This window comes from Apium graveolens, chromosome 4 (genome assembly GCF_009905375.1).
Source record: "Apium graveolens cultivar Ventura chromosome 4, ASM990537v1, whole genome shotgun sequence".
NCBI classification, from domain to species: domain Eukaryota; kingdom Viridiplantae; phylum Streptophyta; class Magnoliopsida; order Apiales; family Apiaceae; genus Apium; species Apium graveolens.
The window spans coordinates 3,620,956-3,693,044 of NC_133650.1; the positions used below are offsets into that span (position 1 = coordinate 3,620,956).

The window sequence follows — 72,089 nt, forward strand, 5'->3', positions numbered from 1 at the left end:
ATAAACAAAATAATAAATATTTATATTTAAATATATTTTTAATAAAAAATTATAAGTTCGATAAGGCTTGCGAATCATACGAGCCGAGTAATTTAAAGTTCGAGTTCGGCTCAGTAAATAATTTCGAAAGCTCGAGCTCTAACTTGAGTTTGGTCAATTATTATGAAATCAAATTCGAATATTTAACCAGCTCCGCTTGATGAGGTTGAACAACTCACGAATAATTTGACTCGTTTATAGCGTTAGTCCACCTCGTATAAACGTGGGTACTGTATGGACATTTTCACTACAGCGAGAAAGACTTGAGAGTAGTGACAAAACTTTCATCTTTATCCTCCTGCATTGTTAAATACCGTGGCAACATTTAGCTAGACTATAAACTGCAAAGTCCCTGCTGTCAATGATACTATATCATAATGTACAAATTATATTTCTAATTGACAACAGTGCCACTCCAACAAACACTCCAAAATCATCGGCTGGCACCATGACTCCTGTAGGAGGTTCCCCTTACATGGCCACTCCATCCAACGGTGTTCTTGGGGGTGTTAATTCTTTAGGACCCTCCGGATTCGGGATCAACACCGACGATAGCGCTGCCGGAAAACAGAGCACTAGTAGAATAATCACAGGCATCGTGTTTTTGGGGAATCCTTTGGTATGGGGGATGATAGATTGGGCACGAGAGGCACGAGTGTAGCAGCATTTTGGATGATGAGCAAGAAATAGCTGGCTTCATGTGACTGTGTAGCTAGTAAACAACTATTAAGCATGTGAAGGACCAATAATATATATGTAAAAGGCAACATAAGCCTTGCTTTTGTTTTTTTTGTTCCTGTAATCTTGTCTCATTCCTCTAGTTAGATTCTCTCATAATTTTTTTAATGCTGCAGCTAGTGGAGACTGTTTTTCTCTTCCATGAAAGTGTAATTCATGCCATGTGATGTTAGTTTAATTAGTAGCGCTTTCACAGTTTAGTTTAGATTACCTGTTAGCAGGATTTCGTATCTGCACTACAGTCTGCACATGTTATATGCTGAACATAAGCAACACTACAGCGTAACACATCGCAATAAAGTATTCTAAAATTAAAATTATATTTGTTATTTTTTTTATTTTTTAGTGCACATATTTTACCATAATAAAAATTAAAATAAACAATACTGATGTTTAAAAAATATAAAAATGATATAAAAAATATTAGTAATATTAACAAGTCGTATCAAATATATGGTTAATTTTAAAAAACTTATTTAAAAAAAAATACTACAAAAAAATTAGGGTTTTTTTCTAATATATCTCATTCCAAAAGATGTTTTACAAATATGTCCTATTTTTAATTGTAATTACGAATATATCTCAAATCAAACATTCTTTCTAATTTAAAGTTAATCATGGTAAATTTTATTACTATACATATCTAAAATACATTTGTATCCTTAACTTTTATAATTTAGTAATAAAATATCAGCTTTAAATTAAAATAAAATTATTATTTGTCATAAACCAAAAAATATCTAGAACAACTATTAGTTGCATTTTAATAAAAGTCCACAAAATTGTTATTTTATTTACTTGCACAATATTTCACTAATAGTAAATTATAATTATTTTATTAAAAATAGAATTAATAGAGTATATAGGTAAATTTTGATGTTTGCGCACCAAGTGCACCAAGTAATTAAAAAAGCATCATACAATTGCATGATCTTTTCAATAATAGTTTTCAAAAAAAATTATTGTAGGCGGAACAACAATAACCTCAATTATAGAGCAAGCAAGATTGAAGAGACATGTTTTAAACAAAATGCTTAAACTACACATCCACATATTAAAGTTATTCTAGTAATATTTGATAGATATAAATTAATTTCATAACCTAAATATATATATATATATGTATAGTGGTTATACATACGTTAAATTTAACTATAGGACATATAAATAATTTTTTAATAAATTAGGATATATTTATAAAGTATCCTATTAATTTGGGACACATCAAACAAATTCCCAAAAAATTATTTTTAAAAAAAAAAAAGAATAAGACACTTCCGCAATGAATCATTGCGGAAGCTAGTGCTTCCGCAAATGATTCATTACGGAAGGTCCAGAAATTTTTTAAATTTCTCGCTTCACTGGCACACTGGTTGCTTGTAGTATTTAATACTCCTTCTGCAATAAATCATTGCCGAAGAAGTATTAAATGCACATCTACTATCCTTTTTCCCCTTTTTCAATCTTGCTTGCTCTATAATTGAGGTTACAATTTGTTCTTGGAATTACATCTCTACTATCATTTTTCCCCTTTTTCATAGGGTTAAAAATGATAAGTGGGAAATAACTTTGGTTCAATTGAAACATGATCATGATATGGTAACTCCGAATAAAGTACAACTCATGCAAAGGTAAAACATATTGATTCGGCGACCCGAGCATTGATTGAGTTATATAATAAATCGAGGATTGAAACCGCTCAAGTGATGAGATTTCTTGGTGAAACATGGGGTGGTATGGAAAAACTTGGTTTTTCAAATCAAGATGTTCGTAATGTCATTCGTGATATAAGACGACGGGTGTTTGATTCCCGTGATATGAATAATGGGATGGCCTTGCTACGACAATTGCAAGAAACAAGTTTTGAATTTTTTTTCTATCGAGTTGCTTTGGATGAAGAAAATAGAGTTAGAGGTTTGGTTTGGGTTGATGATCGATCATTGAATGCGTACTCGAATTTTGAAGATGTTGTTTCATTTGACTCAACTTATAAGACCCATAGGTATTGTATGCCGTTTATACCTATTACGGGAGTCAATCACTACTACCAAAATATTTTGTTCAATTTTTCACTAATGAGGAATGAGAAAGAGACTTTGTACAAATGGGTTTTGAACACATGGTTGGAAGCCGTTGTGAACAAACCTCCCTAAACAATCATTACAGATCAAGATATAGTGTTGGGAAATTCTATTTCCGAGATTTTTCCACATACAAAACATATATTATTTTCGTGGCACATAAGTAGTAAATTTCCCGAGAATATATCGGTTTTGTACACACAATATCCGGATTTTAAGGTGGATCACTGGTTGTTTATACAAGTCGTTGTCACCCACGGAATTTGTTGGTAAATGGGAGGTTTAGGTTGATAAGTATGGACTCGAGGAACATGTTTGGCTAAACGAGATGTATGCCATAAAAGATCAATGGATTCGCACTTACACAACATAATATTTCTCCGCCAAAATGACCACCACCTCACGAAGCAAACCTATGAATTCATTTTTTGACGAGTATGTGAAACCTTCAACTGGGTTAAAAAAATTCTTTGAGAATTCACAAAGGGATTTGGAAACTTAATACCTTAACAAGGTTAAAGCCGATTATGAGACCAAACACAAGCAAAAGAGATTATTATTTAATTCCTGGTTGGAAATTCATGTTTCGTCTATTTACACATAAGAAATATTTCGGAAATATCAAGAAGAGCTTAGAGAAAGCGTATCTTATGTGGTAAGGAGTTATACAAAAGGTTCCAATTACATGTAAAACTATTATTTAGTTGAGAAGTATAATGTTCCGGAGAATTGTAGAAGAAGTTATGGGGTGATGGTTAACCGTATTGATGAAACATTGATTGTGCTAGTAAAAAATTTGAACACTCCGGGATTCTTTACAAACATATCCTCCGCTATCTTGACAAGAAACAAAAAACTACAATACCAACAAATTTTGTCAAATTGAGATGGACAAGGAACACATTAAATGGGGGGTTTTCACGTTATTATCCTACCGTTCTTGTTGAGATTGGTGATTTAACAATAACAAGGTATAGTTCTTTGTGTAAATCTTTTCAAAGTTTGAGTGCCATTGGAAGTTGTTCGAAACCACGACACAATTATGTCATGGATTTGATTGAGAAAGGAAAGTCTTACGTGATTGAAAATTTCCGGGAAGAGGAAGATAATTCAAGAACGGAGGAGTCACTCCACAATTACGGAGAACATGATCCGATATTCAATCCTCTAGTGTCACAAATTAAGGGAAGACCGAAGGCGGAAAGGTATAAAAGCGGTGTTGATGCGTCAACTTCAAAAATCAATATGCGGAAGTGCGACGCTTGTGGTTTACTTGGTCATGATAGGAGAAAATGTCCAAAAATGCCAATTGAATATTTAATAAATTTGAATTAGAAGTGTAATATTTAAACATATTTTGCTAATGTTGATTAGTTTATATTTAAGTTTTGATTTTGTTTTAATTCTTTAAGACTAGATAAGTACATGTTTAACAAAATTTAAATTTGAAGCAATTTGGTAAGACAAATTACAGTAATTATTATCTCAACATTTCTGATTTTTGACATTTTTTTTAGAATTTTTAAAATTATAAATTAATTTTATTTTTATTAATTATTTAATTTCCATTGCACAACTACGAATTTTTCAGAATTTTAGCAGTAGAAAAATTCATAAAAAATTGAAAATTGAAGTAATTTGGTAAAACAAATTACAGTAATTATTTTCTCAAAATGTTTGATTTTTGAAATTTTTTCAGGAATTTTTAAAAATTATAAATAATTTTTCTTTTTTTTAATTATTAATAATTTCCCCCTATTTTCCCCTATTTTTCACAGCTTCAAATTTTTCAAAATTTTAGAACTAGAAAATTTATAAAAATTGAAAATTGAAGTAATTTAGTTAAGAAATTACAGTAATTATTTTATCCAAATTTCTGATTTTCAAAATTTTTTCTGGAATTTTTAAAAATTATAAAATATTTTTCCTTTTTTAAATATTTAATTTCCCTTCCGCAATGATTCATTGTGAAAGGTCCTCAGTTTTTCCTTGTTTTTGGATAGTTTCAAATATTTAGAATTTTAGCACTACAAAAAATTATAAAAAATTGAGAATTGAAGTAATTTGGTAAAAAAAAATTACAGTAATTATTTTCTCAAAATTTCTGATTTATGACATTTTTCTAGAATTTTTCAAAATTATAAATTATTTCTCCTTTTCTTAATTATTTAATTTCCCTTCCGGAATGATTTATTGCGGAAGGTCCCCTGTTTTCCCAGGGTTTTTGCACAGCTTCGAATTTTTCGGAATTTTAGCACTAAAAACATTCATAAAAAGTTGAAAATTGAAGTAATTTGGTAAAAACAATACAGTCATTATTTTCTCAAAAAATCTGATTTTTGACATTTTTCTGGAATTTTTAAAAATTATAAATTATTTTTCCTTTTCAAAATATAAGTAATTTGGTAAAAAAAATTAACGGAAAACACGTGTATGCCACACACATATCATTGCTAAATATATACGATCCTATAGCCTTTCGTAAATTGGAGTATTTGCTTGCAATAATCAATGAATTAGCTGCTATCATATATGTTACTTATGCATTGATCTTCTGAATTTACTATTGGTGACATATTACAGAAAGATAATTGGAGTGCAAAAGAAAAATTTTTGCTAATAGAAGCTCATCAAAGGTTTAGCAAAAAATGGGCAGATATAACTGTTAGGTAATGAATACAACACAGGGGGTGAATGTGTTTTGGATTATTTTTAAGCTTCTTAACATGTTATGGATGGTGAACAAAGTAATCTAATTGTAGAGATAATATGTTTTTACAGGAATAATAAAACATGCACATGAACACACTATCTTTCAAAACTCACTTAATTTTATATTAAAATCAAGTATATCTTGCTATAAATTTCTGGGTTCTTTGTTGATAAAGAACTCAGCTTCTCTCTTGAAAGTTTTCAAGATTTTCTAGATCTAATTTGTTACAACTAAAACAAAGCATCCAGTGTTTACTTTATAGAATAGTAAACACTAGTTTTACACAACATGCAATAGCATGTACTAAACCCTACTTTAAGTTAACTAAAACTTTCTATTTCTGGCTTAGTGTATCTTTGCAAATCGTGCATGTCTGTGACTTTACTCTGTCAGTTAATCTTGGCCTTTGATCTTGTACTCTTCAAGCTGCTTTTTGTAGACTTTTCAAATCATTGATTGATTTGTTTGTTGATTGATAATCTTAGAAATTTAACTGATCTGCATTCTGTACTTGAGTTTTACATCTAGATCTCCAGTTTGTTATATAAAGAACTCGACATCTCGATAAATATAAAGGCTTATCGAGATCTCTTTTACTCTATATGTAATAACCCCAATTTTTGGAAATTTTTGAAACCCTTATGAATAGTGATTTTGCAGATTATGCTGAATGAGAAAACTTTTCATGCCACACTATGTAGGGGTTCTGTTATTGATCTTCTGGGATATTATTAGTACTCTATGTGGTATATAAGTGTATGTAAAGATCGTCAGAATCCAATTTCCGAACACTTTGATTTTTCCCGGAAATCCACTAGATACGGAAAGAGTTAAGTATAAGGTAACAGGATAAAAAGGATTTAAATTAAAGGATTATAAGAGAGGATCATAAAAGGATTATAATGTATTGAGAAAGGTTAAGGAAACCCAAGTAATAAGATCCCGGGTATGATCCCTCAAACGATAAACGAAAACGAAAGTTAAGCGAACCGTATAACAGATCAGCGGTCATTAGGCAAACAATTAGGAAGTTAATCAAAGAGATTAGAGGGGATGATGTCATCCAACCAATGAGAAGAGGACAAAGAGGGGAGGATGACATCACATGATGACATAAGCATGACATAGGGGGGAAGGAGATGTGGTTGGTTTATAACCACACAAACTCAAGGTTAGAAAGGTAATTACCCAAAAACAAAACAAAAAACAACCAACCAAAGAATCAAATCAAAGCAAAAACATAAAAAAATCTCTCTTTCTCCAAGCTTGCTCTCGGGTTTTCTTCTTTTTTAAAGAAGAAATTTCCAAAAATCAAGTTCCAAGCATTGTTAAATCACAAGGTAATTATCTAAGGTTCCTTGTACATAGATATGGATATGCTATAAAGACCTTAAAGGACTAATTGAAGTATGAAACATTTATGTAAGGTGTAATAGGCAGTTGGTAAGACACTCGCGAAGGAATCGCCTTAAAACTCGTAATGGTTAAATTATTAAAAATGGTGGAGCCGAGGGTACTCGAGTGACTTAAGAGAATCAGTAAGCGCAAAACGAGCGTTAGAGTCTGAGTTGGTTAGAGTATAGATTTACAAGTGACTTTGGTTTAATTCCAACTTACTTGTTACTTATAGGTTACCAGACTCGTCCCGAACCATTCGTAACCCCCAGTCGCTCAGACAAGTTTTCTACCCGTTATACTGTTGTTGTGATGTATATGTGTATATGCATGATCCTGCAATAAATGCATATTTGTTATTAGCAAATTCTTGCGATATATTGTAGCATGTGATATGGTATATATGCATGCCTGTTTCATATTCTTGGATTATATATATGTTGGTTAAAATGCTTACAGTTGCATAATACCTATGCTAGAGATAAGCGGTATTTGAGTTTACCCTTAGTATAGGGGATCAAAAGGTGAACATATTTCTAAACCGGGAGTCGATGTTCCCGAGTATAATATATATTTTTTTATCTATATATGGTTATAGTTTTCAAAACTATTAATCGAATAAGGTTTATTCGATAACTTTAACTTTATTTTATTATTGAATATTATTTCAAATATTCATTCGAGAGCTTATGACTCAGTTATATTATTAATGATTATTAATTGAATATTCATTTGAGGATGTATGACTCCGTTATTTTATTTAATGAATATTATTTATAATATTCATTCGAGGTATTATGACTCCGCTTGTTATTTAATAATATTCTTTATTTTATTAAAGAATAATGTTTCGATAATCAAACTTATTTTCGATTATTCAAATAAAGATAGTACTTTCGTATAAGTATATCTTTGGTTATTTAATACGCATTTCATATATAAGTCTTACAACTTCTACTTCAATTATTTGTATAAAGATTATTCTTTATGGGAATATTATTTAAATAATAATATTCAGATATTTTCTAATATATCGGGACTGATTTACTTTATTAAATCAGCATTACTCTAAACACTCTTTAAAGTGTTTTTGAGTCTTCAAAATGATTTTTAAAGGTTAGAGCGGATCCCAAAACTCGTTTTCAAATTTAAGATCTTCCTTTTTGAAGGGGACTTGAATACTCGCTCAAAAATCTAAGGGATCCGGCTCTGTGGTGTATTTTATATTCGCAATAAGGTTGTTGTTTTGATAAATGAATTGATTACTTACCCAACGTTCGGGAAGTAAGTCCATCTAATTGAGTCGGCATAAGCGACAGGCCGGGGTACGGTCTATCAAAGTGTAAGTGGCTGGGTGGCAGTCCATCAACGCGTAAGAGGCCGGGTGGCGGTCCAGCACAAGGTCCTTATGTGGCCAGGGTGATGATCGGTGGGGGATTCATCCATCTACTAGTAGAAAAGGTTACTTATTGGTATCTTTGCCTGATCAGCAAGATATCAGGTTTATGCCAAAATTCTTTCCTTTCCAAATTTATTGGATATTGCAATTTTGTTCATACTTTACATGACAGAGGTTTTCAGGAAACGTATGTATATATAGGTGTATATATATATCGGGACTTAATGAAGTATATCATAACTTCATTTCCTTCTAAATATTTCAAAGATTGAATCTATTCAAGTCTTATCTTGTAGTCTCATCAGTGTGATGAACTTTTGAAACTAATTATAACTTGAACGGTGGTAGTTCAAGTAGTATTTGGAAAAGATATAAGTATATTGGAGTATCTTGTAACTTCATCTTTTAAACTTATATCTAGTAAATGATTATCTTATGCATGACAAAGATTTTCAGAAAAACGTTGAGACAAGGTTAGATATATGAGATCACCTTGCAACGATATTTTTATACAGTTATACACTGGAACTCTGTGTGTATTATGCATGGAAGAGGACTTCCCATATTTTGAAAAGTATATATGTATATATATATATATACTGAATATTTTGCGACTTCATCGCATTAAGATATCAACTTGGTTCATTTCTTTTGACCAAGACTTTCATGAGTACTATGAGAAGGCTCATATATTGTTAATCATTATACATATTATTTTGGTGGGCTTGCTACTCACCCTTGCTTCTTCTTTCATCACACAACATCAGATAGATAAGATGAACAGGACCAAGCTCCCAATTCGCAAGCGGATAGGAAACGTTCCGCAGCTTTCTGGAAGCGTTGAGGCCGCTGTAGCTGAGGTAGAAATTACCAATAGGCTAAGTTTTCAACTAATAATGTACCAGACTTATGTATATTATGAATTGTAATAATGGCAAAGAAATGTAAGTTTATTCAGAAACCTGTTTAAGGTGCATTGGCATATAAAAACGACTTGTGATTATTTTTGGATATTCATCTCTGAGGCTATAACTTGTGGTGTGTGTGTTTAATGGTGGGGTCACAGTACAGAGTAGTCGATTATTTATTAAGATTGGGTGTTATTAAGGGAAATGGAACTCGTGACAACCCGGATCCCCGACCCCGGATTTGGGGGTGTTACACTATAGTTATTTTGACTTATCGAAGTCTCTGAGTTCTCTATAAGAGAATTAGGCTTGTCGAGGTCTCCAATCTTCATGTCTTCGTTTGGCTTATCGATATCTCCGAGTTCTCTAGTGAATAAATGACTTGTCAATATCTCAGAGATCTCTAGTGATATTTTGACTTATCGATATTTAAGAGATTTTTTAATGAAAATTTGAATTGTCGATATCTCCAATCTTCATGTCTTCATTTTGGCTTTTCGATATCTCTGAGACTTTTTTATAAGATTTTCTTGACTTCTCAATAAGTCATACTGGAGTTCTCGAATGACTTCTCTATAAGACTTAATTTGTGACTTGTAGATTTCTTGACTTAGGATGTTTTTCCAAAAACAGATTTATTCAACTCCAAACTTTTCACAGTGTCTCTAAGGCATGATCTTCATGATCTTTTTTCATAGTTCATTCTTAGGCTTGAGACTGTTTACAGAAAAATACTTCAGTCTAATCTATTTACACTTTTACAGACTTAAGTGATTACAAAATGCAAACAAAGATGATCATACAACTTACTTAAGGCTGTCAATTTGACTTAGTCTTGTTATAGTACATGCATGTCTTGCACAACAATCTCCCCCAATTTGTGAGAAGATTGCTTATCACAAATTCATTCATGTTAACAAGACTAACCCCAAACTAAGATGACAATAATTCTTTACGTAAAAATTGACAAAAATATAATATTTAACATTGAGTGGTTATAGAAGTTTTAACAAGGCATTCATTATAAAAAATCCTCATAGTGTGGCTCCTTTCTAATAAGATCCTTAAGAGATATTAACACTTCAATTTCTTCTATAATTTCAGTTCCTCTTAGAGCTTCCACAAGCTTGAGCCACTCATCTAATGAATAACCATTTAAGTAACCAGCTCTAAATCTATAGTATCTTCCAACCTTTATATTCTGAAAATGTCCATCTTTTGAAAGTCTGCTCATCCCTTTTGCTTTAAGCTCATTTGATATTTTCTCAATTCTTGCAAGTTCTTCTGCATACTTCCTATTTCTTTCTTTCTTTTCAGCCTTTGTCCTTGCATTTCTCTCATCCCTTTCTTTTACCCACACACAAAATACAGCTTTCCAAGCCCTTGTGATTGTATTCTTATCCTTCATCAAACTGATCACTCTTTTGAATTCTGTGGTTGAAAGTGTGTCCATTAGGTCACTACCAAGTAAAGTGAAAGAACCATCATCATAATAAATTCTGATTTCTGTATAGGATATAACCCAAATTCTGACTATTTCTTCAGCTAGCTATTGAAAGTGCTCTTCATCTGTGAGGCACCAATTTAGTTGCAGAAAGTTAGATTGATCATAACAATTCCAAAGAGATCTCTCCATAACTTGCAGTTTCTTTGTTTTTCTCCCAATAGATTTGAAGTGAATCTTGGTTGGTGGTTTAAATGAATGTAGGGTTGAGATTTTCTTTAAGCTAGTTTGGCTGGCAGTGATTGAGATTTTGAGAAGAGAGTTTGAAGTTGGCTTGTATAGAAATTTTGGCTTTGAGGTGAGAGGTGGTTGAGTGTTTGAGCTAAAAGGTTTAGTGGGTTAGGTTTGATTAATTTGGATTTGTAGGGTTTGTTGTTGTGTTCCTGAACCATCTTCCTTCTTCTTCTTTCTTCTTTCATCCCCTTTCTTCCTCTCATCTTCCTTTGTCTTTTCATCTCCTTTCTTCTCCTTTTCTTTGCTGTCAGTTGCTTTTGAAGATTGACTTGGATTTGAGCCCGAAGGTGTTAGTCCCTTAATAATGTAACAAGAATTACGAAAGGGGGGTTGAATGGAATTCTTGAAACTTTTTCTTTAATAAAAATGTTCTAACTCAAATATATATTTAAGTGTGAATTGATTAGCAGAATGCGGAATAGTTACTTGAAATGAATCAAAACACAAGTAATTAGAAACAAGAGCCTTTAAAAACTTTCTGGTGGATTTGAATGATTCTACCAGAGATACATAATATATATCAAGAGAACTCTGTGTGCAAAAAGCTCACAGCTGCTTACAAAATGATAACAGCTAAGAACGAGAGAAATGCTAAGAATACAGCTTACAAATGTTTCTCTCTTGGTTGCTTAGTTCCTTATTTACTATTTTATTGATGCTTCTTGGTTTATATATCACCAAGATTACAAAGTAATAAGACTGGATAATAAAACAAAAACTATCAAGTCTAATACAATGCTACTTCATTACTCTATTCCAGCATCTTTGAATATCTTCATAATAGCATGGAAATGGCAATGCTTTTTTGTTCTCGAAAACCCAGTTGAATAGGCTAACACATTTCATTTGCATACACTCGAAGCATGTGACTGTGTTGTCACTATCAACAGATATTTGAATTCTTTATCCGCCGGGTTTATGATCATCCGTCGAGTTTTTGATCATCTGTCGGGTTGTTGATCATCCGTCGAATTCATTGTTGTTTATCCGTCGTGTAGCAATCAGGCACTTGACTCCATTTCATTTATGCAGAATTACAAGACATCATCTATGTACAATTAATCAACCTATTCTGCATATCTAGTTAAAGTCAACATGACTTAAGTACTACTACAGATTCTAAACAATGTGTATGCAGAAATGTGCTACAGACTTATTGTTACATAAGCTACTCACTCGATGGATAATAAGTCATCATCCGTCGGGACTAAAATGAGTTATCCGTCGGGAATATAATCTTTATCCGTCGAGTGCTACATTTTCACTAAGTAAAATCTACCAAGGTGTTTTGTTCATGAAATCATCAAGTACACAACATATACACAACAATCTCCCCCAATTTATGTCTACTGGAATTGTAGCCATAAATTAAGAGATACTTGATGATAACAAAACACCCTAAAAAATATAACTTTAAAAGAAAGTAGATAATACTGAAAAGTGCTTCAATTAACAAAATGTACAAAGTTTTGCTCACAGTCATTTTCAAGATGCTCCTTTAGCCTGAGCAGATTTATCTAGTTTCTTGAAGATCTGGATCTCTTTCCAAGCTTTCTGTTATTTTCTTCAATCTGATTTTGGAGCTGCCTGTGAAATTCCAGTTCATCAGATTCTGAGAGATTTAGCTTTTCTTGCATTTCTAAGAGAGTCTCATTGCTAGAGATGCTCAATTGGTCTTCTAATCTGAAAAATCTTCTCACTCCTTTGTCATCCATAAACTTCATCAACCAGTAGGGCCTTAGATGCACTCTTCTCCTTGTGTAAGGGATGATTAGAGTCTTTGGGAGTGCATCTTTTGCTCTAACACTCCTTAGTTCTTCAATCTTCTTCAGTACCAATCTTCTTGCAGTAACATTAAACACAAAGTTCTTCTTGAAAGATGAATAAACCTTAATTAGTACAGCTTGGCTTTCTAGAAGGATCATGTGAAGTGGCCACTGAATCTCTTTTCCTCCCTTGTACTTGAACACTAACCTTTCAGGTAGGTTTCTGTATGTATCAATTCCTCTCACTTCATCTAATTCATCTAGATAGAGGTTTAGATCAGAAAACTCCTTGATGTCACACAAGTACATATAATCTCCTTTGTTGACTTTAGATTGAGCTTTGACTAGAGATTTAGATTTGAGAGGTGTCAAATTCACTTTCTTGACTGCTCTTGACTTTGTTCTTTTTGGCTTGCTGAGGATTGGTAAATTGAAATCAGGAATTGGTATGTTTTCCCATTCTATTGGCTCATCCTTAGGCACAATAGATTCACCATGAATATTCCTGTAAGGATCCACCACCTTGATATCTTCAAATACCACAGAGGGTTTTGATGTTTGAGTTGTAGTTGAAGTGGACTCCTTGGGAAACTGATTCTCCAATTCCTTATGAACAATGTCCAGTTTCCTTTTGGTTCTTTTAGCCAATTCCTTGATTCTTGGAGACTTCTTTTGTTGTTCAACTTGCTTCTTTGGATCTTGAGATTCAATGATTTCAGATGGTTGAGCAGGAATTTGTTGTGATGAATTTACAGCATGTAGCTTGGCCAAGATAGAAATTTGCTCTTTCTTTTATTTAGCCTTTTTAGCGTCTAGAGCAGCTTGCTTCTTTTCCTGCTTCAATCTAGCCTTTTCTTCTCTCTTTGCTTGAGCAAATTGAGGATTTCCGACCACAACACAAATTTCTTTCCCATTCATGAAAATTTTAGCAATTCTCTTTTTGGAAGCTGAATCAGCTGGATCTTTGTAGAAAGCAATTGACCTTGACAGAAGCTTCATTTCATTAGGCTTAGGTGTCTCATACATAGTATCCAAAGGGTTCTTCAATGATAATTTTGGATAATTTACCCTTGGTTTCAAAATTATTTCAGCCTTTGGAGATTTGATGCGGGATGACTATCCCCTTTCCAGATAGTCCATGCTCATCTCATTCACAGAAATCTGCTTGACTTGAGAGTGATGGATGGCTGACTTTACTAGCTCCTTGAGTAGTCCAAACTTCTTTTGTATATCCTTATCTATCTTCTCCTAGTTGATTGGCTTCAACTGCTTCATTTCAGCTGCTCTAATGTTGGTTGTTGCTTCATTTATCAGATCTATACTGTTTGTAACTGGTGGCTTTGAGATAGTAATTGAGGGCACAATTACTTTATTGATTTGAATTTGAAGCTTCTCCCCCTCACTTGGTCCTTTCTCCCCTTTTTGTTATCATCAAGTTGAGCAGAGGAGGGGGTTTGAGCAGCCACCAGTTTTTGAAGTAAATCTGTCTGTTGGGCTTGATGAAGATGAATGGTTGTTAAAGATGCTTCCATGGCTGACATTCTTATATCCAATGCATCTATCTTAGTTGCAAGATCAGAATTTTTCCTTAATTGCCTCTTGATGTCAAGCATTGTAGCTTCTGGAAGCTTAGAGTCCATTTTGTCTGAAATGGCCTTCTTCATCTCCTCAATATCACCCTTTATGGTGTTTACATCCCTAGCATGTTGGAAGCCTTGAATTTGTTAAAGTTGCAGAGAGGCTAGATGTGCCTGAAGGAGCTTCTTGGTGCTGGCATTTGAGGTGGTTTGAAGAGCAGTATTTGTCTGATTGATTAGTTGGATCAGGGCTGTCTTGAAGTAGTGCTCATCACAGTGCTTTAAAAATACCCATGATGGCATACCTGATCTTGAACTGGAACCTACTTCTCCCCCTATGTCCATTGCTTCATCTTCACTATCCCCACTTTCATCACCAAAGAAATCAGCTGAGCCACCAGTCTCATAATCCACATTACCAGCTGTAGAGGGCAAAGCTATGATGGCATCCTTAGCTCTTATCATAGACTGTGTGGTATGCACCAGATTGAGCATCCTTTATGCATTGTCATTGCCCTATTTAGCTAGAAGTTTATAGGCTGGAACAGGGTGAGTAAATGCCTCAGCATCAAGGGAGGTGGAATCTATAACAGCTTTAGGTTGCTGAAATAGTCCCTCCCTGTCTGCATCCTGGACATTCATTAACTCACTAGCAATGACATCCATCCTTATAGCTCCAGTAGCTGTATTTCTCTCATTTTCTCTCTTTTGTTGCATCAGGGTCTCACCCTGGCTCCCCACCCTTACACCCTCACCTTCTTCTTCTAAGGTGGGACTCCTCTCACTTTCTTTTGCCAATCCTGAAGAAATGGATTGCATAATTTCACTCATTTCCTCTCCTTTTTCCTGGGAGCAACCCAGACTCTCACTCAAAACACTCTTCTCTCTCAATTCTAATAGTGACTGTACAACCACTAATTCTTCTGCACTTGAAATAAATGAAGTTTGAAGCTGTGCAGAGATACTCGACGGATGAGTGATATCCATCGGGTGAGTGGTTTTGCTATCCGACAGATAACTGCTGTTAAGCTTATCCCTCGGGATACAATCACTACTCGACGGATGAGCAATGTCCATCGAGAGAGTATAAATGAATGAACTAGGAATGGAAACTATTGTGGACTCTGTGCTGATTGAAGATATTTTGGGCACGGATGATTCAACAGTTCCTGAAAGAATGGGCAAGTGAGCCAACAAATCATCTAAAAGATGATGCTCACTTGCACTAGATTTTGGCTTCCCCAACAAAGTTAAAGAAGGGGAATCAGGAATTGATGTATTTATCATATCCACATCCAGTGAGTTTGTGGGTGAGTTTGGTGTTTGAGGTGTTTCTATTAATAGAGATTTTGGCTGTTACTCCACATTTATTGGAGTCACATCAAGCTGAATTTATGAAGGTGCAGTGACTGTGTCTTTAGCACCAGTTTGCACAGTGTGTGTACCCTGTGCATCCCCAAGGGTTTTAGATTTCTTCTTTCTGGCATAAGTTTGGGGTGAGCTTGTGTCCCTAACCCTCTTGGCCTGTGCTCTTGGTTGAGAGCTATGTTCAATAACTACATCATTTTGGGAGGATGCAGCTAAAAATGAGCTTTTATCCTTTTTAAGCACTGCATTTTGTTGGGAAACTGCAGTGTGGCTAGGCTGGGAACCACTCAACTTTCCATCCTTGTCCTCAGGGTTTCTTTTATGTTCACCCCTTCCCTCACCTGTCTTACCCACCTGCACACTCCCCTCTTTGGTTTTGGTGGATTTTGCAACTGGCATCTTTTGAGAGATACCAGAGGGGGCTTTCTTTGATTTGGATTTTGAAATATTTGCAGGTTTGGTAGCTTGGGTAGGTAACTGTTGGGTCATTGTCACAGTTGCCATAGCCACACTAGAACTCAAAGAAATTAGTGAGGTTGGAATAGTGGTAGGAATAGATGAACTTACCTCACTTACCTGAGGTGCTTCCATTATAGGGAAATAGAACAGTGGCACCTCCTTGTGATGATTGACCCTGTTCAAATCTGCAATGAGCCTTCTCTCTTGAACCCAATAATCTAATTTGTTGTTAGGGTTCTCAAGCACAATACCCTCAGAGAGATGGTTAGCTAACATCATAAAGAATCTAGCATAATATACATTCTTACCTCTCTTATTTAACTCCCCTAGTTTAAAACCTAACTCAAACAAAACAAGGTTACTGAAATTATAGAATTTATCTGTAACTAGCATGTAGAGCATGTTAAGCATAGAGATATTGACTGAATCAAAATTACTAACTTTACCTGAAAAGACCTTTGTCACTACATCACACATAAAACTCCATTCTTTCCTAAGGCCCAGTCTCTTAATATCACTTAACTTAGAAGTAGAAAGAGCATAGTTCATAGAATTCAGCATATTGATTATATCAGTGTTAGTGTGTGGTGAGGTCACAGTGTTATCAGGAATCTTGAAACATGCTTTTATAACATCACTATTGATACAGAATTCTTTACCTTTAATGGTGAGTGTGATTGTCTTATCTGTTGAGTTGTATGTAGCAGTGGTCAACATCTCTTCAACAACTTCACAAAAGATTGTGGGTGATTCCAGCATGGCATAGCTAAGCTTGCAATTCTTCACAAAGTCAATCATCTTGTGATAGTCACCAGATTGCTGAATACCCTTGTTTACTAATGCAGTGAAATTGTTCTTCTCATAAATAAACCCAGTTTGAGACATAATCTTGACAATGGGCGCCATTTTTAGAGAATGGGAGCTTGAAGAGAAAGAGTAAGTGCTTTGAAAGAGAAAAAAATTTGAGCAGTTGATTTGAGAATGATAAAAGAAAAGCAATTGAAATGAAATAAGCTTTTATACTATCTCAAAAAATAACTGCAAAAAAAATAATAAAGTAAAATAAAGTAACCAATTAAAATTGCCTAAAATAGTCGTTTAAAAATAAACTGTAAAAATTCCACCCATTATCAGTCGTGTTATGCTTACAAACTGTAAGTATACTCGATGGATAATGTACAGGGAATTAACGGCTGAGATTAAGACAATTCGACGAATGAGGATAGACTGTTATCCATCGAGTCATAAAATATTCCAGGAAAATAATTGATTTTTATTAGCAAATAGTATACCGATAGATGATCAAACTCGATGGATAAGGATCATCCGTCGAGATGTAAATTTTGACTTAGCCAAAATTTCATCCAAGACTGGAAAATCAATTAAATTTCTGGCTGCTTATCAACTTGCAAATTATCTCATACAGATTTAAGAATAATTAAGCATACCTAACTCGCTTACCAACCTTGAAAAGGTGGATTCATCCAGTGGCTTGGTAAAGATATCTGCAAACTGCTTCTCACTTGGAACAAAGTGTAGTTCCACAGTACCATTCATTACATGTTCCCTTATGAAGTGGTACTTGATATCTATGTGCTTTGTCCTTGAATGTTGTACTGGATTTTCAGTGATGGCAATTTCACTTGTGTTATCACAGAAAATAGGAATCCTCTCAACTTGCAAACCATAGTCTAGCAATTGATTTTTCATCCATAATATCTGTGCACAACAACTACTAGCAGCAATATATTCAGCTTCAGATGTAGAAGTAGAAACTGAATTTTGCATTTTCATCCATCTTGTTTCTGAATACCCATTTGGTGTCTATTGGATTCTTTCCTTTAGGCTTGGGCACCAGCTTCCATACATTATTCCTTTCAAATTGGTTTAGCTCCTCCTACATAGCTAAAATCCAATCAGGATCCAACAAAGCTTCTTCTACCTTCTTTGGTTCTTCCTTTGAAAGAAAGCTGCTGTATAAACATTCTTCTTGAGTTATTCTCCTAGTTTGAACTCTAGAAGAAACATCAGCAATTATGAGCTCAAAGGGGTGGTCATTTGTCAATTTTCTTTGTTGAGGTAGATTAGCTCTAGATGAAGAGGCCTCATTGTTTTCTTGATGTGTGATTGAGTTTTGATTGTTAGAAACTCCCCCTGAGTTTGTGGATCTTTGATTTGAGAAAGGGGAACTTTCTATAGGTGATCTATCCTGACTTCCTGCTCCTTTTGATAACCCAACGGATGGTGAATTTTGAGTACCGACGGATGAAGCTGGTTGTCTCCCGGCGGATAACGCAGATTGCCTCCCGACGGATGAAACATTATGCAACTCGACAGAAGTTGAATTTTGTACTTCACTGGTAGTAGATTTTTTTGCATTAACCTTTGATACTGTTTCTTGATCACTTTCATCATCACTGTCATCACTAACCATCTCCACATTGTCGAATTTGAGGCTCTCATGGTAATCTCCATCTTGAAGTCCTTCAATCTTTTTATCATCAAACACAACATGTATTGATTCCACAACAACGTTGGTTCTTAGATTGTAGACTCTATATGCTTTACCAACAGCATATCCAACAAAAATTCATTCATCTGCTTTAGCATCAAACTTCCCATTTTGATCAGTTTGATTTCTCAGAATATAACATTTACAACCAAAGACATGAAGAAAATTTAGAGTTGGCTTCTTGTTCTTGAAAAATTGATAGGGAGTCATGCATCTTGCTTGATTAACCAGGGAAATATTTTGAGTGTAGTATGCAGTATTTACAGCTTCAGCCCAGAAATATGTTGGCAGTTTAGATTCTTCAAGCATTGTCCTTGCAACTTCAATAAGTGATATGTTCTTCATTTCCACTACTCCATTCTGTTGTGGAATTCTTGTTGCTGAAAACTCATGCAGAATCCCATTTTTCTCACAGAATGCTCTCATGACTGAATTTTTGAACTCAGTTCCATTGTCACTCCTGATTCTTCTAACCTTGAAATCAGGATGAATATTGACTTTCCTTATGTGATTGATGATGATTTCACTAGCCTCATCTTTAGATTTTAGGAAATATGTCCAAGAGAACTTTGAGAAATCATCTACAATTACTAGGTAAAATCTTTTCCGTGAGATGGACAACATATTGACTAGTCTAAACAAATCCATGTGTAGCAGTTGCAAAGGTTCTTCAATTGTTGAATCAAGTTTCTTCCTGAATGATGCTTTAATCTGCTTCCCTTTTTGACAGGCATCACACAGTCCATCCTTAAAAAACTCCACTAGAGGAATGCCTCTAACCAGTTCTTTCTTTACTAGCTCATTCATGGTCTTGAAGTTTAAATGGGATAGCATCTTGTGCCATAGCCAACTTTCATCCTGACTTGCTTTACTGAGAAGACAAGTAACAGATTCTGCATTAGGTGAGTTGAAATCAGCTTAGGTACACATTTCCTTTTCTCACACCAGTGAGAACCACTTTGTTGCTTCTTTTGTTAGTCACAACACAGGCTTCTGAGTTGAAGGTTACTGAGTTGCCTTTATCACAAAGTTGGCTGATACTCAACAAGTTGTGTTTGAGACCATCCACTAAGGCAACTTCCTCAATGATGACATTGTCCTTTGAAATCAAGCCATATCCTACAGTATAACCCTTGATGTCATCTCCAAAAGTAATACTTGGGCCAGCTCTCTCCTTGAACTCTGTGAGCAGAGTAGAATCACCAATCATGTGTCTTGAACAACCACTATCCAAGTACCAAAGATTCTTTCTGCTTCCCTGCACACATCAAAATCAAATCAAGTTGATTTTGGTACCCAAGTTTCTTTGGGTCCTGCCTTGTTAGCATTCTTTTTCTGTTTCTTAGGCTTTATCTCATTTGACTTGGGGATATCAGATTCATCCTTGGTCATTTGAGTTGGGCCTTTGAAACCAATCATTGCAACAGAATTATCATGCATATTATAATCAACAGGGAATGGCATGCTATTAGTGAACATGTTATTCCAGTAAGGCATGCTAAATGGCATTTATGGCATACTAAATGCAGCATAATAAGGATTAGGTGCAAATGGCATATTAGCAAACTGTGCATTCATATTCTGTGTAGACATAACATTCATAGGCATGGGAGGCAAGGCATTCATGTTAGGAAAGTGAGGTGGCACATACATGGAAGTAGGCATGGCAGATTTGCAATTAACAGACAAATGATTTACACTACCACACTTGACATAGATTTTTCTAGGAGCATATTTATCAGGTGTGTAGTTATTGTGTTTGTTAATCCCTACTTTACCATTTCTATTATTTTTCTTTTTAACCTCTGTTTTCACCTCAATCTTTTCAAGTCTGTCACTTAACTGTTTGACAGTCATGACCACACAAAAGTCTTAAAAGTCTTACTTAATTCATTATGGCTTATATTGGCTCGAGTATGCAACTAATTCATTATTCAAGATGGTCTCTCTTCAAGAGTTGAAATAAACTTTTAGAGCCTCATTGCATTCAAAATAGTTTTTATCAACTAAGTGTATCATTTTCAACATTCTCTCTTTCAATCTCTATCATGGCTTCTTCTAGTTCCTCTTACTCTCCCAAACCAAACAGTAACAAATCACAGCAACTAGAAAATGCCATCCGTGTTCATGTTGTCCCATCAAACTTTCGTGATGTGGTCCAGAAATTAACAGGAGCCAGACCAACAGTTGAGAAGCACAACCCTGTTAACATTGGTCCAGTAAGACCATCGTTCAAACTCCAAGAACACGCTAGAAACCTCCAACTACAATTGAACCAAAATGGGCTAACTGAGTCTGCGTTTGCACCAGGAAAGAGAGTGATAAATGTCTCGCCTGTGTCAACATTGGCACGAGGGAGTCCAAGTCCAGGAACATCAGTGTCGCCAGCTTTTGTACCACAGGAGGAGATAGTTATGGCGAATAAAGGCTTTTATTTGTATCCTAGTCCACCGGCTACTGCTAGCAAGCCTCAACCCCAGTTGCTTCCCTTGTTCCCAACATCTCCAGATTCTTAAATTAGACCAAGTTTACTATGCTTTGTTATGTTCTAATTGAATATCATTTGAGATATTATGGATTAAAAATAAGAATATGTGGCATATTATTGTAACCTTTATTAATAAGCGAAACATCTTTTTAACTGGTACCTTGATTTTATTTTGGTTCCATCACCTTGGTTTCACTTTGGTTTCATCACCTTTTGTTTCACTTTTTATGATTCATGTTATAACTCTAACTATATTATCTTTATCTCTTTTGATTTCTACATGACCAATAAGGGAAACCATTTTTTAGGGGTATTTGGTTTCACCCTTTTAGGTTTCACAAACTTTTGATTTCACCTCTTTTTAAATCTTATTACAGCTCTAAATATATCATTATTTTTCTTTTTTTGATTCTTATATGACTTCTAATTCTATATGTAATATTTTACCCGTTTTTTTATCCTTATATACCACATATTTATATTATTTTTATATAAAAGGAATCGTATATAGATTATAATTTCTAGATTCATACCTATAAAATTCTATTTTAGCACCAAATGCAAATTTATGCATACATGAAGAATATTAGAAAAAAATATGCGATCACAAACTATATAAAAATACAAATCCAGCTAACAATAAAAAATCTAATATGCAATTAATTAGTAATGTTGATTTAATGTTTTGTTAAATTATATGTCACCCGTGTTGTTCATTACATGACTAAAGTTTCCTTGTAAAATATTAGTTATGTCTTTTCGGACAATAAAGATATAATAACGTTAAGTTTGTTGTTCTAATAAGATTTGAGTTAACACTACAAGAAAAATATCTATAGACATCGGTTTTTAGCCGATGTCTATACTGTTTGGCAACCGATGTTGATGTCGTTGATGTCGGTGATGTTTATTCTAGACATCGGCCATAACCCGATATCTTTACTTGCTTAGACATCGATTCTGGCAAACTGGCTGATGTCTATGCATTGGTTTTTTACAAAAAATGTTAAAAATAAATTATTTAATAAATAAATTACACCTATTACAATAGATTAAACATATAATGAGCTATGTTTTTTATCACATAGACATAAGATATTTTCATTTAGGTGATGTAAAATCAGATATTAAACATCAATTTTTTTAATTTCTTTAGTAAAAGATGATGTCTATATTTGCACATAGACATCAGTTTTATCCTAAATAAGGGTATGTTCAATTCAGACTTGAACATGTCAAAAAAATAATTGTACATCACTTTTAATGAAAAAATTGATATCTATGTGTCAATATATATTAATTAAAAGTGATGTAAAAGAAGTTTATAGAGAAAGTGTGTATATTTTTTATATCACTATTTTTTGTATGCATATAATTTATCAAAAGTGTGATCATAATGGTTACTAGAATGCAATAATGTACCAAGACCCCTACGACCTCTCTTTCTTGGCTTCCTAAATCATATAATAAAATTTCAAAATAACAGTAGCATTCGTAGTTACACATCCTTGCATATTACTACTAATTTTATTCTATGGGCTCCAAACTACCCAGATTTAGATACTGGAAAAAGGTCATTCATTTTCTATCTAATGTTTGGGGAGATCAATATTCGAGTATGTTATAACGTTTCTGCAGCCAATTTCAGAAACATTTTGAACAGACAAAAGCCTTGCCTTGACAGTTTTTGGATCATCAATGACAAACATGGTCCAGGATAAACCATTGTGACATCTAATCCATTGATCTTAATTGATGCACTAAGCTCAAGACCGATGTATCCACCACCAACAATCAAAACCTTCATGTTTTTTGCACACCGAAATCTGTTAGTTTTGTTGCCTACACAATAGAACACAACACAACATTAAAACAATGGAATCAGAGAAAGGAAAAAAATGTGCATAGATGGACTAGCTGAAAGGAAAAAATGTGCATAGATAATAAGTGCTTACTGTGGAACCAGTTGCAATAAAGAGAATTTGATATTTAAAACCTGTCCAGCTGCACTGATCAAAATCTTTAAAGCAAGGTCTGCTTTTACTATTTCTGTGCTAAGAATCAATGATATCCCTATAATGGACAATTGAACTTACTTAGATTCACGTAATTAATAGATTTTTAGGTACACCTCTGTACAGAAGGTTGAAAAAAAATGATTTGCATTACCTTTTGCAGAATACCACCCCGGTAGCATTATATCTTCCCTAGTTCCCGCGCATACATGAAAGCCATGGAGTCTTGCAGGTCTTGTAAAAAGGATGAAATTTAGCTGAGTGATTGTATACCAATTACAGAGACCTTGAGTAAGAAAAATATTAACTGGAGACTAAAGAGATACAAGAATGTCATGCACGAGTTTAGATATACCCTGAGGCGATAAGTATGCCTTGCTCAGAGCAGGACGTTCATAAGGAGCAACCTGAGAGTGAATTAATTAGACAAGTATAGCTAGTTGAAATAACAAAACATTTTGCTTATGAAAACCATGTACTACTTAACACTCTGATCCGTTTGGAGAATACATTAAATATACTAAACCTATACTATAAGCAATTTCTTTGGAAGAAAACCAAAATAGAACATTATTGTTGGACTGGTAGCATACTAACTAATATAGATGATCAGAATGTAAGCAATATATTTGATAAAATTAGGGGCAAAGAGAAATATGACATGATTATCTTTGGTAAAACAAGCAACTGATAATAAATTTTTACGAAGAGTTGGAACGTGAAAGACATTTTACAACGAGTACTGGGAAATTGAAGCAAGCAAAAACAAGACTGGTTTCTATAGAGAAACAAACAGAAAATTCATCTGAAGCTCAATTGGTTCAGTTTTACCATCTATAAATCCATATTTTCTTATTCTTTCCAAAAAGCTTTTACCAAGACAAGTTTCCATGCCATGTTGTATGGACATCATAATATTTAAATGCATAAAGAAGCACCACATTTCCTCCTGTAATAATAGACATATGTAATGTAAGACTATTAGAAATCAAAAATTCAATAAAAAATCAGCAGACTTGGGCTCTGCATTAACTAGATCAAGACATCTTTAGGGTCTACATCAAAACATAAGGTTGTTCTAGACCTGATCACCAACTTGTTTGTGCATGTGTACACCTGTAGCAAATGCTCTTGTGAGAAACGTGGTAAATTTCCAAAACTACACATTTATAGTAGTTGGATCGCACAAACAATCAAATTCTGATCTAAAAACTTATGTACTCTTTTTATGCGGTAACTTAGCTTCATTTCTTAATTACTATAGGAACAGCGACTACCTAAGTTTAAAATTTATACCTTTACTATGCCCAAGAACTGCAGTTACCGGACGATTCATTCCATTAAAGTGAAGAACTACAGCTCGCAAATCTTCAGCTTCTCTCTGATAATTACCATACTCAAATGACCCTTCACTTTCCTTGGGTAACAATTCATCATAAGAAATAAACTACAACCTGCAACTTTCAAGGCTGAGAATTATAGTGATAGGTAATGCCACCAAGGAAGTTTGTGTTGGATGAATTAAAATGATGTACACTCTATCATAAAAAATTAAAATATAATAGCCAAAGTTGTCATTTTTTTTATATACACACTACCCTATAAATTTACCCATTCCCACCTAATATAATAGCCAAAATTGTCATTTTTTTTTATGAACACTGCATAGTAGCTACCACCTAATATAGACGCAAATGAGATCATATAAGAAATCACAAAATTATGATCTGGTAAGTTTAAACTTTAAAGTTTCAACTTCTTTCACGCTACTAAGATTAAATTCGCTACCCTTCTGACCATTTTAAACTATAAACGTAACTAAGATTCTATATAGGTAATTCTATACACATGAAGTATCTATACTAAGAAAAATTAAACAAAAATGTCTTCAATGAAATGAAATATAAGTACATATACATTTAAAAATTACCTACACAAACGACGAACATCAAAAGACTGATTCTCGGTCGAACAAATAAGTCAAACAAATCCCCAACTAAAAGTAAGAAAAAAAATTTAAAAAAAATTAGGGTTTTGAGTTTAAAAATCCCCAATTTACAACTTAATCTAACTAATTAATCGAGTTTACATATGAAGTTTTCTAGCTTACTCACTTACAAATTCAAGTTTTGTAGTTTCAAATCAGGTGAGTGAGATCCGAGCTCCGTATAAGAAATTAGGGTTTTCGTTTATGTTTTTTCTTTTATTTGTTTAAAAAAAGTGGGGGAAACGAAAAATTGACAAAGGGGGGAAAATTGGTAGTAAGCAGGGGAAGATTCTGGCTAAGGGAGGAAAATATTGAAATGACGCGCGTTCAAATTTTTTATGCGAATTTAAGACATCGGTTCTAAAATAAGTGATGTCTTTAAAATAGAAAGACATCGCATTTACGCGAGCTGATGTTAATGAAAATTTTAACATCAGTGGCATGAACATTAACATCAGTTGCATGAGTGACCGATGTCTAATGTGTTGATGTTTATTAACTTTTTTCTTGTAGTGTAATGAAAACTACATATAATTTCAAAAAAAATTGCAATAATAGTATAATTTTATTTATTATTTATTTTAATTATAATTTAAAATTAATTTATATAATTATTTAATATTAATATTTTGATTTCGGCCCGTGCTTCTCAACGGTTATCAACTAGTATATTATAAATCTTTAATCGGAGATAAGGCGAATATGGTACTGAAATTTATTAAAAACACAACTTGAACTACTTACATGCATGCAATCAGAGACCAACAATTTTGTAAAATGAAAATGGCACATTAATGTGTGTTTACATTTTCAACACAACACGAAATTATAAGAAAACTAAATAAAAGTTATAATTTAATCAGACGGCAAGTTTTGAAATCTGCAAAAGATTGAAATGCAAATAATGGTACTCCTCCGTCCCGTCCCAATTAAGTCATTTAAGTTGCATTGACCGTATGTTTCCGTTAATTATTTTTTAATTTTTTTGTGAATAAAAGTTTGAGATTTATATTTTTATCCACAAAAAAAAAATTAAAAAATAATCAAGACATGCGGTCAAGACACATTAAAATGCGCTAAAAGTCAAAGTGCACAACTAATTTAGGATGAAGATAGTATTTAACTTAGCTCTCTGGCGTTACATTACATGCAAGCCGCAGTTGAAGTTATCCCTGAAAAGATTCACATTGAATGAACAAAGAATGCAATCTTTATTCTAGTACTCTTATCATTGTTTATCAGAGAGAGTAACAACAGGAAGATGTTGCAAGGAGGATAAAATACAAGAACATATTGAAATTTTATTGATCAAACAAAATCTCTGGTGGAGAGAAATTTCTCTGCAATATTATTAAAGAACATTCTAAGCCGGCTTCTTATCAGTACAATTAAATCGCTGAAAATCCTCCAAACTATTTTCGTTTAAACATTTTCACAAGGTAAAAAGTTATGATGTCAAGTGATTATGATCATGTCATGGATCGACTGGAGATATATGTAACACTTGCCTTTCCATTGAGTACTTTGCTGGTGCCTTCTCCTTCTGCGGTCTGCTAGACGACTTTTTTGGTACTTCTAGCAAGACTCTCAGTTTCTCGTTGTTCAACTACTTGAGAGCTTGCAAAGGTGAATCTACCTGTCCTTTTAACGAACTGAAGCAGACATGGATTGTCGATTGTACAACCCATTTACCCCACTTGTGAAATGCTGCCTGTTTCTCCTTCGTTTTGTAACAACTACAAATCCTTCATCTCCTTGTTTGTTTGCAATGTCAACTGTTTTTAGCTGTTCTTCTGCTCCGGTCTGGGAACCCAAGTTCGTGTTCCCTTCATTCCCGTAGAAAATCTTTATAATTGCGCTATCATTTGCAACTGCTTCCGATGAATTTTCTGTGAAGTCAGATCTCGACTGAGTCACTGGAGGTTGACTAACAGGATCAGAATTGTGTTGAACAGACTTCACTATGAAGCTTAGTAGTATCTGCCTTGCTAGCTCTGCCTTCTCAGCATCTGAGCTGCGTTTCTTGGTTCTGACATCTTCACTTCTACTAGCCGCTCCTTCCCCGACCTTTTCTGCAGGCAATTCGTCATTTGCATCAATTGTTGAATTTGAATCTGATGGAACTTCTGAATCTTCAACCACTGGATTTGTTAACCAAGCTTTCTTAGGAATAAATTCAGGTGCATGTGGATTCATGATTCCTGGAGAACCGAAGCCACTTCTTTCTGTTGGGGGTAATTGATATTTCAGAAACCCATGTTTCATACGCATAGAATGGCTCATTCTGTAATATAGTGGTGATCTAGGACCACAGGGAACCCTAGCAGCAAGTGGCGGAAATCCAATTGGCTCTGCAAGCATGCCTTGACTGGCCATGACATCATAAACACTTGTAACAGCGACCGAGGTTAATGGGTGTGTCAACGGGAAGGCACCTGGACTAAATGGTTCAGCCGCAGCTGAAAGCTTGCTACCGTTTGTTTCTACAGAACTGTCCTGATCGGCTACACATGCTGGCTTTACATCTTCTTGGGAAGATTCTTCCGGGTCAGGTTCACTTCCTGGAGTTTCATCAACATGAACTTCTTTGGCAACTTCATCATCTGGTATTGCTTCTTCTAAGGTGATTTTACTTCCATTCTCCTTCGATTTCTCAGATGGACTAAGGCATATCTGAATATCAGTTTTTACCTCGTTTAAATCTTCAACTTTCTCCAATAAAGGCTTAAGAACCGTACCTGGAGGTGCCACTGCAACTTCTTTGTATGACAAAGATTTTGAGGCCATAGAAGTGAGAGGGGAAGCCATTGGTGATACTTTTGAAACTTGTGTCGCTGAAACTTTTGAAACCGAAGTTGTTGCTTGAAGTTTAGGCGTGTCCTCTCCAGCACTAGAGCTGGGAGTCTTCATCTGCCTCTGCTTAGACGGTTCAGTCAAACTTGTCCTTGGTGTCGCCTTTTTCCCTTGTAACATGGCTTCCCTTCTATAGCTACTATCTCTAGGATTGAAGTACTCAGACTTCCCTATTTTGAGCTTAGCAAGATCAGGACGCCCCCGGCCATATTTCCGGCTAGCACCATTTCCTGTACGAACTTTTGGATTGGCTTCTTGCCAACCTTCATCCGAGCTAGCTTCCTGAATAGCTTCTTCTGTAACTACAGGTTCATATTTACTGATGTCAGTGTCCTTGGGCTCTTTGGAAACAATCACGCCTGGCCTACCTTCCACTGTACTGGATTCTGCTGGTGAAAAAACCATGTCTGTGCTATCTTTAACTATACTGGATTCTGCATTGGTCCTGGTAGTTTCTATGCCATCAGGAACCACAGAGTCATTTCTCCTTTCATCATGCTGCACTTGTTGGGATTTATCACCAACTGGCCAAACCTACAGATAATAGATGCAAGTTTTAAGCATTGATTCTTTGTTAACAGAGTCCGCATTATACATTGATCATTTATGGTGGGAAAGAAGCCAAAGAAAAGGAAATCTGCTGATTGGAAATTGAAACCAACATAAAGTGAACCTAGAGCAATGCACACACACCTATCATAAACAAGACTATTAAAATAGGAATACTGTCTTTGATGTCTGATGGGATGGTCGGATCAATCAAGTTGTTCTCTTGGATGATCCCGGAGTTCCCATTATTAGGATGAAAAGTAAAGACACATGTGTTATTTACCCACAGATCATGACATCTTTGTTTCAGCCATGCAGGCATATTCAATAATAGGAGTAGGCGAAAATGGCAGGTGAAGTTTGAATTGAATAATCGTATATCTATGAGATTTTGAAACTAGAATATTACAGTCACTGCTTCACACAAGTTATTTGGTTATTTAATACCTTTGCACGTCGTTTTCTGTGTGCATCTCCTCCTTTTGAATCTTGATCTGGACTTATAAAATCAAGGAGATCAGATACACTGCAAAGCAATCAACTGCATTAAAAAGAGCTTATGTTGTATGGATGCACATATATGCGTGTATCCGATAAAAAGTACACAAGTCGAGTGAAACTAAAAAGTAATACCTAAGGTGCCCTTTGCTGGCAATTGATGCGTCTGGTTTTGGTGTTCCATTACGTGCAGCTTCTTGCTGTTCTAAAGCTTTTGATTCAAAATACTCTAGCCATGCAGCAGCATCCTGTGTGCATAAGATTGTATCAGTTTTACATTACTTTTAAGCAATATGAAGTATACAGTCAGATAACTTGCAGTAGTTGAGATGCTAATACTGCTCTTCTTGACAAATTAATTCTACAACAATTCTACTAGTCAAAATTTTATATCTGTATAATGTAACCAAAATCTAGTAACGGGGAAGAGATCTGTTTGGAAAATCAAATGTTATTGTAAATAATGCATTTTAAAAATGAAGCCTGATAGTGCAATTATAAGAAAACATTACGAAGATATAAACACTTCAAAGTTCAAAGGTTCTGTACTGACCTGAGCACGAAGATCCTCTGCTCCCAGTTTGGCTTGAAGAATTTGTAGTGTTGTTTGCTCATGTTGCACACTCAAGGAATATGCTTCCATCAAAGAAAGAGCTATTGCTATGGCATGATAGCTAGCAGCAGTCTGTCAAATTCAAGATGTCACTACTTGTCACCACCTAAAAATGTAGGTAGATGTCCGAGATAATTGATATTTAGGTATATAGAGGGAGAGGAGACCTGTATGTGATCTGCCCCTAATAATTTTTGGTTGCATTTAAGGGCTTCATGCAGGTATCTGAGAGCTACGTGAACATTCCCCATGCCTTCTTCCATCATAGCCACGTTAATATAAGTTGCAGCTGTGTTTGGGTGTGACAGTCCACAAGTAAAGTAAAGAAGATAAAGAGCGCGGTTGACATATCTGCAACAAAGAATACATTAATAATGCAAAGAAGATTCAGTCATAAATAAAATAATATAGGAGAAACCTATACATCTCCTGATTACACTAACAAATATGCAGACCATTGATGAGCTAAAATAATGTAACCTGAGGGCTATAGCTAATATAAATTATATTCAAGAAGGGGAAAATGGAAATGGGTTTAGCTTACTTCAGTGCCAATTCTATGTGTTGGAGACGGTAATAAAAAACTGAAAGATCTCCATAGCTCTTCATCGTATCTGGATGGTCAAGCCCAAGTTCTCTCTCATTGATATCCAAAGCCTTTTGTTGGTAAATTGTTGCCTTAAAAAGTAGAAGCATAAGTAAGACAGAGCAAAGTGGATGCTTAATACACAGATGTTTCATGTTTGGGGTAGACACAGCTGATACATAGAGATGATAAAAGTTATATATAGGGCTAGAAGTATTAGCATATTCACAATTAAAAATGGCGTCCCAGATTCCAGTAAGCTAAAAGTGGAAATAACAACAGGATTACTGCACGTATATTATGCTCAAGCATCTCTTTAACATGCCTATAGAGAAACATAATTACTCTACAAGATCAAGATATGATTGCAATTTAGCTCCTTTAAAATATAATTTTCCAAAAACCTCGGTAGACTATCATATTTGTTTGAGGCAAAATTATTTGCAGAGTGAAACAAAATGGCACACAACGATTGTTTACCTGATTAAAATCTCCAGTGTGGTAAAGAACAACAGCTAAGAGACTATATGCACTTGCAGTTGTTCTATGATAAGGACCACAAACGGCTATCATCTTCGCCAATGCCTTCAATTCAAGTGATGAAAACCCGATTAACTTTTGATCTATTTGATTTTATTTGTAATTTCATAATAACAGGGAATATTCCTCTAGTACCTTAGTTCCGCAATTAACTGCTTCTTCTAGCTTCCCCTTATCCAAGGCGATCTTTGAAGACTCCAACAGAGTCCGTCCATCAGCAGAAGAACACCCAACATTCTGTTGAAAACAATTTAATCAAGTTCGAAAAGAATACATCAACATGTAGATCAAACAGATTACCAATCCTGTTACATACAGGACAGTAGGACACTGTGCACACACACACACACACACACATATATATATATATATATATATATATATAGAGAGAGAGAGAGAGAGAGAGCTCTACCTTGCAAACAGGAACCATGCTGATAATATCTGAACTGTTGAAGGGGTTTTGACTTTCCATATCATAGTCCCTTGGAACCAACTCCAATCCAACCTGTATATAAGAAGAAAATTTAAGAAATTTAAATATTTTATAGAGTGGAAAAATATCTAGAACAATGAAAGCAAGAGGGGCAGTTGATGCCTTGTGACAAAGTCCACGGAGGATTGATATTTTCCGCAACTGCTGGAACTCATCTTTTGTTGGGTAACCAAATCTTGCAGCTAAAAATGTCCTCAACCATTGTAATTTGATATTCTGATCCTCACTTGAATTATGATTGTTGTCTTCTGTCTTGCAACTCCCAAGCAAAAAATTTAGGGAAGAGGCTATTTGCGCAGATAAATCAGCAACATTGTCAACAGAAGCAATCACAGCTTTAAGTACATGCTTGAAAGCTCGGGTAACCATTTCATGGATACACAAGGATTGTATATGAGGGAGCTTATCAGCAAGTTCAACCTGATACATTCAGAAAATTAGATACAGAATTTAATAGTTCACTAATGCTGCAAGTAGATTACAAACCTTATAAATTTTAATAAAATTAAAAAAAAAAAAGTTGTATTTCTTCCCAGAACTCAAGGCTTTATCAGCTGTTAATTGTCTTGCTAATAAAAATATCTTTAATTCTATACTTGACCAAATTTAGTTACCAGCCTCAAGAAAATAGACTTTGGCTAAAACATGCTAGCTTTACAAAATAAAAGTTTAAGAGATTCTTTTCTCACCACACGACCTAAAGAGCGCATTTTTAGTCCTCTTAGATGCATGAAATCAGTTAGTGTGCGTCCATCAACTGGAGAGAGTTCGAGTGATCCAAAGTCTGTTACCTAAAACAAGTAGGTAAAATTGAAGGCTGAGAACAGGAACGAAGTCGGCAATTTGACTAATTACAGCACTAAGTAAATCATACCAGCTTAGGCAAAGCAACTTCATCGTAATGTGCGTGTGCCATCTTCAAGAGCTCATCCATCGACTGGTTCAAAGGATAGATTGAACACTCTTTATCCAGAAGATTTAAGTAGAAAGATAGTAAAACAACCTAATCTAAGTAGCAGAGAGTGAGGGGGGTGGGTTTATATATGTCTTCTGATTTATTATTTTTTTAATTGTCAACCCAATAATCTCAAATTATATCAGCCACTTGGCAGATTGTACAATACCTTTAAATGAAGACCTGTCCCGGTTTCTTTTAAATGCAAAAAGGCTTCTTCAGAGACAAATTTCTTCAATTCAGCCTCACTTTCAGACTCACTGTTGTTTCCTTCTCCAATACTGTTTTCCGCATCCAAATTGCTGTTTCTGTAATCATTTTCATCGTTATCATCAGCACTGCCTGCTGTTTTTTCCCTCTTTTTCAGCATTTTGAACTCCTTTCCAAGTCCTCTTACTACTGCTTCAGCTTTATCATCTTTAGGGCTTTTAGAAGTATCATCTGTAGTTGTATCCTGCTTTTGTAAATGTTGAATCCAACAAGAACCAAGTTCCCACCTGATCAACCTATCAGTTTGCTTAGGTTCTTCCTCCAATTTGCTCAAGCTGTTCTTAATTACTTTTCGAACCAGACATCTTGAAGTTTCAACATCAGACACATTGGAATGAGGTGAGTGGCTCCCACCAGATGTCTCAACAGTGCTTAACTTTGGAAGAAGAGTTCTTAAGCTGTAAGAATTTAATAATGAAGTTACTTAATATGTGTTTATAAAAATAATTATTAGATGAACAGACACAAATCGGAGAGAACTTTGTTTACTTAGTTCAATATTAATGTTTATAACTTGGTACATAAACAGTTAAACTTTTCCTCTGCTCAGAATCATAATCTCTGCTTATGCCTGGATAAAGGACGTAAATGTATTATAATGTAATTTACAAGTGGTTCTTCTGCTATTCACTTATTCTTATCGACAGCGATATAATCATGTGAGTTCAAGCTTCATTAATAACCCATTCCGTTGATAGATGCAAATTACTGAAATCCAGACAAGTAGTGACTTAACTATGGTATAACTCATATAAGCCATTTCCATGGCTATAATTGTAAGGAAGAAAAACACTTGCAAAGATGTTACACCCCAGCTCTTATATAAGAAAATATAGCATGTACAAACATGTATATACCTGTTTATATTGAGAGCATTTGCTCCCCCATCAAGTTGATCATCAATGTCAATGTTCTGAGAGTTGTACTTATCCTTCTTAACATCACCAACAACCTTTACAGTAGCTGTATAACCACATTGTCGTACAACAACAGTACCCAATGAAAGAGAATCCTGCAAAAATTTATAAATGAACTCACTATCTCAAAGTAATTGTACCAATAAATCAGTGTTTAAAAAAATTATGAACAATAAACAGTTGGTAAAACTTTTTTAGTTAACAAATAAAATAAATTATAAATATACAGTTGCCAAAAATGTGTTTGTAAGCAGAATATACTTACATTTACAACTACACCCTCATCTGCAGTTACCCCTTTCAGTAAACTCATCTGAGCCGCTTCCTTGGCAGATGTACTAGTAAATTCCCTGCCAAACAGGTTGCTTTCTAGCTTTGTACTGGCATCTGCAGCATCTCGTCTCACTGTTATAGACAAGTCCCCAGTACGACTCTCATGCAAGATTGAGCCAGGTGATAACTTTGATCTTTCTGTTGCATTCATACTGGAATCTGTTGCTTGGCGTATGGCTGAGACAGCTTTAAATATTGAGCAATCGACAAACCGACTATGAAGCAAGAAAGCCTTTCGGTCTCGGACCACCCTCTCTTCCTCAGTTTTGCAAGGCAGACTCCTCAATATGGCAAAATCTGTAGCCCATGGTTTATGATCATATTCACCATGTCTTCCCTGGCCCCCTCCATTGCCACCCCAGTTTTCATCTTCCATTGGCAGAGGCACGAAATTTGATGCAGAATCGCTAAGGGATGGAGGAAATAGCCATGTATTGGCGCGAAAACCATAGGGAAGGTTCCCAAACTGAAAGGAAATGCTAAAAGCTTAATTTTTTTTACATTACCAACATCAATTCAATTATCACCGAATCTTATTGAGCAAACAAAATGTCACCTTGTTGTGTTCCACAAAAGCTTTCATCAAGCAATCATATGCCTGCAAACATCATTTACATTATGACTTAACCAATGTACAAAACTAATGTACTAGATGAAATGTGGAAAACTTTAGCAATCAGCTAAATCAGTGAACAAGCTTAAGAAAGAAGAAGCTGTTCAAAAACCAACCTCTCGCTTGAAAACTATAGTATAAGTAAGATATTATGCAATAACAGCATACCTGAATAGGTATGGCAATAACAGTTTCTTTGTACATTTCCATTATTTAAAAAAAATCATCATCTCATTATCGATGCAAAAGATAGAATGTTTGCAAGGACATGGTGTCGCCAAAAAAAATATTACTGGAAAGTTCATTATTAGTATAGTACTTACATTAGCAAAAGCTTGGCTGAGCCGTTGCAGGAGATCCACCAGGGAGTGGCTCTGCAAAAATTGCTTTCCCAGAGTGTAGAACCCGTTCACTGATGCAACCACGTGGATAAGCTTTCCATTGCAGATCTTAATCTGTCAATATTTTTTACAGTATATGTTTAGTAACATAAATTAAAATAATGCACAAGCTACCACCCCATTCTAAACATGCAAAAGTACAGAAGTCTATACATTGAAAGTAATAAATGCTACACTGATTGATGAAAGTAAATCACCCCTGGTGTGGGGACTGAAACCAGCTACCATGAGTTACTCAAAGCCACTTGCAGACTTGCAGTACAGTTATAATTATTTCTTTCAACGGATTTCTTATTTTATTTTTGTTACACTACAGCAGCTTGACAGCTTCTATCCTATCCTCTAATTACTTTTAGAAAAAACCTTCAATTGTTTTACTGATATTTGAAAATTTTATAAAACAAAAATCATATTTGTACAAATATTTTGTTTCCCAATTTTTTCCCGAATCGAACTTTTACGAATTTTTTTGTACACTATAAAGCCTGCATCCATTTTCGCCCTCTACCACTCTACTTTCAAATGGTACACTACTCATGGTATGTTTAGTATAATGTACTTGATAAATTGTATAGGCAAGTCACAAGAGAAGGTAAAGACCTGCATTTCAAAATAATCCCCATCTGGTTTCTTTTGTTCATCTTTCTTGTCCACTCTCTTCAAATCTGAAACCATAACATAATCACTACTACATCAACATTTTGCTTATAAATATCCTACAATTACTCATTAAAAACAATCAACTTCACACCAAAGATCCACACTTCAACAATAATACAAGAAAACACCTCACAAAAAACTTTTTGTACATAAATTTCCTCACATTATTCCAAAAATATTTTTTTTTCAAAAAAATTACCTGACAAAAACTCACTTCAAAACATTTTTGTACATAAATTTCATCACATAATTTAAAAAACAATACAAAACCTCATTTAATAACATTTAGAACATAAATTCCCCCACATTATTTAAAAAAAGATTCAAACTTAAACAAAAAACAATACAAAAATTAATTTAAAAAAAAATTAGAACATAAATCCCCACACATTATTATAAAAAGAATAAAACTTTAATTAAAATTCAACACTTTTTTTGCTATATCTAAAATTCAAACTTTCATGAAAATACAAAACAGAGAGAGAGAGCTAAATTTAAAATTCCAACTTTAATGAAAATACAAGACAAAACAGAGAGAGAGAGAGAGAGAGACTCACTGATTATAGGAGGAGAGAGATGAGAGAACGAGAAAAAATCATAAAAATCCGACAATTTCGGTATCGGATGAATCGCCGCCATGTCTAAGCTCTCAATTGCCGGCGGCGCCGGTAATTCCCCATCCGCCGGCGGAGGATCCGCATTTGTAACCGGGTCACGGGTTCGGGTTTTTCCGGATCCGACTGCATTGGCTGTGGGGCTATTGGGCTTTCCATTCTTGGGCTTGTCGTAACGTGTCGTGCACGCGACAACGTCGAGTAGTCTCCGCACGTGTGCAACTGCTTGGTGTTCCTCCGTGTACTTCTCTGTATTAAGGGCGGATTTGTAAATAAGTGGAGTTTTATTGGGCGATATTGTCAATGTGTAAATTAAAAAATTTTATGAAATTAATTAGTAAGTTCAATTTTGGCCATTTGCTAGAATTAAATTCTTGTGTAATATTAATATTGTACTTCCACACATAAAATTACAAGAATAAACAAACCAACCAACCATATATCTAATGTAAGTATTGTACGAGAATAAAATACACGTAAATTTTAATTCGCAAAAAATTATGAGATATCATTAATTCTACAATATTTCTCGCATTTTAATGTTTTCGAAATAGATATTTTTTTGTTTAAAAAAATAATATACTTATAAAAATCAAAAAATTTGAAAGATATAAATTTAGTTTTTATCGTCTTAAAAACCCGTAAAATGTGAACTTTGAGAGAGACAAACAGAAAGTAAATAATTTGTTGATATTTATGAAAATCAAATTTTTTGTAAAATATAATACATTAATATATTTTTCATGCCCTCTTAAGATAGGCGTAAAATGTGACAGTAAAATAATTTGTTGAGAGAAGGGTATTTGTGGAAAGTCACAAAGTAGATGCCGAATGTATCTGGTAGACTTGTTTGGAATATTCTAGCATTTGGTATACTACACAACTGTTAAATTAGCTCACTTTATTTTTGTTGTTAAGCTGATATAAATACTTAAACAACTGGAGTAATTTTGTACTGGTAGCATTCAGATGCCAAATTCATTACTTCATGATTGTGTAATGAATAGGACAAAATCAGCTTGCATCGTAATCACCAAACATACTCCCTCCATCCCCTCGATTCTTTATATTGGGGACGGGACTCGGCACGTACTTTAATACTCTTATCAAACGTAGTTGCATATTTTTTTAAAAATTTTATTTTCTTTTAAATAAAAATATAATATTTAAACTTTTATATAAAAAAAGAAAATTTTAAAAATAAATTACAGAAATATACTTTATAATTGCCTTAAAATACGTGTCGTGTCGAGCATGTGAAAAAAACTGTAAAGAAATGAGAGGGACGGAGTTAGTACCTAATAACTACAAATCAAGTTACACACTTACACACTTAGTGTGTGTAAATTCACACACATACTATTTTTATGTACACACACATACCTTCAACTATCTTTAGCAAACATGGCTTGAATGAGGTCACATCTACCTTCTCATTCAGTTTTTGCCCTTTCACCTGTTCAAAATGTTAAATTAAGTTAATTAAATTTAATTAATTAAAAATTAAGAGAAGACTAGTTAATTAAGTATCTTAAACACCTCATGAGACAGAGAATAGTTTGTAAGGTGGCAAGTTTCAACATTAACAGCTAGCAGCTTCTTGACATCAAGTATCTTGTCTGTGGAGATGCCCTGCAATGTTATAGAATCCAAATTATTAATTAATTCAATTTTATTAAATAATTAACACTTGATTAATTTAATATTGAAAGTCTCAGGTTGTGAATGATATCATCCCATGAACAAATTTAGAAATATATAATATAATACACATTCGGAATTACGAGACGGAGAGAGTATAATACGAATTATCAGTATCGAATATCGGACGGAGAGAGTATAATACAAATGATCAAAATATATACCTTGAGTATGACTTGTGTCTCATATGGGGTGATAACAATTATGTCAACAAGAGTTGGTACAACTGCAGGAAAAGAATAAAAATGATTAATTGTATAAAAACAGAGATATTTTTTATAATAATTCATAAGAAAAGAATATCGGATACGTCGTAAATATTTAAATTTCTGTAATTTAGCGTTATAACGTATGTAATCGGCGGTTACCGGAAAAAGGGATTATAATCAAGCAAAATTAACCTTTTTCTTCCTTTTTCTTCTTCTCAGCCTTGTTTCTATTCCCTTTCCCCCTCCCGGACCTTGGGGCCATAATCTTGATTGTGTTCCTCTGTGTTTTCGGTATTCAGAAAACAAAATATTCAATCGGAATGAATAAATAAGAACAAGAAAATAAACGAGAAGGTCAGGAGCTCGGAGAAAGAATAGAAGAGAAATGATGCATAGATATAAGTTATGTGTGAGAGTTTATGCAATGGAGAAGAAAAGGTGAGTTTGGTAGATATGGAGAGTGAGTGATGAAAAAGAAGAAGGTATAGGTTAGGAAATCTTGGTAAAGGAAGATAGGATAAGGGTTTTGGGGGGTTAACCTTCTGATAGATTTGTGACAAATCCTGGCCTCTCCTTGTTGCTAAAAATTTATATCTCTCTCCCAAATCTCTCTCTCTCTATCTCTCTTTGTGACACTCACTCTCTCTCTCTATCTCTCTCTATGTGACACTCACTCTCTCTCTCTCTCTATCTCTCTCTATGTGACACTCAATCTCTCTCTCTCTATCTCTCTCTATGTGACACTCACTCTCTCTCTCTCAAGACATGAAACATGTGAGGTCCCTTTTAAGGGGAAGACAGGCAAGCCCATGCAGGGAGAGAAATACAAATTTGGTGGGGTTAATTGGGGAGGAATGGGACCGTTAATTGGATGCCACGTGGATGGTTATGATGAGGTGTGGGTTGGGCCGAGCCTTTTGTTTTATCATGTGTTTGTATGTAAAAAATATCATTAGGTGAGCTATTTAGCTTTAATCTCCCCGTTCAATTTGATTAGACAAAACCAATCAGTTACCAGCTGTTTGGCCCGTGGGTGATTTTGAGACTCCTATTTTGGAATCTTGAATAATTGAAAAAGTATCATTTTTTTCAAATTTACAGTACTAAGTTTTTTATTATACTGTTTTCTATTTGTGCCCGTGGGCACATTAATAAAGGCAAAAATTTATAAATTTATATTATTTTGAATGATGTAGTTTTTTTAATATAGTGGGATCCATCATTATTATAAATGAAAAATAATCAAAAATTCAAAATGTATTAAAATTATAATTTTTCGTAATTATTATGTGCTAAGGGACCCGTAATATAGAAATCGTTTATGATAATGATTAAATTAGTACCTCTTTTTATAAAGTGAGAATCTCAAAGTTGTGAAAATCGCATTTCGCATGACGCGTTGTTTGTTTTATTATAAGGCAATGCAAGCCGTATATTTTCATGGGCTTTAGTTTATATGGTTGTCTTAGTTGACAATTTGATATTTAACAATAATTAAGCTTAATTTGTTAATGGTGTTAAACACAACATGACGCGATTTGAATGTAGGTAGACACTAATGGTAAAATCTCGATAAATTAAGAATAATTTTACCATCTACCGAAATAATTTTCCAAAATAAATAACGAAATTAGTTATTGCGGATTTTTTTTGGTGAAATATATGTTAACCGTTAACACCACGAATGTGGCATACAGTAACTATAGATAACTTGCGAATATGACCTCCATTACTCACTATCCCAATATTTTGAAATATTTTTCATAAATTTTCTAAATATGTCACATACATGAATGTTAGGGGCCCAAAATTTTGATTTCGTCTATGCCCCATAAACTTTAGGGCCGGCCTATCACACATGTTATTTATTACTCCCTCCGTCCCTCCCAAATGTTTACATTTGGGTGGGGCGCGGAGTTTAAAAAAAATGATAAAGTAGTGGAAAAAAGTTGAAAAAGTGAGTAAAGTAGTGGGACCGATTAATATTATATGTATAAAGTGGGTATAGTGGAGGAAAGTAGTGGATGTAGTTAATTTAAAAATTATAAAAACTTTACTATTTTTGGAAAATTTTGAAATGTAAACAATTGGAAGGGACATCCCAAAAAGGAAAGTGTAAACAAATGGGAGGGACGGAGGGAGTACATTTATTATGAGGAAGGAACCAATAAAATGGTGAAACTCATCTTTTTTTAAAAAAAAAAAAAAAAGAGGAGTGTCAAAATTATTCCTAGTTTAATATGTTTTAATTTTTAAATTTAATTAATTAATAAAATTGTCTAAATATTGAGGTTGTTAGTTTATAGAAGGTTAATTATAGATTGTCACTATATTATTGTTAGTAACACTTCTAAATTTTGTATATTATTAAGGAACATAATTATCTATAAATTATAGCACAAATAATTTTGAATAACATTTTTTCTGCATCTTGCTGCAGTTCACTCTAAAACTTATTAAAAAATTTGACTACTTGTCCCCAGATATAATTATTCAAAAGTAGTCTTTGAGCAGTTGTAAGTTGGTCTAAGATTTGCAACTCTACTTCATCAAAAACATGTGTTTATGAACAAATATACTCGGCCATAGTCACCAGATTCTGACTTTAATTTATGTTCATCACTATACCAGTCTACATTTATTGAATTAATATCAACTGACTACGTTGATTATCTTTTCCTGAGACCAGCGGTGGTCACGCTAGCGCCTAGGACCCCTATACTGAGTGTCCCAAAATTTTCAACTCTTTAAGTAAATATATATATAAAATTGCGTGATATACGTGTTAAATACGTGTTAAGGCCTCGTAAACTGATTTTGACTAAGGTTTCACGATTTTTAGGGTCAGCCCTACCTAAAACCCAAAATATGTGTTTTATCAGGCAAATAATTCTCTTAAGATTGTGCAGAACGCAAAAATTTAGAAAGTTGTTATCAATAATCTCGTTTTAGTCAATAGACATTCCGAGATTTGAATGTGTTCATAAAAATGATTTGATGAGAAATGTCTCGAGACAGATCGAGATTTAAAATCCGAAATGTGATACATGATTAGAGATTTTTCGGAAAATTAAACAAGATTTCCTGGCATAACAAACTTCTTGGCTGAGATAGGCAAAGATGTAAGATGAAGTGTCTTTATGTTACCAGAAGGACCAGATAGATGAAGAGAAAACACAACTCAACTGTTTGGCAAGACAATGAGATTCAAAAGTGGACGTTGTGTTTTGTTGTTAGTCTTGTTAGGACAAACAGAATTGCACTATTAGTACGTGAACTCGTGAAGCATATGGGATTGCAATTTTATCATAAATTTCGTGTTGTGCCTAATTATTGCATTTCTACAACAATATTTAATATTGGGGCATAAATATGAGTATAAGATTCCTATGTGCAGTGTCCTTGTTCAAAGCTTATGTTACATTTAGAATTTTTGGTTGTACTTTAAAGGCATTTTACACATTCTCTGACCTGATTTTGTGTGTGCTACTGTGATACAAGTCTTGCTTCACAGTTTATTCCCAGAACCAAATCTGCACAGTCACCATCCTATACAAACAAGGTCAAACTAAGTACACAAAAAAAACCTTGAAGAATCAGGTGTAAAACCTGCAAGTATCATCTCCTGTTAAAAAAACTCGAGGACAATACCATTTACCTCTATTGAACTGCGACCTGGGGTTTCTCAATTACTTTGTTCTTCGTAATATTTCTAACCAGACACTTTCTCCAACCGATTGCAAATCGCATGGACTGCACAGAATAACATAATTCAACTTTATCAGCATATTATTAATCACCTCATATGCTTCCTTGTTATGCCTGGCTCGATCAAACAGATCAACCATGCACCCAGTGTGTCTAGTTCTCATATTAGCAAATAATTATCTTACTGTATCTACCAATACGTTGGGCAGAGGTGCAAACATAGGAGGTATAAAAGGTAATCAAATAAAAGAAAATCACCACTGGCACCTATCAATTAAAGCCAACCGCATATGAAATGATTGACAGAAGAAAAATAAACACATCAAGGAAAAGAAATTAAAGAGTACCAATGTCAAACAGGTTGTATATCTTTTCCCATGATGAAAGCAGTAATATTCTTACAAGTACATTTCAAAACTTGGGTTCAATAATCATGAGGATCCAAACTGAAGCCAATCTTTGGCACAAATAAGTGCCTCGACAGTTGAGGGCTTTAGTGAACATCGGTAGCTATCCATTTTCTTAGTTACAGTGTCGAACACAGACTCTGGAGCGACTGTTGAAACTGGGATGCATAATATATCGCATGCCATTCTAGAGAGAGTTGGGTACTTCTGTGCTTCTAGTTTCCACCAACTCAAAACATCAAACTTTTGTGTTCTAGGCAAAAGAGGTTCTTCCAAATACTGATCTAATTCTGATTTCATATTTTGGCTTCCAGCTATCTCAGATATATAGACTTCAAAATCCAAAAAATCATCACTATCAGAATTCTCATCTTCTGGACTCATCTCTTTTTTCACACCTTTGTTGTCTTCTACAACAAAAGTTGGTGGAGGTAGCGATAACACAATATATTCAACAAAAAGTTCATGAACACCCTCATCAACAACCTTGATCCAGGTTTCAGCATCCTCGCCATATATCTTAGAGAAGTTGAACTCGACAAGTTTCATCTTGAATCTTGGATCCATAATCACAGCAACCGCGAGAACTAGGATGCAAGAGTTCCAATATTTATTAAACTTTTCCTGCAATGGTTTAGTCAGGCTGCTGGTAAAAGTATCCTGGCTCATAGCAGCACGTGCCAATTCTAGTTGAATGTTTGACACTTCATGGTACAATAAATTGGTAGTTTGGTGAGTTGGATCAAGAAGTATGTTAGCTGCATCAAAGAAAAGCTTCAAGTAAATGCAGAGAATATCCACCTTTCTCCACTCTTCAATTGTCAGCATTTCATTATAATTTGGATCAGATGCACTTAAACAAGAAAATACTTCTTTCAGTTCAGATGCGGCCGCTAGCATGTGGTAAGTAGTATCCCATTTTGTCTGATCATCAATTGTAAGGGTCTTTGAGCTAGGGTTTTGAAGCTTCTGCTTCAGTTCATTGAAATAATCTTCATTGCCTCTATATGCTTTTACATATTTTACACTGTCACGAACTTTCTTAATGATATCTCCGATTGACGCTAAAGCATCCTTCACAAGACAGCGCAAGACACGAGTATAACAGTCCCCTAGTACTAGTTGACCCTTGAGAACTTGGGGGTTCATAACTGAGAGTAGACCTCTAAGATTTTTTCGAGCTGCTTCATTCGCAAAAGATTGATCAAGAGTTAAAGTGAAAATCTTCTGTTCCAAGCCCCAGTTGGCTAAGCAATCATTAACAGCGTGACTGAATGTGACTTCTGTATCAGGGAACGGTAGCATAACAACATTAAGGATCCGCTTTTGCAATTTCCAAGCATTGTCGACAAAATAGCCTGTTAGTAGTAAATAGCACAGGCCTTGATCTGATTCCCACAATTCCAGAGTAAGATTTACATGCCCTATAATTTCCCCAAGGTTATTTTTAAGATCCTGCTTCTCCCTAAGATAAATGTTGACACATTCCTCTTGAACACTGTTGACATCTGTTTGTACCTTAGGATGAAGAAACCGTACAAAATCAAGAAAGCCCTGATGTTCCACAATATTAAGCGGATACTCGTGCAGGATGATCATCTTGGCTATCGAATGACTGGAAGTGTCCTGGTCAAAGGGAATAGATGTTCCTAAGATGCTTCTGTAGCGTTTTCTGGGAGGTATAGTACCAACTGCAGTCTTATCAGTCTTTAAAGGTGTATACGGGGTTAACTTATTTAAATCCTCATTATTGAGACAACCAACCGAGCAGACACCCATATTATATTTTCTTTCTGGATGACAGGTTCCTGCTAACTTCAAGCAACTAATGTACAAATGATTTTTTTGCACCAGTTATAGTAATTCCATGTAGAATCAACCAATTTTGCAACCAAAAAGTATTTCCAAACTGTAGACTTCTTTCTCTTAGGCTTGTTACTCAACATTATCAGGTTTGCATAGCCATATCAAACAGGGAATAAACTGCAGTAAGAGTGCATGACATGAATAAATAAAGCTATATACAATAAGTTATTAAGTATAATTTACAACTGAAAGGTAACAAGAATAAGCGCCATCTTTCCGAATCTTATTCCCACTAGTATATGTTTGCAATTTATGGTTCTCAAACATACTTTCTATTAGGTGTTCAGCAGGGTATCTCCAACCTAGAATAAAAAACATATCCCTTCGAGGTATAGAGAATAAAGATCAAAGAGTTGGTTCTGTATCCACCAAAAGATTTGTTCACGTGCAATTAACAAACAACCATGAATTAAAGCCTGAACAACATGCTCATCTGATTCTGACCATGAACAAAGTTTGACAGTTCTGGGATTTGATCACCACCTTCAAGGCAGGATATCTAAACTATGATGAAAGTGGTTTTTCCAACCCCTCAAATAATTTTTCGTAGCAAAAAGGTTTCTCAAATATAATCATATAATAAGAGAACCCACACAACAAATTGTAGTACAAAGAATTATGCAAAACATTGAAAAAATCATAAACAAAGCGCCAGAACGTACTGGGACTGAATGCTACAATCTATAGCTTTACTAAATCTTAGTCATACAGTTAAACCTCGATAAATGAATACACTCGGGATCGAAAAATTTTGTTCATTTAGCGAGATTATTCATTTATTAAGCTTAAAAATACACGGTATCAATTATGTTGGGTCCAAAAAGTATTATTCATTTGACAAGGTTATTCGTTTATGGAATATTCATTTACCAAGTTCTACTTGTATAGTACAAAATGCATCCGCACAAAAGGCCGTTGTAATATCTTCTCATATCTTCTAAAATTAATTGGGAAATATCATAACTATTAAAGGTAACGTAACTCTTACGAAATCTTAACATGTCGGTAGGCGGGCTTAAAATTGCTTAAAATTATAACATATCTTTAAAACCTCCCTGACTCAAAACCCCATTTCTCAACTCCCAAGAATGAGTCTTAAAGTCCAAAATTTTAATTTTTATTATTCAAGAACATGTGAGTTTCAGTACTACATTATACAACAAACTCTCCCAAAACCTTACAACATTTGCAGAGAGACTTAATGAATCACATACTACCTATCTCTAACTACACAAAAACAAAAAATTTGCATTTTGCATGACTCTCGTCCATTTTCAATTTCAAGATTAACAATCACATTAAAACCCTTTAAATTTAATCATCTCGAGAGCCATAATCATAACCTCATAAAAAGTCTTGGTCCCATGTGATAACGAGTATTAATATACAGATACTCTTTCTAAAATGTAACTTTTCGGGTTCCAAGGACATCACAGTAGAGGGGTTCTTAGTTCTTAGTTCTTACATAATCCAAATACAAGATGACCCATTATCAATCTTAATCACATTAATCCAAACATAACAAATTGCATCATATAAGATAATAAAACATTGAAATGATAATAAACAGAGCATTTACAAATACAAGAAATGAAGAAACAATAAGCAAATAATAATGAGAGAAGGGTTTTAAAGAAAACTTACAATGAAGGAGCGAAAGAGATGAGGAGGCAGCAGCTAAAGGGTTTGGGGGTTTAGGGTTTTGAATGTTTTATAAATAGCAAGGTTTATTATAAACCCTTGTGTTGACATTTGAGCTGATGAGACTAGAAAAATCCTACTATTCATTTCACATTATTGTCATCATTTAAATTAATTAAAATGGTAAATTAATAATAATAAAATTTAAATAAATTTTACCTGGGCCATTGAGCGTAAGCAAGGATATATAAGCAAGGATATATAAGCAACGATATATAACCTCGGATTTGGTTGCATAATGGTTGAATAATATTAAAATAAATAAATCTAACTCATTAGGCGTCACTTGAAGTACTTAAATTTCCCGCAAAATATAGGGTAAATATCTATTATTGGAGGTTTTTAATATAATGAATCGGAAATTGTTGTTGAGATATCTCGGTATTGATCACTGATTTTTTACTGTTTAAAGAGCGAATGTCGAATTCTCTATATTTCGCAATAGTTGCTTCCTCCCGTACAATATTCCTACGTACCTATTTATAGGGGATCAAGTCAAACGTAATTCTTGGGAAACAAGTAAACTAGGTGGGTCTTGACTCACCTTTATGATGCCCTAATAGATCGGAGCCACCGCCTTTGAGTAGATTCATTATGGGTCTCTCAATCCCAGTTACCTTTTCGAAGTATGGAACTAAAGTCATTGGCTCGAGAACATCGGAGTCAATATCAACCTAGAAACATGGAAAACGGAAACTAAGTAATGGGTTTTGAGACCTATGACCTACAAAGGGGTGACGTCCTTCGACCCCCCTAACTGGGCAATCCATGTTAGACGGGATGAGGCCCAATCCATTATAGGGATAAACATTGACTGGGTTGGATTTGGATTAATGAATAGAGGCCCAATGTTGACATTTGGGCTAGGACATTTCTTCTTTGACAATCTTCGTAAAACAACTTCTTTGCATTAGGCTTGATCTTTGGGCTAGGACTTTCCCTAGACGAGGCCCAATGCCAACTTTCCATGGTCGAGACCTAATGCTAATCTTTGGGCGAGGACTTTTCTTGGTCAGGGCCTAATGTCAACCTTTCCTGATCGAGGCTCAATGCCAACCTTTGGGTTAGGACTTTCCTTGGTCAACGTCCAATGCCAACCTTTGGCCTAAGACTTTTCCTGATTTAGGCCCCTTCTAAACCTTTGGGCTAGGACAGTACTCGGCGAACCCATAGTCTTTAAGTCCAATATCTTTAATGATTTGATTGCCAAAAGTGCCTAACCATACTTTTGGGTTAGAACAAAACTTAGTAGGATTTTCTCGCGTAAAGATGAGAGTCTTCTATAATATCTTCTATAAATAAGGCTCTCAACCATTCTTTGGGCGGGTTATACCTTTTAGACGATCTTATTATTTTTTTAGACAAAAAAATAGGTTACCCCTAATTTTGGTTGTAACAACCTAAATAAGAATCAGGTCCAAATGTCGTTATGCTTTCTTGAGCTCCAGGTGATAATTTAGATACATAAATGATAGATTTTATATCTAAAATAACATTGATCTTCAAGTATTTTTGTTGTTCAATATGAGGTCTAGTTGCCGTAAAATTGCGAAAACTCATTTATAATTGTATACTTGTATAAATATATACCATATACATGAAAATATATAGTGAGTACTTAGAAACCTATCAATGAAAGGAGAGGAAAAAACACTTACTTTACACTAGATTTATTATATGATTTATAACATGTTTATAGGGATATTTGAAAAATAACAAGTTTATCAATACTTTGTCTAAAATTATAGTTTATATTAAATTTACGAAAATTATTATTATCATTATTATTATTGTGATCAAAATTTTACATTGATCAAATTCAGGACAGCACTAGGGTCTAATCCAGTAAATTGGATGATTCTAAGTGTTTTCGAAGGTTTAAAGGCAATCATGATATAGGAGAAATCGATGGCTAATCAAGGGGTGTAGAATTTTAGATAATAGCTAATCGTTCGTATCATATAACTCATCTCATCGTTCATATTCGGTTTACGATTGCAATATTACTAGTTAAGATATACACGATACGATCTCCTGCATCTCTTGCCTATATGAGAAACTCTTATATAGCGTGAGAAACTCTTATATAGTGATAACACGTGCTCCTAAAATTATGGGGATAAGGGAGATCATGTCGTGTCTATCTCAAATAATAACATTGCAACCGTAAGTTTGGTATGAATTATGGGATGAACTATGAGTATTGCAATTTTATATACCTTGGTTAACCACTGATTTCTCCTATATAATGAATGTCTTTAAACTTTCGAAAACACTTCAAATCATATAATTTACTAGACTAGACCCTAGAACTTGGCCTAAATTTGATCGATGAAAGATTTTAATCACAATAATAATGATTTTATTTAATTTAATATAAGATTTAAATAATTTTAGAAAAAGTAATAATGAACTCGTTATTTTTTAAAAATCCTTATAAGTTTATCATAGACCATACTATAAAATATAAATCTAGGGTAAAGAAAATGAATTTCTTTCTCATTTTGTCATTAGTTTTTTAAGTACTCACTATAAATTTCTTTTAATTTTTTGCAATATTTTTTGTATCAGTTTTATGTGAAATTAATTCTCTTCAAATGAAATACATAATGGCCTGTTTGGATAACCACATTTCATTTCAAATACTGGATTTCACTCAAATTTATTGTTGAATAGATGAGAGATTTGGATTTGCATTTGGCCTAAATTCTACCCATTTAAAATTAAAGCCCATATTAGATAATTTCAAATAACAATCCTAGATATGTTATTCCAAATGAAAAATAGCCCAAATATTGGATCAGACTACTCATTCACCCTCTCTTGACCAATCAATCTCTTTCACTCGATCTTGTCTCCATCGTCTCTCTCTCTCTCTCTCCCTCCCTCCCCCCCCCCCCATCCCACTTATCCCTCTATCCGTGCTTCTGTTTTTGTTTAATCCATTAATTAACATGAGGTATGCTACAGGCGTCTGTGTATTTATCCATATAACAACAAATTGATTCAATATATATACATACAAATACTTATTGATTTCAATTTTTTCTTACACACGCAAAAGAATTGGTCAGATCTATATGTTTTAATAGGAAAATAATTGATTTTATTGGTAAATTTTGCAGTTCAAAAGAGAAATCAGCTCAAGAGTTAGTATTTACACATTTTCCTCTTTATATTCTCTCTCTCTATTTGTACTTTCTATTTATGCCTTTAACTGCTGCAACTGTTGGCTTTAATTGAGTACCTATTTGCTTGATAGCGTAGTTGGATTAAGTTAATATTTGTTTGTTTTTTCTAACTGAAAACACAAAAAATTTCATGTCTCTAAAATTTTACGAAAGCGTCCAAGGGATAATGTTGACAATGTTGAGGATATGAAATTAATTATACTGGTCATAGGTTTTATTCAAGTCGTAGTGGCAGCATCTTATGGCCAAAATTATTGGTTAAAGGAGTTAACATGGAATGCTTACGATCGTTCTCAAATTATGGCTACTTGGATGAATACCTTAAAAATTGATAGTAGATGCTGTGATGAATTGCGCCTTGATATACCTTGATTTGAGAAGTTATGTCACCTTTTAGAAACTAAGGGTGAGTTAGTAACTACAAAACATGTCACTGTAAAAGAAGTTGTTGTTTTGTTTCTTCACATCCTTGCACATGATTTGAAAAATAGAACCATACGAGCTATTTTTGCACAATCTGGAGAGACAGTGAGCCGACAATTTCATATAGTACTTAGATCATTACTCAAGCTCGGGAAGGATTACATAAAGAAAGTAGACCATTCCACTAATTATGTTGATTATAACCAGTGGAAATGGTTTGAGGTAATCTAAAAGTCAATTTCTAATTATGTATGTAAAATTCAAAGTGTCCATTATTAAACAAGAACTTTATTTAGGGTGATGTTGGAGCTCTTGACGGGACACGTATTAAAATGATTGCCCCTATTGAGGATCGGCCTCGCTATCAAGATAGGAAAGGAGATATTAGCAATGATGTTCTAGCCACTTGTGATCCAGATTTATGTTTCACATATGTAATGCCTGGGTGGGAAGGGTCGGCATTAGATACTCGTGTACTTTTAAACCAAATGGTCTCAAAGTGCCTAAAAGTAAGAATTTGTTTGTCCTTTGAACCTGGTTAGACACTTTTAGAAAACGTAATGGTAAAAATGCTTTAATTATGTGATACAAATAAGTATTTTCTTGCGGATTTGGGTTATTCTAATTGTGAAGGATTCTTAACTTCTTATAAACATACTCGATATCATTTGAATTTATGGCATGGAAATACTCCCACTCATTACAAAGAACTTTTTAGTTTGAGGCACTCTTCCGCTTGCAATTGTATTGAAGGGCTTTTGGGTTGTTGAAAAAGCGTTGGGCTATATTGAGGGATGCTAGCTTTTATCCCAAAAAATTCAAATCAGAATTATCAATACTTATTTTATTATTCATAACTTTTTGACGAAAGAAAAAATGGAAGAAAGAAACTTTATGCAAGAATTAGAAAGAGACTTGTTAAGATCAGAAGACATTGAAGAAGAAGACGAGAAAAATGACTACATTTCAACTACACGATCAACAAATGAATGGAACGAGTTTAGGGATGATCTAGCCAAGAAAATGTTTGAAGAATATGTAGCACGAAGGACTTGAGCTATTTAAATTTTAGTTTATATATCTATCATGCTTTCTTTACGGACTATAAGACTATAAATAATTTATTTTTTTAATTTTGTATGAAGTTATGTAGTTTTCAATGGAAGTTTTTATATTAAGTTCTAAAGTGAGATTTTTTCATCATGTTTAAATTTTAATATTATAACATGTGTGCTACTGTTAGAATTCTAGCGTTTAATGTTAAGATTCTTACTTGGTCTCCGCAATTGGTAAGTAGTATAAACAAGATTCTTAATATATCTGTACTAGTACTAGTTTTAATCAAGATTTTGCAGGTGCTGAAGACAAGGAAAATGACATATGCTTCAGCCGACTGTTCAGCCAACTAATCAGCAACCAACTATACCAACAGTTCAAAAAAGGGATTATTTAACATGGAGTACTGATATGGATAACCTGTTGATTTCGACACTGTATGATCGGATTAACGCAGGAAATAAAGGTGACAGAGATTTTAAAGCTCAAGCTCACCAGGCCGTGGTCGATAAATTGCAGGTTGAAATGGGTATATTCGCCATTGTAGATAATGTGAGGAGCCGAATCAAGGTTTGGAAGAAACACTATTCTATGATAACTGAGATTCGAACTTATACCAAATTTAAGTGGGATGAAGAAAAGAAGATGCCGGTGATACCGATAGAATATCTTGAAGAATGGAAAGCTTATTGTGAGGTATTCTATATCATTATTTTAGCGATAAATGCACAAGAATGTGTGATTTTCTTTGTTCACCGCATACCATCTTATATAGGTAATTTATGGCTAAACGCAAATAGAAATGTGTTTCTACATGTTAATGATTAAGATTATTGTATTATAACTTCAAGAAAGATATTATGACTAAAAGTGCATGATCTTTCTTATGATAAAGTTATCAAGCATATAATGTTTTTATAATTTAATTTATCTTCTGCTTTCCATGTGTGCTTGTACTTTCAGCCTTGTCAAGGTCACTTGGTATTATTCTACCATAGATATCTTAAATATTTTAAGGTTTGTGCATGTAACACCCCACTTACGAGTCCCACATCGAGGAGATTTGGGACTTCTGTTCAGTTTATAAGGCAAAGTACTACTACTTTGTGCACCAAAAAATCATGATCTTTTAGGGGCATGTGGTGGGCTTGTTGTAATCCAAGTTGGCGGCACTCGGGACAGTAGGCTTCGACTTATTTCGGACTCGGAATCGGGACTTGACCCGGTTTTCGAAAAAGGCTCGGGATTTGACTCGGGTTGTCACATATGGTATCAAAGCCGACTCTCGAAAGCTTGATGCGTCAAGTTGCCGGAGTTGGGGACATGAAGACTGGTGATATTATCCCACAATGGCAAGAGGTCCGGAGGTGGGGACACGAAGCTAGCCGGTACTATCCCATAATTGCTAGAGAGGTACGATATTGGTCCTATGGGATGTCTGTTCGGGCCTGACGAGGACATCAGGAGTTTAAGTAGGGGAGTTTGTGAGTTACCAAATAGGATACGTTCTTAGAATATAGTAGCAGTTGTGAATTGGTTATGCAGAACAAGTTTTGCAGAAGCCGAATGATATGGTCAAACATGTTATGAAAATGAAGTATCTCTGATTTTTGAAGTTGATTCCTGAACTGGTACGTGCTATGAACTTTTACGGTCATTAAGAACTAATTTGGTATATTGTTATGGACTACTCTCAACTGTCAAAACCAAATAAAAACTGTTATGAACTAACATGGACTTATATAAGATTCCTTGAATTGTTATGAACAAACCTGGACTGTTATAAATAGATATGAACAGTATTGGGTGTTACCAGAGCAATGAACTATTTTACTGATATATCTTAAACAGAGGTATTGTCTTATGAATGGATTGTTTTGTTAATTTGGAATTATTTGCTAACCAAATTATTATGTTGTTCGGATCAGATATGAACCAATATGGGTTAAGTTGGAATTTCTTATTCGAGATAGAATATGTTATTTATTGCGTGACCTGAACATGCTATAGAGAATTATTGAAATAAGAATCGTGAAAGACTTTCCCATGAAAGAGAATGTCATATGTTGTTTAATGCTTTAGGATTGAAATATGTTTCCATGTTAGTATGATACGAAGGTGTCGTTCCAATCCTACACATGTTTTAAAAGGTCCAGGAATAAAGATTTATGAAAATGCAAGTTATATAGAAGAACCAATAGAAATTCTAGGTCATAAGATCAAATAGATAAGGAATCGGGAGATGCCACTTGTTAAAATATTATGGAGGAATCACTCTAGAGAAGAAGCAACTTGGGAAATAGAAGAGAACGTGAAATGACAGTATCCCTACCTATTCAACAATACAAGTCTCTAATTTCGAGGACGAAATTTTTATTAGGAGGGGAGAGTTATCACATCTTGGTCCAAGAAGCACACACGAGCATGCATTTAATATTTAAGAATAAGCCATTTATATTTTATTAAAGACTGCAAATGTTACTTGTAATTGTCAATATTTAGTAGGTAAAATATATGGTTAAATGTGAAGAATATTATATGTTTACCTGTATAAGCACTTGATGATTAGCTGTTATGTGTTAGCTTCATAATTAAGCTATAATGATCTGTATTTTTGTGTTATTAAAATATGAACATTAAATAAATAAATATATGATATGATTCTGCCAGCTATGTGTTGTATTAATATTAATTATGTGTGATTCAGTTGCAGTTGAGAATTATTTATCTTATTAATCACTGAGTCATATTAATTTATTTCTGTTTTTAAATGTGATTTTATTGAAGAATTATTTTCATAAATACTGATGTTATCTTTAAAATTATTTTTATGGCTTTATAATCTCAATAATTATTTATAGGAATTTATAAAATTTAGAGAATAATATTTCGTCAATCATTTATCCCCAAATGATTTTCTGATTGTATTTAGGAGCGGGTCCAAAGTTAAATTCAAAAATGTTTCAAAAATTATGAAATTTATATTTTACTAGTTTTTAAATATTTCGAGAATTTTAAAATTTGTTTTGGTGATTTTTCGGGTTATTTTTACCCGCAGATTAGTTCGTTAAATTGCAAAGCGCGGAACAGAAACCAGACTCTCGGGGTACGTGTTCATTTGTTTTATACGTGGTCTGTTTTCCTTCCTTACTAGAAACGTGGCAGGAGATGGTGGTTTTAAAAAAAAAGAAAAAAAAAATACACAGACGGGGGGCATCTCTATCTCTCCCATCGATCGATTTCTCTCATCTCTGGGCTCTCTTTCTCTTTTCTCCGGTCTCATGGTGCTTCCCTGCTTCTCTAGTCCTCTCGCCGCCGTTGTGTTTCCAGTTCTATTTTTCGGCCACTTTCAGGTCACCGTATAATCCTTATTCCGGTTTCTTTGATCTGAAACTTGCTGCCTTGTTTCAGTTTGATATATATATAAACACGCATACGCGTGTATATTCAGTCGAGGATATTGTTGTGCTACTGTGATTGTTAATTCGAAGCTTCTTTTGATAAGGATCTCAAAGGTTTAGCAAGATTCGAGACGAGTAAACATCTGTAGTAATAATCATATAAACATCAATAAAAGTATTATAGAGGCCAAGGTGAGTATAAATTTGAGATCTTTCCTACATATATGTGCTAAATTATATATTTCTCTTAATCTATAGATTTGAGATGATCACTTGGAAATGATTATATGTAGTTAACACGTTTTTGTGTACAAAGGTTAATATGCTATTTGACCTCGATCGTTATCAGTATATTATAGTATGTAAATTATATGGAATCGATCGTTATCGGGAATCATATGTGATTAGATGATAGATGCCATGAATTTTAGATCATCGGATACAGGTATGTGAATTGATAGTTGATATGTAATATACATGTCATGCATTTGCATATCGACTAAATAAAAGAGTTGTGATTGCCACTACTTTAGTATCAGAAATAAGAATTAATGGCCTAGCTAGCCATCATCGTGAAAACAAGGGAAAGTCCTTCGAGACTATAAACAAGAAAACACTGATACCAAGATCCTAAAAGTATATAGACCTAATACATGAGGTCAACGAATGATGAACCAAGATCCTAAAAGTCTATAGACCTAATACGTGAGGTCATCGAGAATGTGTATAAAGGAAAAGACTTGGACCAAGATCCTAACAGTCTATAGACCTAATACGTGAGGTCATCGAGTATGTGTATAAAGGAAAAGACTTGGACTAAGATCCTAACAGTCTATAGACCTAATACGTGAGGCCATCATGTGATGGACCAAGATCCTAAAAGTCTATTAGACCTAATACGTGAGGCCAAGGAAAGGAGTCACGGGAGATGCTAAAGCCAAGTTGGTCAGTCACAACAAAGTGAAAGAAAATGGAGTCACAGGCATATGTCGCACGCATAGTAAATGATTACTTGGCTTTATTGGATGATTATCTGAAATGATTATTATGTGAATTATAGGTATATTTATATGATATTATGAGTTTTACGAGTTAACACGTACCTATACAAGTGTCTTTATAGAATGCGAAATACTAGATTATCGCTTTAGAAATATGTAAATTTTACTAGAGTATATTATATGATGATATATGTTCACTGGGTTGCGACTCATTGAAATCGCTCATGTTTTCAGGTTAGGTTGCATGGTCGGCCAGCTGGATCTTCAGAGTCTCTCTTCCTCAGCATTTGCACATATATATAATATGGTTGTGTTTTTATTTCCGCTATTAGTATTTAATGTTGAGTTATCGTGTTGTATTGTCTAATTGTTCACCTGATCGGTTAGGACAGATTGAACTTATTTATATTTGTAGTAGTTGTTCACCTTATCGGTTAGGACAAGTTGAACTTGTGTTTCTTTTAAAAGTTAGATTTGTTGATTTGCTGTTAAATGGATTGGGATGGATTTAGATTACAGGTGGATAGTCCGATTTACGAACACTACATGCCTAAATTTTCTAAAATTCTTCTGTATCAAAGTCTATATTATATAATAAATTCCAATAGTTGCAAGAATGTTTTGACTGCTAATTGTTATGTGTATAGTGAGAGTTACATTTTCTAAAGTTTTTAGCTTCCGCATTACCAAGGGATTTGAAAGGGTCAATATATACTCTTATTAAAAGAATATTTTTATTCAGGGTTTTATTATTCCCTAAAATAATTTTGAGAAAATAACATGTACACAAGGATATTTGCTTATTTTATTATAAGGGTGTCACATTTTAGTTGGTTTTATAACACCCAAACCCACAACCGAATGTGTACCGGACCCAACAACCCACCACAGGCCAGTCCGAAAAAACTAGCAATTTGGTACACATTAGTTGTTGACTTGTATTTATAAAGGACATAAATACTCTTATTCTTATTGATGTGGGATGTTACAAACACCCCCTCTTATAGGATCGACGTCCTCGTCGATCTCACAAACACACATATGGAACCCGGGCAGTGCCTCTGCACTTCCGACCGGGCAGAGCTCTGATACCATTTATAACACCCAAGCCCACAACCGAATGTGTACCGGACCCAACAACCCACCACAGGTTAGTCCGAAAAAGCTAGCAATTTGGTACACATTAGTTGTTGACTTGTATTTATAAAGGACACAAATACTCTTATTCTTATTGATGTGGGATGTTACAGTGTATGTATCATTTAGCTGATATAAAAAACTTGCACTTTAAGAACCTTGAAGTGATAAAAAAAACCAATAGAAAATGATTGTCAATTGTTAAGTTTGTAGTCCTATTACAAACTGCGAAATACGCACGGACCAGAAGGATGTAATATTTTAAAAAATATATAAAATTAGTGTTATACCTGTGATGTTTAATCTGGTATCACAAGGGCAGTATCTGAAGAGAAATTAGTAGCTCTGTAGGGCATGGAATTCCAATTTCATGATAGGAGCAAACACTTTACAATTTCTTTACATTGCAGAGTATCGACTGACCAATCCAAGGAATGAAAGAGAAAATCACCCAAATCACATTATTCATATCTTATTACAGAGTAATTTTGATGAGGTTTAATTTATGTCTTATTTGCTCACTGTCTTTTTAGTATGGTGGCAATTGCAGAGTAATAATCCAGATTATAATTATATGAACTGTGTGTGTTTTGATGAGGTTTAATTTATGGTCTATAGCATTAAACATGTTGTACAAGACATGCCTGTAGTATAACAAGACTAAGTCAAATTGACAACCCTAAGTAAGTTGTATGATAATCTATGTTTGCATTTTGTATTGTATTACTTGAGTCTGTAAAAGTGTAAATAGATTAGACTGGAGTATTTTTCTGTAAACAGTATCAAACCTGAGAATAAACTCTGGAAGAAGATCATGAAGATCATGCCTCAGAGAAAGTGTGAAGAAGCTTGGAGTTGAATAATTTGTTTTGAGAAAAAATATTCTAAGTCAAGAAATCTACAAGTCACAGATCAAGTCATATAGAAAAGTCATTCGAGAACTCCAGAATGACTCATCGACAAGTCAAAAATTAGCTTATAGAGAAGTCTAAGAGATATCGACAAGCCAAATGAAGATATGAAGATTGGAGATGTCGACAAGTCAAGTTATCGTTAGAGATCTTAGAGATATCGACAAGTCAAAATTTATATAGAAATCTCTGAAATATCAACAAGTCATTTCTGCAATAAAAATTCAGAGATATCGACAAGTCAAATTGAAGATGTGACGACTGGAGATATCGACAAGTCAAACTCTCATTAGAGTTCTCATAGATATCGATAAGTCAATATGTCAATAGAGATTTCAGAGATATCGACAAGTCTTTTCTAGATGCAGAAATTCAGAGATCTCGACAAGCCAAATTCTCTTATAAAGAACTTAGAGACTTCAATAAGTCAAAACAACTATAGAGAAATAAGCGATCTCGATAAGTCATTATACTTATCGAGATGTCGAGTTCTCTATATAACAAAATGGAGATCTCGATGTAAAACGCAAGTAAAAAATACAGACCAGTTAAAGATCCAAGATTATCAATCAACAAACAAATCAATTACTGATTTGAAAAGTCTACAAAAAGCTGCTTGAAGAGTACAAGATTAAAGGCCAAGATTAACTGACAAAGTAAAGTCACAGACATGCACAATTTGCAAAGATACAATAAGCTAGAAATAGAAAGTTTTAGTTAACTTAAAGTAGGGTTTAGTACATGCTATTGCATGTTGTGTAAAACCTGTGGTTACTGTTCTATAAAGTAAACACTGGATGCTTTGTTTTAAGTTATAACAAATAAATCTAAAATTCTTGTAACTCTCTCAAGTCTCAAGAAAGAAGCTGAGTTCTTTATCAACAAAGAACCCAGAAATTTGTAGCAAGAAATACTTGATTTTAATATAAAATTAAGTGAATTTTGAAGATAATGTGTTTATGTGCATGTTTTACAATTTATGTTAAAACACTTTATCTCTACAAATTAGATTGCTTTGTTCACCATATCCATAACAGTTTAAAAAGCTTAAAAATCATCCAAAACACATTCACCCCCCCAGTGTTGTATTCATTACCTAACAAGTGGTATCAGAGCAAAACCTGAAAGCAAACAAATTGAAGATCTTGGAAGAATGAATACACATAAGCTTAGCAGTATCAAGATCCTTACTTTTGACAGATCTAACTACACATTATAGAAAAAGAAAATGATGTTGTTCATAAGAATGGCCAACCTATTATATGTTCATATTCTCAAGAATGGACCTTTAACCCGCATGGAAAGAGTAGAGGAGTCTACAGATGGAGACATGGTCATTCCAGCACATTATGCTCCTAAAGATCCCTTACAGTACACTGAACCTGAAAAGGAGAAAGTCTCTCTGGATAGTGGCTTCCAGCTGATTTTAATAGAGTCACTTGATAATGTAATGTACAATAACATTATCAACTGCGACACAGGCAAACAGATCTGAGAAAAGATAGAAATTCTATGTGAAGGAACAGAAGAAGTTAGGTCAAACCAAAGAAGGATTTTGGTATCTCAGTGTGAGGGTTTTATGGCTAAACCAAAAGAAGGAATTACTGAAGTTTTTGAGAGGTTCAATAAGTTGATAAATGACTTGCAGCTACATGATAAATATTATGAGGCTGAAGAGGTTAACCTAAAGTTCCTGCTATCTCTTCCTAACCATCTTGAACAGAAATATCAGCTATTAGAGAATGAAGAGATTTAAGCAGAATGACTTTGGAAGTTCTATATGGAATTTTGAAAACTTATGAACTTGAGATGCTGCAAAGAAAGTCATTGAAAGCACACCATGGACATGTTGTTGATGGTTCAAGTGCTTTGATTGTACATGACAGAGAAGAAATTGAAGATGAGCAAGATGATCAAGTTTCATTTATTCAAGCTATGGAACAAAAGAATGAAGGACCTCAGAAGCAAGTTGTATTGGAGCTGGAGGAAGATGAATATTACACCTTGGATGAGCTAGATGAAATGGACCAAATCATGGATTACTTGGCTAGGAAATTTTCCAACATAAGAGTCAAGAAGCCAGGGTTTTTCAGAAGCAAGGGACAATCTTCCAACAGCAACAATTGGAAACCAAAAGCTCAGTATAATTAAGTTAGCAAAGGTGACTACAAAACTGGATCTGTGGATAGATCAAAGATAAGGTGCTTCAACTGTGATGAGTTGGGTCACTTTGCTACCGAATGCAGAAAGCCCAAAAAGGTGAAGAAGGATAAAGTTTACTTGGAACTGGAAGCAAAGTATGAAGCTCTCTTGAAGAAATAGTCTAGAAAAGCCTATATTGCAGAAGAAAAGAGTTGGGATGATACTGATGTCGATGATGAGGATGAATAAGTTAGAAACTATGCACTTATGGCTTTTGAGCATGGAGAAGCATCCACTTCAAAATCAGAAGTACCAACTCTAACCACTATTGATTTAAATGCTGATTAATATAAGAAGACTGTGAAAAAGATGAGTGTAGAGATTTTTTATATACACTAGTATGGTAGCAGCTACTGAGAAAGTCAGTAGGCTAACAGAAGCTAATGAAAAGCTTGAGAGTGAGAAATAAAAGTTGGATCTGCTGCTTGTGGAACTTGAGTCAGTCAAGCAAGAAAATGAATATCTGAAAAATAAGCTGAAGTGTGATGCTGAAACTGAAGATGTGTTGAGGGAGAAGCTGGAAAAGAATGAAGTAAAGTTGAAGTCTTTCAGGAATGCATCTGAGTTGATTGGTCAGTACCATGAGAATAACAAGCCATGTGCTAACATAGCTATTGTTCTTGATTATGATACTTTGAATAGCAACAAGAAAGCTGTAGGTGGTAAAAGAAAAGCAACTGAAAATGAAGATGTCCCAGCTATGCTGAGAAAGATTGGTACACCTATGTTCAAAGCATGTGAAGTAAATTTCAGTGAAGAAGAATTGATCATAAAGCAAGAAATTGTTGATGAAGACAATGAAAAGAAAAATACAGAAACAACTCCAAATTCCAAAGTTTGAAAGAAGCCCATGGTCAACCAAGATTCCAAGACACTTGTCAGGGAAGTAAAAACTGAAGATGCAAGAAAGAAGAAGAAGAATACAAATGGGAAGATTGGGATAAACAAAAGCAAAAATTTTGCATTTATTGCAGATACTCCAAGAAAACAATGTCAAAAATGTGGCTCTGTGAATCATCTAACTCGCCTTTGTAAAAAGGTTGTTAGCAAGCTAGTAGAAGGAGCATGCAAGTACAATGAAGCAAATACAAATGATCCCTACTCATTATGTGACAAGTTTGATTGCATCCCTTGCAACTTGAAACTGATAAAAAGTTATCATAAGCTGAGAGTAGACCTCAAATAAGTAAATATTGGGTCTGCATCAAAAAGAGAGAATGCACAACAGTCCATGAATACTATTCTTTCTTAAACAACTCATTCTAATTCTGCTCATTCTGTTAACAAGAAAAAAGTACCCAATACTGCTTGGGTTGCTAAACACACTTAATCCTCATTGTGTGCAGGGCAAAAGGAAGAAAGTCATATGGATCAAAGATAGTGGATGCTCAAGACATATGACAGGTGATATGGCCCTGCTATCACAATTTGAGGAGAAGGCTGGCCTATTAGTGACTTTTGGAGACAACAACAAAGGTTTCACCATGGGATATGGAAAATTGATTTCTGAAAATATTGTCATTGAAAATGTAGCACTGGTAGCTAGTCTTGAAGTGAATCTTCTTAGTGTTAGTCAATTTGCAGACAAAGGATTCAAGGCCTCATTTGATAAAGGACAATGCACTTTTATCAGCAAAAAGACTGGTCAAGTTGCTCTGAAAGGAGCAAGGAAGGGAAGCTTATTTGTTGCAGACTTGAAATCAACAAATGAGGATGAAATTTGTTGCTTCTACATCAAGGCAACAGTAGAGCAAAGCAAGCTATGACATAAGAAGCTGTCTCACTTGAATTTCAAAGCAATAAACACTCTAGTCAAGAAGGAGTTAGTGAGAGACATGTCAAACATGGAGTTTGCTCAAGATGAAGTCTGTGATGCTTGTCAAAAGGGAAAAATGAAAAGATCAAGTCACAAGAGTAAAACTGTGAATTCTATAAGTGCATCTTTGCAACTTATTCACATGGACTTATTTGGACCAGTTAATGTCCTGTCAATTTCAAGAAAGAGATATGCACTTATGATGGTGGATGACTACTCAAGATATACATGGGTAGAATTTATGCATTCTAAAGATGAGACTCCACACATCATAATTGAACACATCAAGATGATTAAGAAGCAGGCTGAAGATCTGAATTATGTGAAAAGATTGAGGAATGATAATGGAATAGAATTCAAGAATGCAACCTTAACTGAATTCTTCAAAGACAAGGGCATTGTTCAAGAATTCCCAGCTGCTCAAACACCTCATCAAAATGGGGTAGTCTCAGAGAAAGAACATAACACTAGTTGAGACTGCTAGAACAATGTTGCAAGATGTAAAATTGCCAACAAGTTTTTGGGAAGAAGCTGTGAACACTGCATGTTAAACTCAAAACAGATATCTCATTAACAAGAATCTTGACAAGTCGTCCTACTCAGTCTTGTCTAAAAGAAAGCCTACTATGAATCATCTTCATGTATTTGGAAGTAAGTGTTATGTTTTGAAGGACAACTCTGAATATGTGGGAAAATTTGACTCCAAAGTTTTTGAGACAATTTTTCTGTGATATTCATTGGAGAGAACTGCATACAAAATCTATGTGATTGAAGAAAAGAAAATTATGGAAAACACAGATGTCACTTTTGATGATGACAAATGTCCAGGCTTGGAATGCCTTAATAAAAATGAAGCTGAGACCCTACAATTTGAAAATCTCAAAATTGATAGTGATTCTGAGAATGAAGCTGAAGTCAACACAAATCATAGAATTAATGAAGAGTCTACTGATCAAGTGAATCATGAGAATGGAAGCTCATCTCAAACACCTGAATTTGATAGAATAAACTCAGGGGGAGAAAGAGGAGAAAATTCTAGAAGTCATGCCAATGATGAAGAAGAAGCAGAAAACACGAGTCAGCAAACTCGCACAAGGAAATGTGATAGAAGTCACAATGCAGATGCAATTATTGGTGACCCCAATGCTGGAGTGAGGACTAGAAGTGCAACTGCAAATGAATGTCTTCATGTATATTTTCTTTCACAATTTGAGCCAAAGAAAACTGAAGAAGCTCTACTTGATCCTGATTGGATATGTGTTATGTAAGAGAAGCTAAATCAGTTTGAAAGGAACAAAGTTTGGGAATTGGTTCATGCACCGAAGAACAGAAGTGTATTTGGAACAAAATGGGTGTACAAGAACAAGATGGGTGAAAATGGAATTGTTACCAGAAATAAAGTAAGGTCGGTTGCAAAAGGCTACTCACAGGAGGAAGGAATTCATTATGATAAAACTTTTGCTCCAATTGCAAGACTTGAAGCAATAAGGATTTTTCTGGCATTTGCTGCACATACAAATTTCAAGGTATATCAAATGGATGTGAAGAGTGCATTCCTCAATGGTGAGCTGGAAGAAGAAGTTTATGTGAAACAGCCACCTGACTTTGAAGATCCAGAATTTCCAAATTTTGTATACAAGCTCCCCAAGGCTCTCTATAGACTCAAACAAGCACCAAGAGCTTGGTATGACACACTATCATAATTTTTGATTAAGCATGGATTCACTAGAGGTACCATTGAAAAAACTCTCTTCTATAAGAAGCATGGTGATGATATGATCCTAGTATAGATCTATGTGGATGATATTATCTTTGGTTCTACTAATGAAAAGTTTTGCCAAAGATTTTCTAAGTTAATTCAGAGTGAATATTAAATGAGTATGATGGGGGAATTAAGTTACTTTCATGGACTTCAAGTCAGTCAAAGAAGTGATGGAATCTTCATCAGCCAAATTAAGTATGTCAAAGATTTATTGAAAAAGTTTGGCATGATTGATTGTTCACCTGCATCTACACCTATGTCTACAGCAACAAAGTTGGATGAAGATAAAAAGGGCAAAAGTGTAGATATTTCAAGTTATAGAGGAATGATTGGATCTTTGATGTACTTAATTGCAAGTAGACCGGACATTATATTTGCAACATGTCTGTGTGCAATATTTTAAGCCAATCCAAAAGAATCACAGTTCATTGATTTTAAAATGTAATCAATCTTTGATGGTTGTGAAGAGAATTTTCAGATATTTGAAGGAAACTCCAAACTTGGGATTAAGGTATCCTAAGGGAACTAGCTTTGAAATTGTTGGATACACAGATGCAGATTTTGCTGGATGCAGGGTTGACGGAAAGAGCAATAGTGGAAGTTGTCAGTTTCTTGGACAAAGACTTGTATCCTGGTATAGCAAGAAACAACAATTTGTGTCAACTCACAGCTGAGGTTGAATACATAGCTGCTGGAAGTTATTGTGCTCATTTGCTTTGGATTAGAAATCAGCTAATGGATTATGACCTAGTGTTACACAAAATTCTAATTATGTGTGACAATACTAGTGCTATTTCTATTGTGGCTAATCCAATTAATCATTCTAGAACAAAGCACATTAATGTAAGGTACCATTTTATTAGAGAATATGTTGCAAATGGTACCATTGAGCTCATTTTTGTTCCAACAGAAAAACAATTAGCTGACATTTTTACAAAACCTTTGGATGAACCAACTTTCACTAGACTTGTAGGTGAAAAGAATGTTAAATCCTTCATCCTAAGGCAAGAACTCAGCTAATGTTTTGCAGCAGATTAATTTCTAGTAAATCAAAATTAATTTGATTTAATTGAAAATTAACTGGAATATGAATTATAAATATTTCAGAAATCTCTGCATATTTATTTTTTAAAATTTAAAATTTAGCTTGGAAATTTTCAATTCTAAGAAAACTGTCTAAATGTTGATTTGCATTTTCAATATGTAAAATTAGCACAAGGCAGAATCAAAGTAATCAAAAGTATATAGAGAACTGAGTTCTCGATAAGTCTAACTGACTTATCGACAAGTCATTTTGAGACTTCTCGAGTGAGTTCTCGACAAGTCAATTTTCTGACTTCTCGAGGGACTTCTCGATAAGCTTCATTATGACTTATCAATATGTCATTGTAGAGCTCTCTATAAGTGTTAACTTACAAAGTTCTCTACAAGTATAATTTTAGACTTATAGATAACTCAAAACTAAGATAATTTAATTTAATAAATTATTTTGGTAAAATACTTTTGACAAAATCATTCTGATTTTATTTTGATTTATTCAAATAAAAATTAAAAACAATTCAGTCCATTTAGGACAAACTGGGTATTTATTTGACATCTCGATAAGTCTTTTTCTAGTTCTCGATAAGACTCATAAATATGACATATCGATATGTATCTATTCTCTCAATATGACTTCTCGATAAGCAAATTCCAAACGTTTATTTTGAGTTCTCGATGAGTCATTTACCTTTTACTATAAATACCCATACATCTCGATATACAGCTTTTTACGCTTTCGAGATCTCCAAGTGACCTAAGTTTCCAAATTCTTAACTGTTCTATCTCTTTCAAACTCTTTCTCTCTACTTTTTCTTACCCACTCAAATTCAGACTATTTCAATGGCCTCAAACAAAGTTACACCTTTCATTCCTAAGGAGGGCACCAATTACCTGGCTTTTACTGATGCAAACCAGGCTCCTGACACTTGCAAGAGTTTTGTGAAGTTTCTCTCTGAAACTTATTTTGCAGGTGCTTTAACAGCTAATCCAATCATGTACTTTGATGTCTTAGGGGATTTCTGGAATACAACTGTGATAAGGGCAGTAGTGCATGAAGACCAAACTGCTTTCATGGTGGTAAATTGCTCTATCAAGGGCCAGCAAGTGGAATTTTCTGAAATGGATGTGAACATGGCCTTGGGGATTCCTACTGCAAATCTGATGGAGGTTCCAACTCAAGATGAATTAGCTGAATTCATGGATTTTATCAACTATAGTGAAAGGATCAACTTGGACAGTCTCAACAAGAAGAATCTGAGGAAGGAATGATCATTCGTGTTTGACTCCATTGTGAGAGCATTCACATGTAGGAAGACAGTGTATGATAACATTTCTAGTTTAGTTCATAAACTAGTATTCTCCATGGCTCACAACAGACATATCAATGTGGGGATGCTAATTCTGCAGGAGCTCTGCACAAGGCTAACTATGCCTTTGTCTTCTAGAGGTAAGGAAATTTTCTTTCCTAGGTTTATAATATCCGCTTTAATCCATAAAGTTGCAGACATTCATTTACTTGATGGCATAGATAGGAAAAAAATTGGCAACTGTAAGCAAGTGTCCAAAATTTTATTTGGTTCACTAACTACAAAGAACAAGGTAAGTGTGAGTCTTAAAATCACTCCATTTATGTTGGAGAGATTTAGGGCTTACCCTTACCCCATGCCTGACATGAGGTCAAATGTTGAATCTAGTGTAGTAATGGTTCATGCACCTGTGGAAGTACAAACACGGGAACACCGAAAGGGATCTACCAATGCTGAGACCCTTCCTTCTGTACCATTAGAAGCTAGGAAACCAATCACTTCATCCTCTCAAAAGGGTGAAGTGAGTAAAAAGAAGAGAAAGCAGGCACAATCATAAATGAGAGTGGTGAGGAATAAACAGGAACTGAGTCACCCTTGGTCAAAAAGACAAAGAAGGCTAAACAATCTGAGCTGACCACTCAAGCCACCTCTGCATCCTCTTAAAAGGATGTAGTTGTAAAACAGGGACAAAAACATACTCTAGGGGCATCTTCTCAACAGGGTGTCTCTATTGAAAAGAGCACTCTCCCTAGTACACCCTGTAATGAGTATGCACAAGCACTTAAAGCAATTCAAGTGTATGGAAGGAGGAATAAGGATGGCACACACAAGGAGAGCACATCTCTTGAAGCTCCCTCATTCATTCTGCGGGAGCTGCCAGAACTCAATACTGACATTCAAAATCTTATATCTCAATTTTCTTCTTCCTACAATGAAACTCTTGATTCTAATTCTTAAGAGTTTCCAACTTCAAGTGACATGGTTCTAGAAACTAGGATCACCACCCAGGAACCATATTTAGTTGGTGAGAGGCTACATACTGGGGTAGACCTTGATGACACCAACAAAAATACAGGGGTTTCATCAGTTTTTACTGAAGACCCTGTTATAGACACAAATGCACCTTCATGTGCAAATCAACCTTCACAGGTTGTTAGGTTTGAGGGTAGTACTCTTCAGGGGAGCTATCTAAATCCTCTCCAATTCAATTGGAGGTTCCTCTTGTGGAAACAACTCCCCTCACAACCCTAACTGAGATTGCTCTCACAGTTGAAGCTAGGAGTTCAATTGCCAATGATCCTGCTATAGGGGAGGCAAGTTTAGCACATTCAAGTGCAAGCTCATTGCAAAATGAGAAAGGGTTTGAGGCTAGAGTACATGACAGTAACATAGCTAACTCCCCTCCAATCCAAATGGAGGCTCCTACCACTAGTGAGGAACAACAAACTGTCAAAACCACAGAGCAATCTGTGAGTCAAACTGTGACCTCAGTCACAGGTGGTTCCATCCCAACAGACCAACCCTCTACTTCTCAGCCACAAAACCACACCTCATCTCCCAATGGTTACAGGCAGCTAAAGCTCAACCAAATACTGTAGATAATATTCTAGTTGAACAGCTGTCTGGACTTGCTCAGATCTCTCAACAGCTGCTAACTTCAGATATGTCCAACCAAGATTATCAGGTCATAATGCTCACATATCAGACAAGGGTCCAATAACAACAAGCTAAAATTATTAATGAAGCTGAACAAGATGGCAACTGTGATGCTTGGCTGAACAAAGACTACAATCTTGAGATGGATGTTGTTTTGGGCAAATTCAGGGAAGACTATCTGACCATACTTGGAAGTAATGCAAAAGCTTTAACTCCTGAGGAAGTTATGATGCATTGAATGAGGTTCACAAAGCTCAACTCAAAGTGTTTTACCTATTTGGTAAAGCTCTAGAATTAAAATTGACTGATCATGAAGTCAAGATCAGAAAGCTGGTGAGAGAGAAGATGGATGTGATTATTCCTTCTCAAGTTAAGGTCACTTCAAAATTTCAACATTTTGCTGATCAAATGGCAAGATTTGATCTGAATTCAGTAGAAAAGGATGTCAAAAATCTCAGACAGTCTTTCATATCTCTCCATGAGGTGGTTCAACAACAAATTACAAGTTCAAATGATACAAAACTCAAGATGAATCAGCTCTACCAAAGCAGGTATGAACCATCTGCTCTTCTCATGAAAGGAATCAAACAGGTTGTGCAAGATACCTCTGGTACCTCTCTTCCCTCAAGTTCTCAACAACCCACTTTTACATCCACAAACTTACAAATTCAAGCTCTCCAACAACAAGTTTGAACTCTGCAGTCTTCCAATGACTCACTCATAGCTCAAGTGCAAGCTCTCACCTCTCTGGTGCAGAGTCAACATGCAGATATCCAGACCTTGGTGGACTCCCACAGGCATTTCAAATGCAAAATTCTGTGGCCTTGGGAGCCATCAGGGGAAAGCTCAACATTCCATTTCATGCCCTTTCTGAGGCTGTGAGGCCATTAATACCAACTCCCCTCCTCATGCCTGTCATTAAGACTAAGGGGGAGATAGAAGCTATGATTTAACAATCCAATGATGCTGATAAATCAAAGGAGACTGGCAAATTGACATCAACTACTCAAAGCTCTTCAAAAGCTCAATTATTTAAAGATGTTGGAAATGACAGACTTCTAAAAGCTGCAGAAGGACCATGTCAAGATCAAGAATTCAATGAACTTCTGTCAGTTTTAAGGGTGTCTCTCCACAACAACTACATTACTTACAAAAGAACATTGGCCCATAACATCAACTTTGTTAAAGTAGTGATTGTCAAAGTCGATAACTTTCTGGAGAAGAGGATTGTAGCAAATGTGAATGATTGTGGACTGGATAGAAGTCTACAGGTGTCTCTCTCCAATATTCAAAAATTGAGAGCATCTGAGCTGGATGTAGTGATTGATAAAGTACATACAGTAATTACAGAGGACACCCAATTGCTACATGAACTCAAGAAGGCTCAGATATATGCTTTTCCTGAAGCCTATCTCTATCCAAGCAAGGGGTGGCCTACATCTGTCCTCAGTCTAAAAGAGGCAAACTTTTCACTGTTCCTAAGAATTGTGTAAGAGAGAACATGAGGATGATAATGACTCTTCAATCTGATCTAAAATATAAAAAGAACAAGAAAACTGAAGATGAAGAGATGATCAGAATTCTTGACAGACACCTTGTGAATGCTGATACCATGTTTCCAAACTTACAATTCTACTTAAAGGATGACAAGGATGATGATGAGCAGAAACAAGATGATCAACCTCCTTCTGGCTCAAATCCAAGTCAAACCTCTAGAGAAACTAGTAGCAAAGAGAAGAAGCAGGATGAGAAGAAGGAAGAAGAGAAGAAGAAAGGAGATAATAAGAAGAAGAGTGATGAAAGAAGAAAGAAGAAGAAGAAGGAAGACAACTCAGAACCACAAAAGTAATCCCTACCAATCCAAATCAACCAAGCTCAACCTTCTAAGCCAACAAACTCAAATACTAAACCACCTCAACCCTCAAAGGCCAAATTCTTGTACAAACAAACTGCCAAACACATAACTGAAAATTCCAATCACCTCATGCCAAACATCTCTAAAGAAAGTCTCAAACCTACCTTATGTTAAGCCACCAACCAAAATTCATTACAAATATGTTGGAAAAAAATCAAAGAAAATGCAAGTTACTGAGAGGGCCATCTGGAACTGTTTCAATCAAAGTGATTTTCTACCTCTAAACCGGTGCACCTCAGATGAAGAATACTTTCAACAATTAGATGAAGAAATTGTTAGAATTTGGATTGTAACATTAAGGGAAGTAAGAATATACTATCAGGATGGAACCTTCACATTTCTTGGCAGAAACTTAATGGACACTTTTTCACCCACAGAGATCAAAAGGGTGATAAGCTTACTTAAGGACAAGGATACTGCAACTAAGGCATGGAGATCTGTTTTGGCTGACTGGTTGGTAGAAAGAGAAGAAAGAAGAGCAAGAGAAAAGCTGAAAGTAAGGAGAGGAAAAGAAAGTATGTTGAGGAGATATAAATGTATATACAAAGATCTGAAGATCTTAAGGTAAAAGGGATGAGAAGAATAACCAAGAATGGATAATTTCTAAACATCAAGATTGGCAGATTCTCAAGAATTAGGACTGGTTACTTGTACAGTTATCTATTAACTGATAAACTCAAACTTATAGAAGCTCTAAGAGGGACACCAATTATAGAAGAACTGGAAGTATTTGTAAAGTTAAAGGACCTCATTAGAGAAGAAACAAGATATGAGAAATTTGTATAATGAATGTATCTATCAAACTCAAGAAATCCTTTATGCATAAATGTTGTAGATCCGTCAGTTCTTATGTAATGTTCTATTGTTCATTTTAACTTGGGGTTAGTCTTGTTACCAGACATGAATTTGTGATAAGAAATCTTCTCACAAATTGGGGGAGATTGTTGTACAAGAAATGCCTGACCTATAACATGACTAAGTCAAATTGACAGCCCTAAGTAAGTTGTATGATAATTTAAGTTTGCATTTTGTATTGTATTACTTGATTATGTAAAAGTGTAAATAGATTAGACTGGAGTATTTTTCTGTAAACAGTATCAAGCCTAAGAATAAACTCTGGAAGAAGATCATGAAGATCATGCCTCATAGAAAGTGTGAAGAAGCTTGGAGTTGAATAAATCTGTTTTGAGAAAAATATTCTAAGTCAAGAAATCTACAAGTCACAGATCAAGTCATATAGAGAAGTCATTCGAGAACTCCAGAATGACATATCGACAAGTCAAAAATTAGCTTATAGAGAAGTTTCGGAGATATCGACAAGCCAAATGAAGATATGAAGATTGGAGATATCGATAAGTCAAGTTATCATTACAGATCTTAGAGATATCGACAAGTCAAAATGTATATAGAAATCTCTGAGATATCGATAAGTCATTTTTGCAATAAAGAATTCAGAGATATCGAGAAGTAAAATTGAAGATGTGAAGACTGGAGATATCGACAAGTCAAACGCTCATCAGAGATCTCAGAGATATCGATAAGTCAATATGCCAATAGAGATTTCATAGATATCGACAAGTCTTTTCTAGATGCAGAAATTCAGAGATCTCGACAAACCAAATTCTCTTATAGAGAATTCAGAGACTTCGATAAGTCAAAACAACTATAGAGAAATAAGAGATCTCGATAAGTCATTATACTTATCGAGATGTCGAGTTCTCTATATAACAAACTGGAGATCTTGATGTACAACTCAAGTATAAAATGCAGAACAGTTAAAGATCCAAGATTATCAATCAACAAACAAATCAATCACTGATTTGAAAAGTCTACAAAAAGCTGCTTGAAGAGTACAAGATCAAAGGCCAAGATTAACTGACAAAGTAAAGTCGCAGACATGCACAATTTGCAAAGATAGAATAAGCCGGAAATATAAATTTTTAGTTAACTTAAAGTATGGTTTAGTACATGCTATTGCATGCTGCGTAAAACCCGTGTTTACTGTTCTGTAAAGTAAACATTGGATGCTTTGTTTTAAGTTGTAACAAATAAATCTAAAATTCTTGTAACTCTCTCAAGAAAGAAGTTGAGTTCTTTATCAACAAAGAACCCAAAATTTTGTAGCAAGACATACTTTATTTTAATATAAAATTAAGTGAGTTTTGAGGATAGTGTGTTTATATGCATGTTTTACCATTTATGTTAAAACACTTTATCTCTAAAAATTAGATTGCTTTGTTCACCATATCCATAACAGATTAAAAAGCTTAAAAATCATCCAAAACACATCCATCCCCTGTGTTGTATTCATTACCTAACAAAATATTATACCTGTTTCTTAAATATTACGATCCTACTAGCATGTTTTTATTATTCTTGTTTTGGTTGTTGTTTTCATCCAAGAAAATGTTGTGTATAATGATTATTTAGAAACTGATAAATTTAATTGAAAAGCTGACGATGTTGTTTTGTTCTTATCGTTAAAGTATCAATGTTAATTTACGGGAGACCAGAGTTTAGGACTCTTTCGTCGCAAACTACTCCTCGTTTTGATATAAATGCTCTTATCTTGGATGAAATGTTTCCCCTCCACCTTGTTGTTATAACATCCTCTCGTAATAGGATTGAGGGTCTCCTCAATTACAGAAAGAAAAACTTACAGACCTGATGTAAACTGCTATATATAGGTTTGCGAACCGAAAACTCAGGATAGAGCTTTGTCTGATATATCAACTAATTTTGTTAGTCTAATTTTGTTTGCATTATCAAATGTCCCACTTAACTTAAGCCTACCACCTTAATTCTTAACAACTGGAGTACGAGGGAATTAATAATCATTGCTTTGCTGATTTTTTATGTGTTGTGATTTTCTTGGGCAGGGAGTTCCATACGCTTCTGCCTATCAGAATAAACGTATTCAGAATTGGGATGACATTTGTACTTTATTTTCCTCTGATAGAGCTATCAGTGATGGTGCAGAGCAGTATGAATAGTCGGCAACCGCAATGGAGCTCCAAAATGAAGTTATTAGCACTGCTGAAATGAGTTCTGGTGAATTAAATAAAAGTCAAAAGAGGGACCGTCTTACTAATGTCGTTACTAGTTTCACAGAGTCATTTAAGGAATACGTGAGTAAATCAAAATAACCACCACGACCCACCCGCAAAGAAATATATGAGGTCGTATCTACAGTTGATAAAATCACTGATAATGATGTTATGAGGGCTGCCAAGAGGTTTGTGACCGGACAAGTTGATGAATTCGAGATGCTGAAAAGTTTACCCGATGATAAAAAGTTGGGTTGGATCTTATTGCTTATTAACGATTAGTTATATTTAAACATGTTTTTAAGATTGTGTTAAAAGATTCTGCGGTTCATATGTATTTTAATTGTTTACTGATGAATTTTAAGTATCTATATTGAAATGAAATTCTAGTTATTGCCGAACAGTATTGGGAATTTGAAATTCAGGATTCGAAATTCTTATAATTACCAAACAAATTATTTGTATTTAAAATTCCAGTTTTTAATTCTAGTGATTGAATTTCAATATTTTAAATGAAATTCGCGTTATCAAACGCAATCTAAGAGGACGTTTG

General features: G+C 34.5%; 5 protein-coding genes and 1 long non-coding RNA gene across 14 annotated transcripts in view; 3 read left to right on the forward strand and 3 right to left on the reverse strand.

Moving 5' to 3' along the window:
- LOC141716606 (PLASMODESMATA CALLOSE-BINDING PROTEIN 2-like) overlaps nucleotides 1-917 on the forward strand; it is a 16,787-nt gene extending 15,870 nt beyond the window's left edge. Inside the window, exon 4 of the mRNA XM_074518792.1 lies at nucleotides 448-917. Coding sequence (XP_074374893.1) covers nucleotides 448-700 — 253 coding nt within the window. The 3' untranslated portion in view covers nucleotides 701-917. The remainder of the gene's footprint in view (nucleotides 1-447) is intronic.
- A 1,566-nt stretch (nucleotides 918-2,483) lies between these two features.
- On the forward strand, nucleotides 2,484-2,930 carry LOC141718194 (protein FAR1-RELATED SEQUENCE 5-like). The gene has a single exon (XM_074520573.1). The coding sequence runs from the start codon at nucleotides 2,484-2,486 to the stop codon at nucleotides 2,928-2,930; it is 447 nt and encodes a 148-aa protein (XP_074376674.1).
- A 17,811-nt stretch (nucleotides 2,931-20,741) lies between these two features.
- On the forward strand, nucleotides 20,742-21,209 carry LOC141718195 (VQ motif-containing protein 11-like). The gene has a single exon (XM_074520574.1). The coding sequence runs from the start codon at nucleotides 20,742-20,744 to the stop codon at nucleotides 21,207-21,209; it is 468 nt and encodes a 155-aa protein (XP_074376675.1).
- Nucleotides 21,210-22,632: 1,423 nt separating this feature from the next.
- LOC141716607 (uncharacterized) lies at nucleotides 22,633-25,462 on the reverse strand. Of its 8 annotated transcripts, XR_012573271.1 has the most exons (6): nucleotides 25,315-25,462; nucleotides 25,127-25,192; nucleotides 23,552-24,650; nucleotides 23,351-23,453; nucleotides 23,137-23,254; nucleotides 22,633-23,023 (listed from the first exon to the last, which is right to left on the reverse strand). It is a non-coding gene; the product is annotated as an uncharacterized LOC141716607 (long non-coding RNA). The 8 variants fall into 8 exon arrangements; XR_012573270.1 differs by lacking the exons at nucleotides 25,127-25,192; nucleotides 25,315-25,462 and having other exon boundaries at nucleotides 23,552-24,312; nucleotides 24,493-25,114; XR_012573272.1 differs by lacking the exons at nucleotides 25,127-25,192; nucleotides 25,315-25,462 and having other exon boundaries at nucleotides 23,552-23,603; nucleotides 24,028-25,103.
- A 1,002-nt stretch (nucleotides 25,463-26,464) lies between these two features.
- Nucleotides 26,465-38,652, reverse strand: LOC141717490 (protein REDUCED CHLOROPLAST COVERAGE 3). The gene is made up of 23 exons (XM_074519591.1): nucleotides 38,181-38,652; nucleotides 37,944-38,005; nucleotides 37,618-37,710; nucleotides 37,462-37,534; nucleotides 36,022-36,327; nucleotides 35,405-35,469; nucleotides 34,727-34,858; nucleotides 34,347-34,388; nucleotides 33,723-34,256; nucleotides 33,398-33,552; nucleotides 32,440-32,938; nucleotides 32,190-32,252; nucleotides 32,005-32,106; nucleotides 31,418-31,735; nucleotides 31,235-31,327; nucleotides 30,958-31,059; nucleotides 30,763-30,867; nucleotides 30,241-30,374; nucleotides 29,864-30,047; nucleotides 29,637-29,768; nucleotides 29,219-29,331; nucleotides 29,033-29,111; nucleotides 26,465-28,570 (listed from the first exon to the last, which is right to left on the reverse strand). Exons 1-23 carry the CDS (start codon nucleotides 38,248-38,250, stop codon nucleotides 26,828-26,830), a joined length of 5,199 nt encoding a protein of 1,732 aa, XP_074375692.1. The 5' UTR covers nucleotides 38,251-38,652; the 3' UTR covers nucleotides 26,465-26,827.
- Nucleotides 38,653-41,353: 2,701 nt separating this feature from the next.
- On the reverse strand, nucleotides 41,354-45,741 carry LOC141717491 (zinc finger BED domain-containing protein DAYSLEEPER-like). 2 transcript variants are annotated; one of them, XR_012573678.1, is made up of 4 exons: nucleotides 45,614-45,741; nucleotides 42,044-44,086; nucleotides 41,647-41,741; nucleotides 41,354-41,537 (listed from the first exon to the last, which is right to left on the reverse strand). XR_012573678.1 is itself a non-coding variant. In XM_074519592.1 (2 exons), the coding sequence occupies exon 2, from the start codon at nucleotides 43,880-43,882 to the stop codon at nucleotides 42,128-42,130; it is 1,755 nt and encodes a 584-aa protein (XP_074375693.1). In that variant the 5' UTR covers nucleotides 43,883-44,086; nucleotides 45,614-45,741; the 3' UTR covers nucleotides 42,033-42,127. The 2 variants fall into 2 exon arrangements, 1 of the variants encoding a protein (XP_074375693.1); XM_074519592.1 differs by lacking the exons at nucleotides 41,354-41,537; nucleotides 41,647-41,741 and having other exon boundaries at nucleotides 42,033-44,086.
- Between the last annotated feature and the right edge of the window lie 26,348 nt (nucleotides 45,742-72,089).

Bases quoted from the DNA above. Each gene is read 5' to 3' on its own strand.
- LOC141718194 (XM_074520573.1), top strand. From the start codon at position 2,484: ATGAGATTTCTTGGTGAAACATGGGGTGGTATGGAAAAACTTGGTTTT.
- LOC141718195 (XM_074520574.1), top strand. From the start codon at position 20,742: ATGGCTTCTTCTAGTTCCTCTTACTCTCCCAAACCAAACAGTAACAAA.
- LOC141717490 (XM_074519591.1), bottom strand. From the start codon at position 38,250: ATGGCCCCAAGGTCCGGGAGGGGGAAAGGGAATAGAAACAAGGCTGAG. The intron at 34,859-35,404 runs GTCTTTACCTTC...AAATATTGACAG, and splicing joins GGGATTATTTTGAAATGCAG to ATTAAGATCTGCAATGGAAA. The intron at 29,112-29,218 runs GTATTACTTTTT...ATTGCTTTGCAG, and splicing joins GCCAGCAAAGGGCACCTTAG to TGTATCTGATCTCCTTGATT.
- LOC141717491 (XM_074519592.1), bottom strand. From the start codon at position 43,882: ATGGGTGTCTGCTCGGTTGGTTGTCTCAATAATGAGGATTTAAATAAG.